The sequence below is a fragment of the Saccopteryx bilineata genome, chromosome 4 (genome assembly GCF_036850765.1).
Source record: "Saccopteryx bilineata isolate mSacBil1 chromosome 4, mSacBil1_pri_phased_curated, whole genome shotgun sequence".
NCBI lineage: Eukaryota > Metazoa > Chordata > Mammalia > Chiroptera > Emballonuridae > Saccopteryx > Saccopteryx bilineata.
In genome coordinates this window covers 232,534,630-232,606,718 of record NC_089493.1, presented here as the reverse complement: position 1 = coordinate 232,606,718, position 72,089 = coordinate 232,534,630, and the positions used below count along the sequence as shown (strand labels likewise).

The following is a 72,089-nucleotide window of genomic DNA, read 5'->3' as shown; positions in this document are numbered from 1 at the left end:
CTACTTACATGCATTTGACAGATTTTTCAGAAGGTTCATAAAAACATTCCAGTATTCCTCCATTAAAAAAATGTCCCCTTCCTTACATAGATATAGTCCTGTGTCTGTACCTGTCTGTGACATTTTAAGTTCGGGAGACTAGAAATTTCATAATGTGTAATACTCATGAATTGAATGACTTAAGTACACCAAATTCATAGTTTGTTTTAAAATCTGAAACTAGCTCCAGGAATGATAGTTCTAATATTCACGTAAAATTCCCCTTCCCTTAATCTGAGTTACACTTCATCAAGACTGCACAACAAACACCATTTGTAAATGGTGAGTTCACTAATTCCTTAAAATCTACTACTGATAAGCTAATGTTTACTCTTCTTCAATTTCTCTGCCCTGATGCATAATATAATTTAAGTATAAAAATCCATCTAAGTTATCATTATTCCTGTTTTACATGAGAGGAAAGTGTTTGGAAAAGGCTCTAAAATTTCACTAGCTATGCAGTGGATGGAGTTGGGAACAGCATCCTGGCCAATATTATAGCAACTAATAATATACAGATGAGCCAGTTAGACAATGTCCTACTATATAGAAAATGCTTGAGGCATCATGCTGAAATTTCTTAATTCCCATATGATTTTTTTTTGCTCAGAAATGTGATTTGAAAAATAAAAATGTATTTTTCCTTTAAAATAAGGCTTTCACTGTTTTAAATGAGAACACTTCTTTCCTCTACCTCCAATATTAATTAATATAATGTAACTTTTGGTATATTTGATAAAGCTTTTATCAGTCTTCTTTTATAATTATCTGCTAATTTAGAAATATATTAGATTTTTATATAAAACATAACAGATTATTCTGACATAAATTGTGTTATAAAGGGCTTTTTGCTCACAATGTACTTGAATAATTCTATTTTTAAACATTCTTTTTTCTCATACAGTATTCTGTTTTGTCATACATACTGAGAAAAATTATCAAAAGTAAAACAAGTCCTAAATAATGCATGCCTTTTAAAAACAATCTATTTGAAATTCACTTATTATACTTAACTAAAATAAGAAGTCAGATTTCCAAAACTGAAATTATATAATGGGTCATTTAATTCACAAATTATGAAAAATTATATTAATTTCTTTAAAAATTAAATTTTATTATTATTTTGGATATGTATATTATAGAAATAATTCTAGTGTACTATCAATAAATACGGTGAAACAATTTAAAAAACTTTCATTAATATGCCAGGGACAGTAACATATATCTTTGAAAGAGAATTTTGTTTCTAGAATTTTACTATTGGTTCAGACTAGAATGTAAATTTTTACGTCAAGAAATGAGAAAAACTTAAGTGGTAATTACTGAAGCAGTGATCCCATTAGGATCAAAAAGATATTGTTTAAAGGACTAAAGATAAAATATGTGTTTATTGTAGCTTTTAGCTTGCTTCAAGATCTATTGCCTTTAAGGTTGAAATAACACTCCAAAGGGGACAATAATGATTCCAGATACAGATATTATACTCTACTGATGATGTCCTTTCCTATCCTCCTGTAAGTGGTTTTCTATTACTGATATATACCAGACCAAATTGTGTACCTTTCTCTATGAATAATGAAAGCAGGCATAAGCAGAAGAAATATAAGAGGACTGCTGTAAACAGATACTTCTGTTTCATTACCACTGTTTTATTAACAAATTACTTCCATTAAAGAGATTATGAGGTTGCAGAAAGCAATCCAAAATGAAATACTCCAGGCCTAACTTTCATTTTGTAATGAATTGAAGTGATTTGCTGGCAGTCAGCTCAGTTTCTCATTGTTTCTGTGACTGCACAGTCTATTTTGTATCTTGAATTGTGAGTGTGCTCTTCCCAGAAGGCCTTTGTGAATCATCTTTTCCAGGGTGAAAAAGATGTTTCCAATTAAGTCAAGATATACACTTCTCACTTCCTAATGTGAAGAACCATGTATTATATATAATACACCTCAAGTTCGAGTAATATGCCAAGAGACCCATATTTCTTAATATAGTTATTTTATAATCCAATAGTTTATGACGAAACTATAAGCTTTTAAAGCAGTCATGACTCCAAAACTTGCTACTAGCATTATTCTAATCTTAAGCCACTTTTTCATGTTTCTTTCTTTTTTGAATATTGAAACATTAACCCTCTAAATTTTGGGGGAGATCCCCAAAGTGCCCTGTTTTGAGCTCTACCAAGTAAAAAAACCCATAAGTTGAAAATGGTTATTGTGTTTCAGAGCCTAAAGTTATTTAGAATTATTCAGCCATATACAATGTTTTCTTTAAGATAGTGAAAGACACGTTAGTCATATTTTTGTTTCATTTATGGAGCTTGAAAAAAAAACCAAAATAATGACAGTATTCTGCCAATTTCAAAATTGATTTTGAAATGGCTCTGTCTGTCCATGGAAACCAGAAATCTGATCATCACAGTTGCTAAAGAAACAGTGCTATGAGATAACGGCTCACACCGATCTCAAGTACAGAGGCTCAGGAAATAAGGGGAGTTAGATAGAATTGATTTCTATTATAAGTGCTAGACATATAACTAAATAAATTTTGATCTCATAAAATTCATTTGAGAATAAACCTTTTTTTGTCCCTCAGAATTTCCCGTATTTGCATACTATGGTGTTTAAATTTTCTTTATATTTTATATTTATAGACATCATAAAACATTTTATCAGTCAATATTTCACATGAGAATTGAAAAGTATAATTAAATCCTGAAAATGCAAATAATTATTTTTAAGTTTATTTTTTATATGATTGAGTATTTTTTGTATATTTCCAAAAATAATGTAGTTTCTTTTTCAACAATCAAAATAGCAAATATTCAGAAGAATAAATTTGAAAAACAGAGAAACTTATAAAAGCAAAGAATGAACTAACTATTGAAGCCCTAAGAAAAGAACTTACTCGTTATTTTACAACTCTTTTTCTAAGCATATATTTATTTTAGAAAATGGGGATTTTACTATTTATATTATTGTCTATATTTTTGTTCAAAAATGTATCATTTCAGAAGGAAAAGTCTAGGTAACAAATCAGGGATACAAAATCTAGATCCCTCAATATTAGGCAAAATGGAAACGAAGATTGAAATAACCAAATAGAAATTTCAACAGCTACCAGCAAACCAAGTTAGAAGTACATTTCTTGCCATAATCTTTGAAAAATCTTGACCAAGGAAAGAATTCTGTTATAACATCTGGAAGACATTTTCAGAAAGAATGTGAGTCAAGAAAATTTCCAAAATTCTCATTGATACCCACCAATTTGAAGAAAAAATGGATAAATATGGTGAATTGACCATCTGGGAAAAAGCAGAGGCTAAACCTTGCAGAATGGCCCCAAGCCATTTTCAAGTTGATAATGGAGAAAGTAAAATGGAATAAGCAATAAGCATTGTAAAGAGCGTAACTTAAACTAGAGTCAGGAGGCCACTGAGGAAGTGGGGCCTATGAACAACCTATGCCTGTCTCAGTTGTCAGACATGCTATGAAGTTGCTAACCTGGTTGCTGAACTCAGCTCAAGGCTGTCATGAACACTCTGAAACAACAGTGGCTGTGCGGACACATTTGGACTTGACCTCTCCTTGTAGTTTTAACCCCCATTTGCATATTGGAAGTAACCAATCCTATTTGCATGAAGGAGTTACACTTTGTGATTTTTGCCTTTTTTTGTTCTCTCCAGAGTCTCCCAAGTTGCAACTCTTTCGTTCAAATAAATGTGTTTGTTTGTTTGTTTTTTCAAGTAACCTGAACCTCTTATTTGGTTAACAAAGTGCTGCCTGATCAACTGGAAGGAATGATTTGAGGTCTCCAAAACTTCTGCTAAGGAGCATGGTATTCCCTCTAGCGAATTATAAGAAACCCTAGTTCAAAAAAAAAAAAAAAAGAAACCCTAGTTCATACCATTTCACATAAATTAAGAAGTGTGGCAAATGCCAGAATATCCAACAAAGGCTGCAAAGACGTGACTCTCAAGTCACAAAGCTGGATAGTGGGAAGAAGCTAGATTTCAGGTATAGTAAGCATGGGGTCAAGGAGACTTAATCCACACAATATAACAACAAAGGTTTTGGCAGAGCAAGATAAGAATAAAATACAGGGCAAGTAAGCTAGCATACCTAAGAAACTGACAGAAGAAATGTACATCACATTTTAAAGCCTGTTAAAGAGCCCCATCGGAAAGGAAATCCGATTCAAGAAAGAAAAAAAAAGCAACAGTTTTTTGAGAGTGCCTCACAATCAAGAAAAACTGGGAATATTACAGAAATCTTACAGACTACACTACAGAATCTTACAGAAATACACTAAATTAAAAACATTGTAGACCAGACTAGTTATGCCTAAAAATTAGTGTTGATAATAATGAAATTTATACTGAGAGAAAAGTAGATAATTCAACAAATGAAATAAACATTGTAATAAAAGTAGTATATATGAATAAAAAATGATACATTCCATTTTTAATAATGTGGTCTAGAATAAGAAACATTAAAACATACTGTGATTATACCATGAACCTGAAAAATAAAGAATTCTTCAGAATCCTTGCAGAAAATATTTCCAGTGGAATTTAGAGATGGACCTACTCATACTGGCCTGAGATTTTTCTATTAAAAAATTTAGACATCAGTGAATAAAGTAGCTATAGATCTGAGGAATATATTGTGATGAAAGAATATAATAGTTAGATATATATTTAGTTCACAAACAATGGCAATACAAAGTTTCCTGAAAATTAATGAACTTGTAGAATCTCTGTGTGTATAGTATGTACATATATAATATATAATAAATACTCATTTATATGTATATATAAAGGAAGGGAGGGTGGGAGGGTAAGAGAAAGAGAAAGAGAGAGAAGGAAACTAGGAATGATATTTTATTTTGCTTGATTCTTCTGCTTGCTTTTTAAGATAATGTTTAAGAATTATTTTGTATAAAATAATTAACTGATTATTATAGGATATTCAAAACACAAGTGTAATGTTTGCCTAATATCCATTTTATGTATATATAATAATTGATTTTATTATAATAATATGTATTTTATTTATTCCTAATATTTTAATACAGTGAATGACATTGTAATAAATATCTTTATATATACTTTTTTGTATCACTGATTATTTCCAAGAATTGATTTAAGAATTACTATTTCAAAGAATGACATTTTAAAGTTTGTTCAGATATTAATAATTGCTTTACAGGAAGAGTATCTTCATTTACTCTTCCATCAAAAGTGAAAACTATTTGAATATACCCTATGCTTGATTAAGCATTTAAATATTTTTCATTTTTATTTTTTAGTTGCATTTCTTATGTTAATTGTGTTTTCACATCCATTGTCTGTTATTAAAAAGCTCTTTTATATATTAAAGATATCAATTTTATGGCCTTTTTTGAACTTTATATAAAGGTTATCATACTGCATGTGGTCTTTCTATTCGATACTATCATAATAATATTGCCCATGGTATTTCACATAAATATATTTGTATTTTCTGATATATAGTATTCCATTGTGTGGTTGTAAAAAAAATATCTATTTATTTTGCTTATGGATTTATGATGTTTCAGGGTTTTTTCTAGGTCACAAAAAAGCTTTCTTGAACATGAATTGTATACGTTTCCTGGCACAGTCTTCAAGTATTTCCCTTGAAAAAATACTTAGGAGTTGAACTATTGAATAATAAGGGAAGCCAAACTCTCTTACGACAATGCAAACTGTTGTCTATAGTGATTATCCAGGTTATGCTCCTGTCAGTACAGTTGACCTCAGTGACCCACATTTATAACATTAAGTATAGTCAGACTTATCTTCCACTATTCAATGTGTCTAAAATAATACTCCATAGCTATCTTGATTTGTACTTTTGTGATTACTAATGAAATTCAACGTATTACATTTTTTTAGCCATTTGTATTGTTTTTCTTGCAAAATACCTATGTCTGAATATTTTTTTCAATTCTGTTTATTTGTTTACTGATTACTCTGTAAGAGTTGCATATATTTGGAAATTAAAAGTTTTTTTACATGTTTCAAATACCTTATGTCAGTTTCTGTTTTGTCTTTGCACTTTCTCTAAAATGCATTCCATAAACTAAAGTTCTTAATTTCTATATAGTCAAATTATTTAGTCTTTTAATTAGGATGATTGCCTTGTTTCTTGTTTAATAATCCTTAATTTCTAAGCCCACTTATGTAATAGTTACCCTTTTGTTCAATAATCTGCTATGACATGTATGTCATAAAGTAAAACTGCTTATAAATAGGGTCTTTTTCATAATCCTCTATTTTCTTTTATTGAAATTTGTCTATCTCAGACTCATCCACACACAGTTGTAATAATTTTGTTTTTAAAAACTTTGTTGTCCTACCTTTCTGCTTTATTTCTTTTTACTCAAGATGTCTGGATATTCTAGTCTTTTTGTACCTTTACATAAGTTTTTTAATTAGCTTACTAAGTTAAAATGAAGCTTATTGAACAACACTGAATCTAGATATGGGTATTAAGTGTTTCTGTGTATGAACATTAAATAACTTTTCAATTATTTCAAATTATGTCAATTATGTTAAAATAAAGACATAATACCTGAATTCTGGAATTCATTAATTTTTTTGCTAAGCATTTTTGATGACATGTAGATTTTTCCCTAAAATATATATCTACACAGATAAATGTAATATATAATTTATATTATATAAATATAATACAAAATACATTAAAATATATTAAGTTTTAGAAGAAGGCATATATCCACAGATAAATTATATATAAAATATTATAAAACATATTATAATTATAGTACATATATATATATGTATCTCAAGGCTATTTATAAGATTTTCTTGTATTACTCAAGTAGTCAATATACCTTTTTATTTTTAACTCATTTTATTTTTCAAACATTGGCATTGTTATTTCAAAGAATCTCTTTTTGCCTATATTTCATTGTGTTTAAAATATTGTTATATGTCACAAAGATATCTTGTTTAGAGAGAGAAAATTTATATATTTTAAGTTTTACCAAAGATTCTAGTCACTTTAATTGATATACAGTAAATTTATTTTGATTTAACACTTTCTGCTTTCAAATCCTTCAAGGATTTTATTGCCATTCATTGCCATTTATTACCACAAGTATTTATTGCTTGTGGTAACCCTATATATTTGACTAGCCCTTTATTTTAATTATTTCAGATGTATCTCTGCAAATAGCATGTAGTTAGATTATTATTAAAGATATATTTCTAAGTTTACATCTAGATTGTTATTTTCTTGAAGGGCGAAGAATTGTGCTTTACATGCAATTATATCTCTTGAGCAATCTTCACTGTTCTGGACATGAGACAAGCCCTGCAGGTATTTGATAAAGTAATTTGGAAATAACACTTCTTATGAGTTGTCAGTATGAACTATTATAGTTTAAAATCTGGGAACTCTTTGCCTTACATATTACTTTGTTATAAGATACCATTTAGCCTTTCTTAACTACCATTTCTCTAGCTGGAAAAAAAAAGGAGAATTATGTTTATTCACTGGGAAAACAGTCAGAAATGCCCAGAGTAAAAGGCATGAATATGAATCCTTGGTAATATTACTATGCCTTCCATAAAATTAGCACCAGTGCTACAGGTTTTTCACAGAATAAATTCCCAGAGCCTAGACACTACTTATACACCATAAAGGTCACAGTTTAAACTTGCACTGAGACGCTACAAAAAGCTTTCAATGAGTCAAGTCTAGCTAGGAACCAGAGAACTGAACTAATTGGTTAAGTCTGCTCAAGGTGACAAGCTACTGGCTGCTAGAGAAAACATTTCGAAACCAGGCTGAAAATGCTACATCTAATTTTACTGAGGATGTAAGAAGAGATCCAGAGGACTGGTCTGTTAACTGGCAATGAAACATGCCTTTCCACGCTATTCTCAGATCATCTGGCAGGAGGTGTGCTCTTGTAGAAAAGGGAGCTTGCCTCTGCCTTTTCTGCGAGTCTCTACCTAATTATTATAAAAACATGTTTGTGGAATAATACAAAGTTTGACACAAAGAATGTTCATAGTTTTGTCATTGTTGCAAACACTGTCATTTAAAATCTCTCTTTTCCCTCATATAAAAAAAAGAAAGCAAATATTGAGCACTCTAAATTATGATACATGACCCGTTTGTCTAAATTAATTTCCTAATAGATAATTCAGAAGGTTCAGAGGTATATTTTTTCTAGACTTCGTATGCCTCGTACACTTACATCCCTCATACAGTCTGCATATGAGGATATGTGTAAGGGGTGCGTAACACAGGACTATGTTGCAGACAGAGAAGGAAGCTAAAAGTGTACAATTGCTAATGGCTTCACAAGATTCATCGACATTTCCAAGGACAATCCTGGAATATAAAATCTGGCCATACAGACAGAGGTAATCATTGCACCTCACTTTCTACATTTTTTATGCTTTGATTAGTAACGATTCATTTATTTTTGGAGTTGTGTGGCCTCTACTGGTATATAGAAAAAACATACAATGAAAATATTTCAAGGCTTAACACACCTATCTTCCAAGATTATAAACTCTAAAAGATATTATTTTAACTTAAAACAATTATATAAACATTACTTTGACTTAATACAATCTCCTCATTTGACAATTTTAGAATTTTGGTTCACTTATTCCAAAGCTACTGCTATTTCTAGATGTATGTTTAAAGAAAACTTATATGGAAATAATTATAATTTTTTCTCATATTTTTTCTTATATTTTACTCAGAGGTCAATATAAATATTTAAACTTTATAAAATGATATTTTTTCCAATAGAATAACAATTACTTTTCAAGAGTATAGTCAAATGTTAAAAATTTGCTTAGGATTTTTTTTTTTTGTATTTTTCTGAAGTTGGAAACAGGGAGGCAGTCAGACAGACTCCCGCATGCGCCCAACCGGGATCCACCCGGCATGCCCACCAGAGGGTGATGCTCTGCCCATCTGGGGCATTGCTCTGTTGCAACCAGAGCCATTTTAGCGCCTGAGGCAGAGGCCACAGAGCCATCCTCAGAGCCTGGGCCAACTTTGCTCCAATGGAGCCTTGGCTGCGGGAGGGGAAGAGAGAGACAGAGAGGAAGAAGAGGGGGAGGGGTGGAGAAGCAGATGGGTGCTTCTTCTGTGTGCCCTGGCTGGGAATCAAACCCAGGACTCCTGCACACCAGGCCGATGCTCTATCACTGAGTCAACCAGCCAGGGCTATGCTTAGAAATTTTAAATGCATTTTACTTTTAACTAAAAATTAAACTTTACATTATTTAATTTAAAATAAATATTTTAAATTATATATTTCTACAAAAAGTTATACAACACAAACCATGACCTAGACCTGGCAGAACTAAGATGTTGGACAGATATCAAAATGAATGTCACTATATTTTGTTCAATATGAAAAGTTGCCATTAACATCTTGGTCAAGAGTCACTATATTAAAGAACCTTAAATGGCAGAGTAATTAACCTTGTTTGAACCGATATACTTATGTGTTCTTCAAGAAATATTGGACTAGATATTTAATATCTTCAAAAGCTAATACTATTTCAGCTTTATTTTATATGTTAAGCAATTGCTTCTCTTCCTTAGTCTGATTAAGAAAACAATAGCATTAATTCAAAAGAGGCACCAACAAATCAGAAAAATAAGAAATATGTTCAACTTGTCACAATTGGCATTTGGGCATTACTGTCTTTCAATCTGTGATAGTAGCTACAGAACAGAAATTAACTCTGACAAAATTTCTTCTGAGACATTCTTTCTCTCTCTTTTTTTTTTTCTATTTTAAAGGTGAAAGGATTGAGCAAAGAAAAAATTTATAGACACAGACAACAGTATGGGGTTTGTAGCAGAGAAAGGCTGTGGAGGAAGGTGAAAGAGGGTGGGGGGATAAATGGTAATAGAGATTTCACTTTGGGTGGTGAACACACAGTCAATTTACAAATGATATATTGTAGAATTGTGTACTTGACACCTGTATGATTTTATTAATCAATGTCACCCCAATAAATTTGATTAAAATTTTTTTAAAAAACTTACACATTGCAAGTCTAAAAACATACTGAAAGCAGACAGTAATATGCTCCACAGTTAAAGTAGTTTCAGATTTATTACAAAGTATTTACCTGCTGCTGGATTTATTCACTAGACACTAGACTACAGATTTTAAAGGCATTTCCCAATTCATCATGTTTGCTAGCACAATTCCCCTCAGATTATAATGAAGAAGTTTAGAGTTAGAAGATAAAGACAATGCAAAATAGTGAGTAACATAAAGGGATAAGAAAATACAAATGAGGTGTCTACTGATGTCCTTTACAAGAGAAGATTATTCTGCAGCTTTATCACACTTAGACCTCATAGGATAGCTGAATAACATAAAGCATAGGAATAAGTGAGCTATGCACTGGCAGTTATTGGAAATGGGTTTTTGATTTAGTTGCCAACTGAAAATTCAGAAACAAAATAAACTCTTTCATGGCCATCAGAAAATATGACTTTCTAAATAAGAATAATGAGTACTGTCTACATAAATGATCCCCATGTTAATTCATCCATCATCTTTCAGAGCCAGAATGGCACTATTTTAATAGAATTCTGATGGTGAATGTCTAGCATTCAAAAGTCACTGTATACACACATAAAATCACATTATATAAAACTCTGTGAGAAATATCATTCCCATGATGAAATCAACAAGGAAGAGTGAAACTCTTTGAAACAGCAAAATTCTTCAGAGTTGCCAACCTCCCTAAATGCTGATTACCAATATGTCTCGTGGTATGTTAAATTTGGTTCTGTTTGGTTGGAGTATGTTTCTGTGTCCAAAAGAATGGTAAGAATGGGATGTTTTGAGAAAATGTTTGTATTTCGGGTATATGTTTGGAGTATATTTTAAAGTCAATAGACTCAGATGTTGGGTTTGAGTTTCTATTTAATATTATTCTTCTGTCAGTCAATATTTATTCACCAAATTAATGTTTATTTTTTATAATGTTTTATTATGTATGTTTTCAAATGAAGGTAAAAAATAATTAATTAAGTTATTATATATAAGCAACATCCAGCTCTAACCATGTATAGAGACAATATGAGACCACCATCAGAAATTTTTAAACCATTTTTAGGCAAATGGCTATTGGTCACATTTGTCTTCCCCAGCCAAATAGAATTAGATAAAACATTCAAAGATCAGTCATCAGCTTTGCTTATTTAGGTGTGTTACAATGGAAAAGCAGGTTAGTTATCAATTTAATAAAAGTTAGATACTAGACATTTGGTCCTGTATCCTTTTCTGATTCTTCTTTATTCACATTTGAAAAATGTGTACACTATAAGAACTGCATATTACCTATATGTATATGCACACATACATGCTTTAATAATCTGATATTTATACATATTATATATAAATACCAATATATATGGTTATTTACATGAATACAATTATCAGTTTCCTATAGTATTTGGTGAAATTTGACAAAGGAGTCAAGAACATACAATAGGATCTAGATTGTCTATTGAATAAATGGTGTTGGGAAAATTGAATAGATACATGCAAAAAATAAATAAGTAAAGCTAGACCACCATTTTATACCATACAGAAGGATAAACTTAAAATGGATTAAGGTCTTAAATGTTAGACTAAAAATATAAAAAGCCAGGAAGAAAACACAGACAGTAAAATCTCAGATATTTCTGGTAGCAATATTTTTTTCAGATATATCTCCTTGGGCAAGGGAAAAAAAATAAAAAAATAAAAAAATTAGACTACATCAAACTAAAAAGTTTTGCACAGCTAAGGAAAACATCAACAAAATGAAAGGCCAATCCACTAAATAGAAGAATATATTCTTCAATAATACAACCTGATAAGGGGTTAATACACAAAGTAATACAAAACTTATAAAACTCACATCAAGAAAACAAAAATCCAACTATAAAATTGGCAAAGGAGCTGAATGGACACTTCTCCAAAGAGGAAATACAGATGGCCAATAGCACTAATCATTAGAAAAAATTTAATTAAAATTGCAGTAAGCTATCACCTCACACCTGCTAGAGTGGCTATCATCAATAAACCAAAAAACAAGTGTTGGCAAGAAAGTGAAAGGGAACCCTCATGAAATGTTTGTTGGTGGGAATGCAAATTAGTGCAGCCACTGTGGAAAACACTACAGAGTTACCTTAAAAAATTAAAATAAGGGATAGTAAAGGGTAAAGGGGGGCAAAAGTATGTTGATGGAAGATGACTTGACATTCGGTGGTGCACATACAATGCAATATGCAGATATGTATCATAGAAATGTACAATTGAACCCTATATATTAACCAATGTCACCACAATAAAAAAATTTTAATTTTTTTAATTTTTAAACACTAATTTGAAAGAATATCATTCACACTAATTTGAATGAATATATGTTCATTGTAGCATTATTTACAGTAGCCAAGATTTGGAAGCACCCCAAGTGTCCATCAGTAGATGAGTGGAAAAAAGTTGTGGTACATTTACACAATGGAATACCACTTAGCTGTAAAAAAGAAGAAAATCTTACCTTTTGCAACAGCATAAATGGACCTAGAGAGTAATATGTCAAGTGAAATAAGCAAGTCAGAGAAAGAGTAGTCCCATTAAATTTCACTTATACATGGAATCTAAGGAACAAAATAAGCTAACAAGCAAAATAGAAAAGGATTCATAGATACAGAGAACATACTTACAGCTGTCAGAGGGGAGGAGTGTTGGAGGACTGGGTACAAAAAGTCAAGGAATTAAGCAAAGGGAAAAAAACTCATAAACACATACAACAGTATGATGATCACTAGAGGAAAGGGGGTAGGGGAGATAGAAGAGAGTAAAGGGAGGATAAATGGTTATAGAAGGAAACTGAACTTGAGGTGATAAACACATGATATGATATACAGATGATGATTATATAATTGTACAACTGAATTTTGTATATTTTTATTAACCAATATCACCCCAATATATTCAATAAAAAATAAATAAATAAAGCTAATGTGCAAACTCGCTGAGATCAAATTGTATGCCCACACTGCAGTATGTATAAAAGGTGTTCAATAAATACATACAAGATGATGAAACAAATCCTGTCATCATTTTGGATGATGCACCTGTGGAGTATCCTAAATATTTGCTAAAGAAATGTAAAATAAAAAAAAATGTTTAAATCAATGAATCAAAAAATTTCTTATAGGTTTCAGCACCATAGCTCAGTTTTTTTTTATTTTTTATTTTTTATTAATTTTACTAGGGTAACATCAATAAATCAGAGTACATATGTTCACAGAAAACATGTCCAGGTTATCTTGTCGATCAATTATGTTGCATACCCATCACCCAAAGTCAGATTGTCCTCTATCACCTTCTATCTAGTTTTCTTTGTGCCCCTCCCCCTCCCACTTCTCCTCTCATCCTTCCCTCTCTCCACTCCCCACCCACAATAACCAACACACTCTTGTCCATGTCTTTTAGTCTCATTTTTATGTCCCACCTACATATGGAATACAGTTCTTGGTTTTTTCTGATTTACTTATTTCACTTCGTATAATGTTATCAAGATCCCACCATTTTGTTGTAAATGATCCCATGTCATCATTTCTTGTGGCTAAGTAGTATTCCATAGTGTATATGTGCCACACCGTCTTTATCCAGTCTTCTATTGAAGGGCTTTTTGGTTGTTTCCATGTCTTGGCCACTGTGAACAATGCTGTAATGAACATGGGGCTGCATGTGTCTTTACGTATCAAGGTTTCTGAGTTTTGGGGGTATATACCCAGTAGAAGGATTGCTGGGTCATAAGGTAGTTCTATTTTTAGTTTTTTGAGGAACCACTGTACTTTCTTCCATAATGGTTGTACTACTTTAAATATCCACCAACAGTGAATGAGGGTTCCATTTTCTCCACAGCCTATCCAACATTTGCTCTTACCTGTCTTGATGATAATAGCTAATCTAACAAGTGTGAGGTGGTATCTCATTGTAGTTTTGATTTGCATTTCTCTAATAACTAATGAAAATGAGCATCTTTTCATATATCTGTTGGCCATTTGTATTTCTTCCTGGGAGAAGTGTCTGTTCATGTCCTCTTCCCATTTTTTTATTGGATTGTTTGTTTGTTTGTTTGATGTTGAGTTTATGAGTTCTTTGTATATTTTGGATATTAGGCCCTTATCTGAGCTGTTGTTTGAAAATATCATTTCCCATTTAGTTGGCTGTCTGTTTATTTTGTTGTCAGTTTCTCTTGCTGAGCAAAAACTTGTTAGCCTGATGTAGTCCCATTCATTTATCTTTGCCTTCACTTCCCTTGCCTTTGGAGTCAAATTCATAAAATGCTCTTTAAAACCAAGTCCATGAGTTTAGAACCTATGTCTTCTTCTATGTACTTTATTGTTTCAGGTCTTATATTTAGGTCTTTGATCCATTTTGAATTAATTTTAGTACAAGGGGACAAACTGTAGTCAAGTTTCATTCTTTTACATGTAGCTTTCCAGTTTTCCCAGCACCATTTGTTGAACAGGCTTTCTTTTCTCCATTGTGTGTTGTTGGCCCCTTTATCAAAAATTATTTGACTATATATATGTGGTTTTATTTCTGGACTTTCTATTCTGTTCCATTGGTCTGAGTGTCTATTTTTCTGCCAATACCATGCTGTTTTGATTATCGTGGCCCTATAATATAGTTTGAAGTCAGGTATTGTAATGCCCCCAGCTTCATTCTTTTTCTTTAGGATTGCTTTGTCTATTCGGGGTTTTTTATAGTTCCATATAAATCTGATGATTTTTTGTTCCATTTCTTTAAAAAATGTCATAGGAATTTTTATGGGAATTGCATTAAATTTGTATATTGCTTTGGGTAATATGGCCATCTTGATATTTATTCTTCCTATCTAAGAACAAGGAATATTCTTCATCTCATTGTACCTTTTTTGATTTCCCTTAACAATGTTTTGTAGTTTTCATTATATAGGTCCTTTACATTCTTTGTAATGTTTATTCCTAGGTATTTTATTTTTATTTTTTGTTGCAATCCTGAAGGATATTATTTTTTTGAGTTCGTTCTCAAATGTTTCATTGTTGGCATTGTATGTTAATTTTGTATCCTACAACCTTACTGTATTGGCTTATTGTTTCTAGTAGTTTTTTTGTAGATTCTTTGGGGTTTTTGATGAATAGGATCATGTCATCTGCAAAAAGTGATACCTTTACTTCTTCTTTTCCGATAAGGATGCCTTTTATTTCTTTGTCTTGTCTGATTGCTCTGGCTAGAACCTCTAGCACCACATTACATAAGAGTGGAGAGAGTGGACAACTCTGTCTTATTCTTGATTTAAGGGGGAAAGCCTTCAGTTTTGTGCCATTTAATATGATGTTAGCTGATGTTTTATCATATATGGTCTTTATCATGTTGAGATATTTTCCTTCTATACGCATTTTGTTGCGAGTCTTAAACATAAAATTGTGTTGTATTTTATCAAATGCCTTTTCTGTATCTATTGATAAGATCATGTGGTTTTTGTTCTTTGCTTTGTTGATATGGTGTATTACGTTAAGCATTTTACGTTTGTTAAATCATCCTTGAGATACTGGGAAGAATGCCACTTGATCATGATGTATTATTTTTTTGATATGTTGTTGTATTCAATTTGCTAGTATTTTGTTTAGTATTTTAGCATCTGTATTTATTAGAGATATTGGTCTGTAGTTTTCATTTTGGGGGCTATCCTTGCCCAGTTTTGGTATGAGGGTTATGTTGGCCTCATAAAATGTGTTTGGAGATATTGCTTCTTCTCCAATTTTTTGGAAGACTTTGAGTAGAATAGGAACCAAGTCTTCTTTAAAATGTTTGATAGAATTCACTAGTATAATTGCCTGGGCCTGGATTTTTATTTGGGGGGAGGTTTTTAATAGTTTTTTCTATTTCTTCCCTACTAATTGGTCTGTCTAGGCTTTCTGCTTCTTCTTGACTCAGTCTAGGAAGGTTGTATTGTTCTAGGAATTTACCCATTTCTTCTAGATTGTTGAATTTAGTGGCATAAAGTTTTTCATAGTATTCTGCAATAATTCTTTGTATATCTACAGTGTCTGTGGTGATTTCTCCTCTTTCATTTTGAATTTTGTTTATATGAGTCCTTTCTATTTTTTCCTTTGTAAGTCTTGCCAACGGTTTGTCAATTTTGTTGATCTTTTCAAAGAACCAGCTCCTTGTTCTATTAATTTTTTCTATAGTTTTTCTGTTCTCTAATTCATTTATTTCTGCTCTGATTTTTCTTATCTCCTTTCTTCAGTTGGTTTTGGGTTGTCTTTGTTCTTCTTTTCCAGTTCCTTAAGGTGTGAAATTAAGTGGGCTCTCTTTTGTCTGTTCATAAAGGCATGAAGTGATATGAACTTTCCTCTTATCACTGCTTTTGCTGCTTCCCATAGATTCTGATATGTCATATTGTCATTTTCATTTGTCTGTATATATCTTTTGATCTCTGCACTTATTTCTTCTTTGACCCGTTCATTTTTTAAAATTATGTTGTTTAGTTTCCACCTTTTTGTAGGGTTTTGTTCCTTTTTTTTTTGCAGTTGAATTCTAATCTCAAGGCTTTATGATCACAAAATATGCTTGGTACAACTTTGATTTTTCTGAATTTGCTGATGTTATTTTTGTGGCCCAACAAATGGTCAATTCTTGAGAATGATCCATGCACACTGGAGAAAATTGTATACTCTGTCACTTTGGGATGAAATATCCTGTAGATGTCTATCATATCCAGGTGCTCTAGTGTTTTGTTTAAAGCCAATATAACTTTATTGATTCTCTGTTTGGATGACTGATCTAGAGCCATCAGTGGTTTATTGAGGTCTCCACGTATGATTGTATTTTTGTCAGTTTTTGTTTTAAGGTCAATAAGTAGCTGTCTTATATATTTTGGTGGTCCTTGGTTTGGTGCATATATATTAAGAATTATTAGGTCTTCTTGATTCAGCATCCCCTTAATCATTATGAAATGATCATTTTTGTCTCTGAGTACTTTTGCTGTCTTGTAGTCAGCATTATTAGATATGAATATTGCTATGCTTACTTTTTTTGGATGTTATTTGCTTGGAGTATTGTTTTTCAGCCTTTCACTTTGAATTTGTTTTTATCCTTGTTGCTTAGATGAGTTTCTTGTGGGCAGCATACAGTTGGATTTTCTTTTTTAATCCATTCTGCTACTCTGTGTCTTTTTATTGGTGAGTTTAGTCCATTTACATTTAGTGTAATTATTGACACTTGTGGGTTCCCTATTGCCATTTTATACATTGCTTTCTGTCAGTTTTGCGTCTTGTTTGATTATTCTCCTTTGTTTTTTTTTTATCCTTTGTTTTTGTTTGGTTGTATTTCACACTTCTTTCCTCTGTTGCTATCTTTTTTAAATCATGTGCTTCTGTGGTGGTTTTTTCACGGTGGTTACCATTAAGTAATGAAAAGGGTTCCTACCCTGTTCATTGTAATGCACTATCTTGTGAGTACTTCTGTACTCCATCGTCCTTTGCTACTATTAATTTCTGTCCTCTCCCCTTTTTTTTTTCTTTTTGTTGTCAAAGTTTAAATTTGGTTTTACGGTTTTCTTGGTCGAGCTTTTACTTGTGGTTTTGTTTTTTTTTTTTGTTCTTTGTATCTGGTTGGAAAACCTCCTTTAGTAATTCCTGGAGTGGGGGTTTTCTGATGATAAATTCCCTCATCTTTTCTGTATCTGTAAATGTTTTTATTTCTCCTTCATATTTGAAGGATAGCTTTGATGGGTATAGTATTCTTGGCTGAAAGTTCCACTCTTTCAGGACTTTAAATATTGGAGTCCACTCTCTTCTAGCTTGTAGAGTTTCTGTTGAGAAATCGAATGAGAATCTAATGTGCCTTCCTTTATATGTTGTATTCTTCTTTTCCCTGGCTGCCTTGAGAATTTTTTCTTTGTCGTTGGTTTGTGCCAATTTCATTATGATGTGCCTTGGAGTAGGTTTGTTGGGGTTAGGAAAACTCGGAGTTCTGTTTGCTTCTTGAACTTGAGGCTTTAGTTCTTTCCACAGGCTTGGGAAGTTCTCATCTATTATTTGTTTATGTTCTCCATTCCATTTTCTCTCTCTTCTCCCTCTGATATACCTATTATTCTTATGTTATTCTTTTTGATGGAGTCAGACAATTTCTGTAGGGCTTTCTCATTTTTTTTAATTTTTTAGTCTCTTTCTTCTTCTCTCTGTTGTGCCTCAAGTTGCTTGTCTTCTATTTCACTAATCCTACCTTCTATCTGGCCTGTTCTATTAGCTAAGCTTGTTACCTCATTTTTCAGCTTGTGAATTGAGCTTTTCATCTCTGTTTGATTTGTTTTTATAGTTTCAATTTCCTTGGTTATATATTCTTGGTGTTCATTGGGTTGTTTTCTGAGCTCCTTAAATTGCCTTTCTGTGTTTTCTTGTATATCTCTGAGTATTTTTAGGATTTGTATTTTAAATTCTCTGTCATTTAGCTCCAAGGTTTCCAATATATTAAATTTTTCTCCATAGATTTTTCCTCATCTATCTGTGCTACCTCTCTGTCCTTGGTATCCATGATATTCGATTTCCTTTTCCTTAATGGCATCTGAGGGTGGTTTTATTGATAGTACTTTGTGTTTAGTGTGGAACTGCTGGAGGCTCCAAGGATAGATTTTTCTGTCTCTGGTAGAAGATCTTGTTGAATTTTGGTGGAGATTAATTGGTATTGCTCCTTACGGCACCATTTCTCTGACATCACTCACTTCCATAGCTCAGTTTGCAACCAGCCACTCTATTTCTAAGAAGTCCTGAAACTCACAATCCCACTCACAGACTTTTAGAAAAGAAAAGAAATAAGTTCACTTTCTAGGTGGGATAAATGGTGGTTCAAATATTATAAATAGTCTAGGCCAATATCTTCTTAAAGTTATAACTGTGTTTAGTAAACACAGATAATTTCAATTAAAATTATGCCTGACTTGGAATGCTGACCAAGTTGGGGGTAATGTGTGTGAGAATTCAGAGATATTTTCTCTAAATTATCATTTTATATTCAACAGTTTTGTTATATCAACACAGGGCATCATAAATAGATCTGACTTTCCCATAAAGAGATCAGGTGTCATGTTTCTCCAAAGAATGTGGAATAATAGAAGGAAGAGCAAAGGACAAAGCTTTCATTACAAATGGTCAAATCTTCTGCCACTCCAATGGCAGAAATCCTGCAATAAAACTTAGTGTTTTCAATATTAAATATAGCCCTGAAGTACACTTCTTTTTCTTTTTTTTTTCTTAGACCTTTCTTCTTTGACAAAGTTCTGCTTGACTTTCTAAATAAGATTAATGCTTATGGTCGACACCGATTATTCTGATGCCAGTCAAGGCCCTGCTCCTTCTCGGTTCCTAAAACAATATTGGTACTGGCAGGTATGAAACGCTCTCTAACCCAGGTGGACAGTAAGTTCAGTTTGGAATCTGAATCCAAATTAGGTCCCATATTAATTGCAAATGGTAAAAACCTTTGCTTTCATTTTCTAATTAAGATTAATGATGCTGGTTTGAAGAGCTGATACCAAGACCCTGGCATTAACAGCAATCATTTTTCAATTGTGGCAAACATGCTTTCTTTTTGAAGTACTTTCTAGTACAAAATAAGTGTTGGCAAGAAGATGGTGTTGAGAGGGGCAGACGATTTGATAGCAGCCTTTCTTAAGCCTAAACCATAGATATATGGAACATACAAAAATCTCAAAGGAAACTTTTTTTTCTGAGAGCACACACCCGCCAAAACCTGCTATCCAGAAAAAAGCATTCAGCTGTAGGAGAAACAAGGGGCTCCATGTTCTTGAATGAGATGCTATTGAAAGTTATAAATAACAGGTAAAAATAAATGTTTCCAATTAAAGTGCTTCTGGATATCTGTTGATTGCGAGTGAGATGATTTACACCGAGTGCACAGCCGGAGCACAGACACGCCATCTGGAATTACTAACCGAGAAACCCATAAACTCATCGACATATTACATGACTTACTGTCAGGCCTCCACGGAGTAGGTATCATCAGATTCTAAAGCTCTGCATTTAAACCACTTTAGAATTCACTTAAGACAGAACATGTTTCATTCAAAAAAAAAAGTCTTCCCTTTTGGATTGTATTGTGTTTGCTCTGAAAACAAATTCCTCAGAGGGAGATGAAAGGAAATCTGGGGAAATAGCAACCAGTAAGATTTTTCTCCCAGCTGCTTTGTCAGTTCTGGACAAGCACAGAAATTATACAGTGGATTTGGTTCCACAATCAGTAATACACGTCATGTCTGAAAACATAGACTTCTTTGGAAGGATGACTGCTTGGTGCCCTTAGGATTTTGAGGTGGGTGTTTAAGATTTTTTACAATTATACGAACACAAGAGAGCTTTTGTGTGCCAAGACATACATGTTCTTTAAGCAAACAAAAGTGGAAAATTTTAGCACATTCTGTATTAATAGAAACAGAATTGAATTTGCCTGAGTTCTGTTATGAATGGCATTATTTATACAGCTGTGAATTGTACTGAAACATGACAATGTGGGGGGAAAATCTACATTCATTGAATTATCCAGCTGACTTATGTTTTTTAATGTATATTCATCATTAAATCTATAAAATATTGAATGCTTTTAGAAAGTTTGAAAGTTGTTTCTCTTCTGGTATCTGCTTTTGAATTGGACTTATTGAAATGAATTGCATATATGGATTCATTTTATTAACATATATTATCCTTTCCCTCCTTTAAGTATGAGTACCTTGTTCTCTAATGCTAATGAGGGAAGAATCTCATTCTCCAGTTTTACAGAAATTGATTGGTTGTAGAGAACCCATGGGTTTTCATCTGAAATGCATTTCCCATAGCATATCAAGATTCTTCTAGTCACTCTTCTTGAAAGGGGCAAAACAAGGTGTTAGAACGTTTTATTTCTTCTTTAAAGTAGAAGGCAGAGTGTACCTAATTCATGAAAAATTTTGAGAACTCAATATCAAAATAATACACTCAGAATTAATATTAAAATGGTCCAATTGAGCTCAGGCCAGTTGGCTTAGTGGTAGAGCATCGGCCTAGCATGTGGATATCCTGGATTCGATTCCCGGTCAAGGCACACAGAGAAGCGACCATCTGCTTCTCCAGACCTCCCCTTCTCCCTTCTCTCTCTCTTTTCAAGTTCATTCAAGTGAATCACTTCCGGCACTGAAATGTCTCTGTTTAGCCTCGGCCTCAGGTGCTAAAAATAGCTTGGTTGTGAGAATGGCCCCAGACAGGCAGAGCGTTAGCCCTAGACAGGGGTATCCAGGTGAATCCCTGTAGGGGCGTATGTGGGAGTCTGTCTCTCACTTGGAAAAGAAGGATAAAAGTAAAATGAAATAAGTAAAGATAAAATAAAATGGTTCAGTCGAAATAAAAATCTCCACAATCACTGCTATGCTGACCTCAGTTTAACTACTGGGAATGTTATACTAAATGGGATTGTTTACCCTGGCAATAGCAATGAAGACATGTAAACAGTATGCTGTGCAGCAGGAATGAGCACACAGAAATGAGCAAAGAAGGGGAGGTTTTCAGTAACTTCAGTTGCAGCAGTGAGCCTTGCTTAGTGTTGGGTAAACAAGTGGTTTTTATAGGTTGGCTCACCTGTATTGGACCAGCACCACAGTGTGTAGTCTATGGAATGCTGCAAGTGCTTGCTTTTAGGGAGGCAGATTGCAAATTGTGAATTGCCTACTGCTGTAGGGAGAAGCAATTGTTGCTATTGTTTTCTGAAGAAGGCCCCCCCCCAGCCTGTTTTGGAGGGAATACAGAGAGAGAGAGAGAGAGCTGAGGGACTTCTGAGCCCAGAGATTTCGGCCAGGCCTGTTTGGCTGAGCCCTGCTGAGACTGGTGGGGGCCTATGAACATGGAAGAGTCCGGAGAATGAGTTGGGACTTTGGGAGCCCGAATCCAATGACAACCTGCATGGCCACAGTGGCGGCTCCTGCCTTTACATCTGGTGTAGCCAGCAGGATTCAGATCAGAATGGAGCCACAGCCACACTTAAAGGGTGTGGTAAAGAATTGGTTGTTGCTCCCCCATGTATGGTTCCCCATGGCTGTTTTTTGGGGACCATGGGTTGGCTGTTTTATACAGCTTTGCAAGAGAAAACCAAAAGCCAAGGTTGAGAGCTCCAAAATAAACTGCAAACCATGTAGCAGCAAAGGCATGAGTTGGAATGATCACGAGAGAAAGAACTGCAGTCAAAGAACTACAGGTATGGTGCCTGGAACTGGAAAGGTCTCTGAAGAAGGAGGCCAGATGGGTTTGTGAGTTGCAGTTTGCCCTGGAACTTGAACGTTGGCAGCAGCAGTTGTTGGAAGAACAACTGTGGGTTCAACTTCAGGTCCAGAGCTAGTTGCTGCAGGAGCTGAAGATAGAGCTGTGCTGGTGGAGCGGCTCTGAGTCAGCAGGAGGAGGCATTCCCAGCTCCTCTTCTGATGATGAGGAGGCTCTGGCTGAAGCTGCCACCCGCACACTCAGAGCTTGGCCAGAAGTCATTCAGAAGGTAAAAATCCAGCAGCAAAGAGTACCTACTGAGCCCCTGGTAGGCTTGCTGTGATTGTGGGACATAGGGATGGATGGCATCATGCTCTCTGTTATAAAGTACTATAATCCGTGGGTTACATAGAGACACCAGTCAGGTTACAGAAGAAATTTGAGGAGTTTATTAATTACCTGGCTAGCTAGCTACATGGGGCACAGTCCCAAATCATGTAGGCTCTCTTTCTGTTCTGAATCTTCTTTTATACAAAATCAAGTACTGGTTGGGGCAGGTAAGGAGGAGCAGCGTGGTACAATAGTCAATTACTAACAAGCTTACAACATTTAGCTATAGGATCTATTAAATGGAAAAAGCATTCTTACACATCAAGACCACAAGATAACACAGTAATGGTAATTGTTTTACAAACCCGGCAAAGACATTCCTAAATCTTCTAGTGTCTACCACCCATCTCTGTCACCACAATGAAATGTTTAGCTTAGGATAAGGAGAGAAGCTAAATAAAATTACCTTTGCTAAAAGTATAAGGGCTAACTTATTAGGAAACCTAATAAGCTAGTCCCGGATTGTTTAGTTTACAAGTTTTATACATATAAAGAATTTCAAAAGGAATGATTATTAGAAAGCAAATAAAATGTTACAGAATGCCAGTTTTTCAAGCAAAGGGAGTGGGCTCATGATCCCTTTGTCTAGAGCAGGGGTAGTCAACCTTTTTATACCTACCGCCCACTTTTGTATCTCTGTTAGTGTTACATCCCAGGAGACAGACCACAGCAAACCCAAAGTGAATTTTATAAGTTTTATTGCAAACCTGTGCAGGGACTGCAGGCTACCCATGCAAGGGAACACTGCAGCCCCAAGCTTCTAAAATGGCTCTTTTTTATAGGGTGGCTATCTAGGCTGAGCAAGCAAGCAGCGTTTACAGGGCGGGAGAGGTGCGATTAGCTGACCTTGTTCTTAGCTAAGTCTCTAGGGTAGGGCTTCCTGGATGTTGGGTACACAGAGTTCTGTGGAAAATATTGCTACATTTCTAACAGTTGTTTATCTTTTTTCCTCCAGCCATGTACTGGATGTATTCAGTTTTCATGGCTGGTGGCCTGTACCGCTTGTCCTAAGATGTCACAGTTAGTAGTAAAATTTTCTAACTGCCCACCAGTTCCACAGTAATGGTGATTTATAAAGTAGGGAAGTAACTTTACTTTATAAAATTTATAAAGCAGAGTTACAGCAAGTTAAAGCATATAATAATAATTAATTACCAAGTACTTTATGTCGGATTTTCGCTAAGTTTGGCAGAATATATCTTTATAAAACAACTTACTATCTTACTAAACAACAATCTATCTTTTTATTTATACTTTGGTTGCTCTGCTACCACCTACCATGAAAGCTGAAATGCCCACTAGTGGGTGGTAGGAACCAGGTTGACTACCACTGCTCTAGAGGTATATATCACTCTCAGGACTCCAGGAGGGGAGGAAGAGTTAGAATCAGTGTAGGAATTTTTAATTAAGATATGTAAACATTGTCTCCTAAGGGCTTCTAAGGAAGGGGAATAGGAAGTTTTCCCTTCTTTGCTGTCTAGCAAGCGGCTTCAGTTCTTCCAGAGAACTATAGTTAAATTATGATTAGTTGCTAACTAACTTTGGCCCCTTTAATCTCTTTCTCTAGGGTTTTTTTCTCTTCAGAAAGGAGGGGTAAGGAGGCCTGACTCTTCCTTTTAAAATACTATTGTTAACAATTTTTGCAATTCCTTGGCACCTTATTACATCTGGAGCAAGGTGGAGAGGTTGGCCACTGTTGCCATGTGCTCCTCCTTGGGGCAGCATCTTCAGAGCCGCCATGATGGCAGGGATGAGGGGGGCTGAGGCCCCATGTGAACCTGGTTGCCTGTAATGGACCTTTCCCTTGGTGATTTGCACAGGCAGCTGGGCTGTCTATCATGGACTGACTCTCAGACTGCAACCAGAGAGGGGCACTGGCTCCCTTGTTGGATGGACATGCCACTTTTGGACAGTATGAGAGACCCTGATGGGGGGGGGGAATAGCTCCAGTGGAGGCCTGCATCAGGAAGCTGCTCTCATCCAGTTGGAGAGATGCACCAAGGGCATTTTAAGGTTTCCATGGACACAGCCCTGGTCTATACAGGCCCTCTCACCTACCGTTGAGTAGGGGGCTAGAAACGGGCCTCCAGTTTGCACCTTGGGCATAGTGCTTAGGGAGACATTGTGAAGGGCATCTTTGTAATTGTTGTAATTGTATAACTTGTACTGTTGCTGTTTCTGTTTATCTAATGTACCTCAATCCTTGCAAAGGGATACCTGTTGTGTAGATTGTGAAGCGAGCAAAGGGGTGAAATTTTGGGTAAACAAGTGTTTTTTTAGGTTTGCTGACTTGTATTGGGGCAGCGCCTTTTGTGTACAGTGCCCTCAGGGCAGCAGATTGCAAATTGTGGGCCGCCTGCTACCATGGAGATGGGCAATTGTTGCTATTGTTTGCTGGAGAAAGTCCCCCCCACCACCTGTTTTGGCTAAAGTACAAAGAGAGAGAGAGAGAGAGAGAGAGCTGAGAGCCCTTGGGGACCCGAGATTACAGCAGGGCCTGTTTGGCTAATGCTGGCAGCTGAGGCTGGTGGGCAGCCTGTGAGTCTGGGAGGGTTTAGAGAATGAGAGCCCTGAGTGAAAGGGAAGCAGCCTTCCCTGCTTGTTTGCTTGTCCGAGTTATGAGACTTTAATAAACGGAATGACCCACCATTTTCTGGCTCCACAGTTTCTTTACCATCTTGTCAAATCCAATGTGAACCTGCGTGACCATGGCCACAGCCACTGGCCTTACACTTAGCAATAGAACTGTAAGTTCTTTCTGGCCTCTCCCACCATTATTGTTATCTCCCACATATGCTTAAAAAATGTATATTCTTAAGTTTATGAATAATTTTATCCTTTGTGTGTACCTTTTATATACATATATTTGGTTAACTGGCAGAACTGACCATTAAATTTTTTACTTGTTTTTTTAAGTCAGCTTTTTATCATCAGTATACAACCTTCCTTGATAAGCACTTGCCCTTAACAACTTTGTTCTAAGACATCTGGGGCTTTCTGTTGTATTCTATTTTTTTATTCAAAATTCACAAGTTCCAACCTTCCTGTACTGCTGGTAGGAACGCAGACTGGTGCAGCCACTATGGAAAACAGTATGAAGATTCCTCAAAAAATTAAAAATGGAACTGCCCTTTGACCCAGCAATCCACTTTTAGAAATATATCCTATGATACCAAATCACTGATTCAAAAAAAGAAATGCACCCCCATGTTTATTGCAGCATTGTTTACAATAGCCAAGATCTGGAAACAGCCCAAGTATCTGTCAGTGGACAAGTGGATTAAAAAGCTGTGGTACATATACACAATGGAATATTACGCTGCCATGAGGAAGAAGGAAATCTTACCTTTCGTGACAACATGGATGGAACTGGAAACTATCACGCTAAGTGAAATAAGCCAGGTAAAGAAAGAAAAATACAGTGGTACCTTGAGATATGAATTTAATTCATTCTGTAACCAAGCTTGTAAGTCAGTCAACTCGTATATCAAACTACCAATACTGGACCCCGTGCGCCAACGCGCCAACTAGCAGCAGTTTCCCAAATCACAACACGTATCTCAGAATTTCGCTTGGATCTCGAACAAAAATACAGATCAAGTTGAAGCTCGTATCTTAAAAAAGAAATCATATGTTGGTCTGTTTGTATCTCAAGGTACCACTGTATCATATGACCTCACTCATTTGAAGAATCCAATGAACAATGTGAACTGAGTAACAGAACAAAGGCAGAAGCAGGATCAAAGGGACCAGAGGGAAAGTGGTCAGAGGGAAAGTGGAAGAGAAGATGGGATCAGAGAAGGGAAAGAGATTAATGAAATTATATATACATAGCACAGCATTATAGAGAGCAAGACAGCAAATCTTAGAGGGAAGGGAGGAAGGCATTGGGGGAGGTGGCACGGGGGGCTGAGGGAATAAGGGGGTGGAGGAGATATATTTGGTGGGATACTTGAATCTATGTAAACACAAATTAAAATCATAAATAATTTTTTTTTTAATTCCCAAGTTCCATACTCTATAAAGCTACCTTGGTATAAGTTTTCTATTGGTGATATTTAAAAATTCACACAAATTTATTTAGCTTAAAACAACACAAATTTATCCCCTATAATTCCAAAAGTTCAACACTGATCTTACCAGGCTAATTCAGGGATTCGGCAGGGCTGCACTGTGTTCTCATGGTCTTTTCCTGCTTCACGTTGCTGACAATCCTTGGCTGATGCCCTTCTTTCGCCATATTCAAAGCCAGAATGTCAGATCTCTCCAACTCACTATTCCTTTGTCTCATCCCTTTCTCTGACTATAGTCTGAAAAGGTTTTCTATTCTAAGAAATTCATATAATTAGATGGAGTCCACCAGGCAAGTCAGAATAATCGCTTAATCTCAGGGTCCTAAGATTTGTGAAGTACAAATTCACAGGTTCTAGGGATTATGATGTGGAATACTTTGGTACTTATCATTCTGCTTACCATACCACCTGAATAATCCTGAATCTCATTGGCTATGATTTAGCTATCATATCCATACAAAGAGTAAGGATTCAGATATGGTTGAACTGTAAGATACTTGAGGAAGATCTGCATAGATGCCTCTAAAACTCTTTATGTTTAAAGAATAAAGTCATTGATTTGATTTGCCAATAAAAGAAAATTATGGGTATATCTATCTTCAATGCCTTCAATATATTAGTTTTGTGTGTTAGGTTCTGGTCCAGGGCCACTTATCAAAACCTCAACTAGCCAAACTTCTAAGTGATTTGGCTCCTGGGCACTTCCTGTAGTTTTCCTTCTATCACTTACTAAACCCTGCTGCTTAGTACTCAACCATCACCCCAGCCCGGGGTTCCTCCCTCCTGGCTGCCTTGCACCATATAAAGGCTTGAATCCCCAGTCACTTAGGGCTGAAGCCCCTAGGGTCCCAGCCCACATGTTTGCAGATGCATAAATAAATTTCTTATAAAACTTATCAGGCCTTGTGCATCCCTCCTTTGGCGACCTAATAATGTGCTTCCAATGAGCAGTTCAACCAGTTATGAATTCACAAGCATTGTCCCTGCATCTGGATTTATTTAGATAAATGCGGTATAAAGTAATTTCCTTCAATAGAATGTTTTTTCTTTTAACTATTATATCTATTTTACTACATGTTTTGCTTTGATATTTTAATTTTTATTTCCGGATGGCTTCCCAGAATTTAAACTTGCCTCTTTTCCCTAATCATTAATTTCTGGTCTCCAAAGGATTGCTCCTCTCCCTAGCTGAGTGTTCTCAACTTTAATAACTGAATATTGCTCTCTAGGCAATATCTGGATGTACCCTCCACTTAATACTGCATATATTGTTACAAACTCCAGCTCTATTGTTCCCTGAATCAGAGTCCAGAGAGAAAACAGATGTCACTCTCATGTTAGCATAATTTGAAGAAATGTTAATAAAGAGATTATTTACAAAGTTTCAGAACACCACAAGAGACTGTGAGACAACCCAGGGCTATAAAAACAGAACTGTTACCATCCCTAGAAGGCCCAAAGAAGAGGAAACGGTAACCAGAATACAGGAGTTGAAAGTCAGTGGAGAAGGTTGTTGTTGAGGGATGTAGCCAATTCAAGATAACTCTACAAAGAGAAAGTCAGACTAAATAATTTCCCATTGGCTGCACTCAGATGGAAGTTAGAAACCTCTCTGCTATGGTCCACTTGAATGAATGAGACTTTTAGCTTAGAGAGAAGAAAGAGAAAAAGTAGAGAATAAACTGGGATGGAAAAATAAAAACTAAAAATCTCTCCCTCCCCACAAATTTAAATTATGACATGAGCTCTCTTTATCCCAATTTCTTGTTATGGATCAAATTTGAACTGTTTCTGGTACCAAAATAGATTATCCAGATATAATACAAATAAATTAATTAAAAATAATGTTAGAGCAAAAAAAATAACATGATATCTGTTCAATGTAGTGACTGACATGTTTTAATTTGGACTTCCCATTAATAATGTGGTAGGCTAAAGACTAAAGTTATTCCAGCCTATGATTCAGGGATAATATATTAATGAATTTTTCTTACATTTATTCATAAGGCTAAATGGTAATTGTTTATTTACCTACATATAATTTAAGTCTTATAACAACTCTTGCTATATAACTTTGGATGGAGTTGGTTTTCTTATGTAAAAATGAAAGAAGAGTAAAATAATAATGGAAACTAGCAAAAATTGAATATGATACAATATACTCTTACCTTGGCATCAACATAAAAACAGCTTAAAATAACATTTCCAGAAACATCAAAAGAAGATATTTATAGTGCATTGTCATTTACCACAGCAGAAACCTTGTTTTATTAATTTTTGTGCCCTTAATATCAAAGCTGAATTGTTCCTTGTATGCAGAAAATGTCCTATAAATGTGTTTGTTTAATTTTGTGACTTTTGTTTTGCTTATGTCACATGTATATATATATAGAAGTTATTTTCCTATTACCCACAGACATTGATTTCATACGTCTTCTAATGCAGATGTACTTCCACATCTGACCTAACTTGTTCTCCACATAGTTATCAGAATGTATGTGATATGACCCATGAATACCCTGTCTTCTTATATTAATGGTCTGTAACCGACCTCTCTAACTGGATTTACCATTCCCACCTCTTCTCATTCCGAGCTCCCTAAGGTCTGATTTACAGCTTCAAACATGGCCCTTCTCAGCTGAAAAATGCTCTTTAGTTAGTTGCTCTTGGCTTCCTGAATTAAGAACAGACTCCATCCAGAAATATTCAGGATCCTCTACTATGGGGCCTCACCATACCTTTCCAGATTAATTCCCCATTAGTTTAATACACAAAAGCCCTCGCCTACTGAAAAAGAACTGAAATTTCCCAAACCCTGCCTAAAGGCACCAAATTTAGGCTACAGTACATGATTAATTTTTTAGAAGAAACAGGCCCTTTTGTTTGGACGGACACATCCTCCACAGGAGAGCACGTGGCTAGTTCACAAAACCATGACAAGACATCAAAAAGTGCAGAACAATACACTCAGCATCCCTGTCCCCACAAACTGTATGTTCCTATGAAAATGGATCACCTGCTATTCTGCAGAGTGCCCCCATTATTCCCTACTTTGGAGCCTTGATTACGTTCTTTCTTCCCATTTCTGGAGTTAAACACTTCCTTAAATTTTTCTGAACTTTTAGCTCATTCAGTTAGGCACGCAACCTGTATTTTGTGTAAGCCAATGTGGCAGGTACCCTAACTGGTGTTGGTGATGCACAGAAAGTGCACATTTCTTATTCACGAGATCACTTTTCATCCCCACAACTCAATATATATTCCTTCCCCTACCACCTCAGTCTCCAATACACACAATATTTTATGTGTACTTCCCTTTGAGAATTTGTATTTGCTGCTGTCCCTAGGAATGTCTCTTTTAGTAAAAATATCTTGTCCTTACTATTAAGATGATGGCATAGACTTACAAACCTCAATATTTAAAAAGAGTGCCTGGTTTTGTAACTTGAAGGAAAAAATTAAACTTAATTGAGTTATTAATCACCTGCTCTGTAATTATAACTGCCACATTATGACTGTAACTTAGCACATATATAATAGGTCAGTTAAACTGACTGCATTTTCTTTTCTCTTGCACCTTGAGTTACTTGAAAATTATACCTTTTTACTAGAGTCCTCAACCAGCATTTAGTGGCATCTTTCAGACATGTGGTATTTCCACAACTGGAGAAAGGATGGTAGAATTAAAGAGCATGTTTTTTTCTTCCTTATTATTTTTGGAAGCTCTTCACCTAATGAGGAAGACTAGGTTTTTACACTCTAGCTTTCTTCTGCTGCTAAATTCCCCATCAACACATGACCCAGATAGATATAACTGTCAACATCTTCAATGTGCTCTTTCAATTTATCTTGACAGATCCCTTGGTACAGTATTAATTTTATCCACTTTACCACAGAGGTGATTATTTCAACTCATTTTTATGCTACTTCTCTATATAGATGTTTCATTCAATCCCAGATATGATTAATATATGAAAATGGAAGTTATACTTGTAATAAACATAAAATTGGCCTGTTTAGAGATATCTAAGTAATGGATTTTGAAACAAAGTATTTTTCATACTCAAAGAAAATATCTAGAAATTTCTGGAGAAAAGCATTACATTTTCCCAATACAGCTGTAAAATAGCTCTACTCTCCATAATTAGTGCAATAAGTAGAGGAATCAGCCTAAAATTGGTTAAAGAGAAAATATGAAATAAAGGTGACACTAAGACAATAATTTGATCAGTTCCTTTGATAAGTTTTTAGAAAAAATGAGTTAACAATAGAGGTGTGTGAGAGATCAATAAAAGGATTTAATGGGAGTCAATAGAGTATGTTTTATGCTGTCGGGGATCATTAATAAGAATATAGATAATGTAGAATTAATTCTGCATGTTCATAAATTGGGATAAAACTTAAAGAAAAATTTCTGCCCTTATCTGACCTATCAAGGGCATTCAATAAGCGAGACCACTCCTTTATGCCTAAAACATTTTCTCCTTTTGAACTGTTTGATACAATATATGTCTAGTTATTTTTTCTACATCAATGGTTATACCATTTTGGTCTTCTTGTTGATTATAATATAATACTGCATATTAGAACTTCTTGTAAACATTCAGATTATAAATAAGTAAATCTGGCAATTCTTCAATTCTAGTAAGAGTCCAGATGATGCTGAGCCCACAGAACCATGAAGCCTACTTGAAAAACAAGGACTTACTAAATATTTTTATGGGCCCTGGCTGGTTGGCTCAGTGGTAGAATGTTAGCTTGACATGAGGATGTCACAGGTTCGATTGCCAGTAAGGGCACACAGGAGAAGTGAAAGTCTGCTTCTCCACCCCTTCCCCTCCCACTTCTTTCTCTTTCTTTTCTTCTCCTGCAGCCATGGCTCAATTGGTTTGAGCGAGTTGGCCTCAGGCACTGAAGATGGCTCCATAGCCTCCACCTTAGGTTCTAAAAAATGGTTCTATTGCTGAGCAATGGGAGCAACAGCCCCAGAGGGCCAGAGCATTGCCCTGTAGTGGGCTTGCTGGATGATTCTCAGTCGGGGCACATGGAAGACTCTGTCTCTCTGCTTCCCGTCCTCTCACTAAAAAATTGGAAAAAAAAATAAGAAATATTTTTTGCTAGTGTATTTCAGGGACTTGGTCTGGCATATTTATCTCTTTTTACCTCTAAGTATTCTCACATAGTCAAGTGGCTTTACATAAGATATATCTTTGATAAAGTTATCTACTAGGAAATCCTGAATTAACAAAAGGTCAGTTTGACATTTTAGATGTCCAATTTCAAACTCTTGGTTTTAACCCTCAAATCTGTTCCTCTCCTGTTTTTTTCCCATCTACTTACTGCTTAAATCAAATATTTATGGAACATTTCTTCCTTTAAACATTTTTCTTGCACAATCAGTTCATCACAACTTCCCCAGTTTTACTAACAGTCACTTGCAGATATCTCTATCTCTAATGCCATCTTGCTACTTCTAGTCTCCACTATATCACCCAGATTTTTTCAAGAATTTTCTACTTCTCTCCCTCTATGATCTTTATATATTTTATTCTTCCCCAAAAAGCCAGAGCTATCTTTTATAAAAATCAATTAGACTATGTACACTCATTGTTTAACTGCCTTCCAATAAAAACATTTTGAGTAGCAAGATCTAAATAAAAGTTCTGCCTATGTTTCCAGCCTCTTTGTGTAATAGACCACTGTCATGAACAAGGGAGCATCCCTGAAAAAAGTCAGTCATGCATGTTTGTGTCTTTACAGATGACAGATTTGTTAGGAGAGACTTTCCCAATAAGCCAAGAGAGTCACATGCAGATTACATACAGAGAGGAGAAGTATATATGACAGAAGCATGCAGAGCAAGTGTCCAGCATAAAGACTCAGTCACTAGCCAGGTCTGCAGATAGAGAGGCAGGCATTGATCTCAGACTAGCTAGTTATTGTGGTGGCATTGTGTTTGGTGGAATGGAAGTCCAGCAGAGCTCTGACCTGTAGTACAGCCAAGCTTAAACCCTGAATGCTTGGGGCTGCATTCTTAGAAACCACAATGGGCGATGGTCCTACTCATATAGGTGTTCAGATGGAGTTTTTATCCAAGCATCCAGACTTGTATCTTTGGGCTTTCCATGGCCCCTCCCCAGGGTGTTCCTGTTATAACCCATTACCTCAGTCTTGACAAAGCACTTGGCATAACTGTCATGACTAACAATGACTCCATATTGAATTGTCAAAAGTGTTCAAAAAGTCTACTCTGCTCTCCTATACAACCACTGTCTATAGCTACACTAACAACGGCATTGACTCCCTTTCTCTTCCTCAAACTTACCATGGCAGCATCTTTCCCACCTCATGACTTTTTCATTTGAAGATTATAGCTACCACCCCACCATCCACTCCAGAATGTTCTTCCTCCAGCTATTAGCATGTCTAATTATTATTTTTTATTATTATATTTATAGATGCAAGACAAATGTCCTCGGAGAAACTCTCCTCAGGCACCTCTACTGAAAAAAGCTCTCCACCTCCATCTGTACCCTAGTGACTCCATAATATAACACTGTAATTTTTTTTGCACTACTTGCTACAATTTAAAATTATCATGTTTATAATATCTGTTTATGTGTGTGATGTCTGGTTCCATGTGGTTGAATGTAGCCTCTAGGAAGTCTGGCATCTTGACTGCTAGTGAATTCCCTCTGCTTAAAATAAAATTATCAAGAAATTTCCATGATATTTTAGAGTAATCAAGAAACTGTTTGTAACATTTTAATAGAACCAAATGTGGTCTTCGTAATTCACTGGATTTTTTATTGTTGTAAAATAACTATTTCTACTTAATCTTTTGTTTACTAAAAAAAAGAGGGTAACTGTAAATTCTCCCATTTAATTTTTTCTCAGGATGATGATAAACTTCATACTAATTTAATTTTACTGTTCTCTTTCAAATGGTTCCATCAAATTATTTATACTATTCACTTGAAACCTAGCTTTGCCACAGGTAAAAAAAATTTAAAGCCCTCTTATTTTCTTGTTTTAAAGTTATTTTTCATGAGTGTCTTGTATATTCCACTGGCATATTACTTTCTATACCTCTGAGAGACTTAGTAAACTTTGGAAATTGCAGGGGAACACAGTTTTCTCCCTGAAAGGGTCATTATGCCAATCTCTGGGGTTTTACTAAGCTCTGATCAAGATCCAATCAAAGGCTAGATTTAATTATTTCCTTCATCCATACATCCTATCACTCCCTCACAAAATTTTTATTGGGCACCTATTATATACCAGACCCTCTGCTATGTACCAGAGATAGAAGCAGAGGTGGAAACTTGACACATGGTTCCTGCTTTCATGGAGTCTATTGTGGGAAACATATATTAAGAATGTAGTCATCCAAATAATTATTTAATCATGTGGAATGAACCTTGATTTATTCTGACTTCTTAAGAAAATCAAAATATTAAAACAGAAATAATGGCTTATATAGACATATAATAAATATGAATTTTATATGTATTTTTTCTCTTTTTATGTTTGGTAGGAAGTAAAGAAGTGACCAGTTATGAGCAGATGTGGACAAAAGTTATGGGGAAAAGAAAAAGTGAGCAAGGATGAGTGTTCTAACGCTAAAAATATAATACATATGAATTTTCAACCAACTCTTTCTTTAGTCCATCTAAAAACTCATTACAGAGAGTATAATCAGACCAAGTAAACAATAATCCCTCTTTAAGAATCTATGCAATTTTCTTCACAGTATCTGTTCTCATTCCTTTTTCTTTCAGGAATACTTTAGAGGAGAAGAAATACCCTAATTCTTGAATTTCAGATCTTTTTGGAAGTCAATATAATAGAAGCTATAAATAAAATATAATGACTTAATCCCTCTTTTTTATTTCCCATCACTTTCTAGCTCAACTATTCCCACTGTGGCATTTCCATATTCAATTGGTTTAAGTGAGCCCCTCTGCCCTCCGCCCATCTCTATTCCCTATATACCAGTTTTGATCCATGATATTATTTATATGGCCTGTGGAAAAGTGCTACATAGTGACTTGTGATTGGAGAAAATTATTTAACATCTGTGCTTCATTTTCTACTTCCCCATCTGTAAAACTTGATGTCATAATATTTACCCAATACTGCACAGAAGTGATATAAGAATTTATTCATGTTGGTAAGGAACATTGAGACATAGGGCACAGCAGAAGTATAAAATGCTGTTATTATTCTCTGACAAGCTGGTCAAGCTCTATAAATAATATAGTCAGGACTTGAGAAACATATTATGGTCTGTAATGACTTGCAGGTGGGCCACAGTCAAGAAACTTGGAGCTCTCATTCTGAAGTGTTGTGTCACTGAGGCTGTGTAAATGTCATCATGCACATTTTGTGGCAATAGCCTTTCGACTCCACAACTCTGAATTAAGTGGCTTTAGAGGTTACAGTATAAATGATTTTCTTGTGTGCTATCATTAGAAAAGGAAGAGAGTATCCACATAGGAAGGTAACTTTGTAAAAGGGCAAAAAAGACCAGAACTAATAAAAATATTGTGCTTAAAATGTGCCGATCTAGAGAGAAAATGAAGATTCAAACTAATAGTCCTAAAATAGTTTTAATGTGAAAGAATAATATTCAATAAATGTGATGGTCACCAAGGAACACACTCTTGACCCTGTCTCTGCATTCCTCTTTATCCTTCTACACTCTTATGTGACCAAATATATTAAACTGCTTTTCCTAACCCCATATATACCCCAAACATCTGTCTAGTATTATCAAACTAAGAAGGGCTAAAGCTGATTGAAAAGTATAGCAATGCAAATGTTATGCAAACCCTGCACCTTTATAAACATTAGGAATGACTATGCAAATGTGTGGCTGGTATTAACTACTAAATCCTTAGATTTAATCAACTGTACTTGAGTTGAAGAATACCTAAGTCTTGAAATTTGCACAGTCTGGAGACTGTTAAACTGCACAATTTTCAGTGAATTGATGAATCTACCTACAAAAATGCTTCTGCCCTCATAAAATTAGACTTTGCAAAGAGAATATTGTTTGTGGGCAGTAGCAATAATTTTAAATTGAACCCAAAGTACATGGGAGACAATAGGTGAATTTGGAAGTCTAAGAAATAAAAATGGTAACAGCAGTCTTTCACCTTATTTTTGTATGATGTGTTGTCTTAGAATGTGTTAAGTTATTAACATTCATTTAAACAAAAGAAAAATAGAAAATCAAAGCAATACAATTATGACATGATATAAGGCAGGTGGTTGTGGCCATGCAGATTCGCATTGAATTCAGACAGAGAGTAAAGGAACTGTGGAGCCAGAAAATGAAGAGCCATGCCTATTTATTGGAGACTCACAAAGACAGGCAAGTCAAAAGAAGAAAAAAGATAAAAAAGGAAAACTTGCTAAGACAGGGGATGTTAAGGGATCAGGAAACAAGCCACACCTTGCCATGGCAGGAGAGCGATCTGCTCCAATCGCCCCTGAGGGGAAGCACCTCTATCCTTAAAATAGTGCGTCATGCGCTCATGCATTAATTGCACAGAGTGCTTACAGCAGGTAAACCAGAGAGCAAGCCTAATACAGTTATTTCCCTCACATTCCACCCCTGAAGGGTTGCTTGCCTCATACAAAATCTATGTGACAGGTATCTTCCATGATGGTCCCTGTGTGAAGTATCTTCCCATGATGGTACACTACATAAGCAGAAATAGTACAAACTACAGCAACAGAATTACCAAAGTACAAGCTATGGGCGAAACAAGAGTGTTGTCAGAAGCACCAAGAGAGGCAAATCTTTCCCTTCTGGCAGAATACAGGCCAGAGTTCTGTCTGCAGACAACATAGTAGCTGGTACCAGAGGCCGCCCCGGTGGACATACCAAACCTTATTGGCCTGTACACCAGGATCTGCTCGTTCTACATGTAATGAAATGGGAGAACTCATTATTGTCCATAAAGAAATTAAAAGAGGTGCTCTTTGTAATGCTATCTCCTTGAACACTCAAGGGGATAATACACTTTCTACCTTAGGTGGCCAGGTGCTGGTAGCCCAGGGAGTTGACTAGAGGTCCACATCTAGCTCCATGCCCCAGGTAGCAACAAGGGTGGCACCCTTATAGGTGGGGGGTCTATACAGTCCAGGGCCATGTCCATTGAAGTTATTGGCCTTTAAGGAGTGTTGTTGGGACAGGTTCATTATGGGAAACTAGCCATATGGCTCTTAATTCCATCCATTGGCTACTTTGGCCAGTACCTGTGTCCATCTGAATAGTCTCAGTGTCCAGATGGAAGGCTATGACCATCCACTTGTCAGACTGGCCCCTGCTGGAACCATCAGTATACCAGACATGCTCGGGGATGGGTGTCCGCCCCTCCTGGTAGGGACTGACTTCAGGTTCTGTCTCCCGAGCCCCAGCTGTATCTGACTCTAAGGTCGCATAGGTGACTAGACCCAAGACTTTCTGGAGTTCTGTCCTCAACTGGCACAGTGTTGTTGCAGGAATGCACTCCATTCAGCCCGAGTGGAGGTTTGGGCCATACTACTATGTAGTTTGGTTGCCCTACCTCTCACTCATCCTGCAAAAGAGTATGTTGTCTTGACCATAACTGGAGTTGTGATTGTAATAGTCACAGAGGCCAAGAGGGCAGCATACACAGCTGCCAGCTGCTTCTCCACTAATGAGTAATGGACTTCAATGCCTTTCCACAATTGGGACCAAAACCCAATAGGTTGCTGTAAGCATTCTGTTCATTGGCACAAGCCCCATCCAGACCCCTCAGGGGTTACATGGACATCCAGCTCACAGAGTATGGCAGGATCAAACACATTTAAGGCCTGTGCCACATTGCCAGCTCTCTTACTGCTGCAAATGCACCTTGTACCTCTTTAGTCCAACCCCAGTGAACCCCCTTATGAATAAGGTTATATAAGGGGCACAGTAATTGAGCCAAATGCAGTATGAATGCTCACCAATACCCCAACAGACCTAGGAATTCCTGTAACTATTTTAAGATAGTGGGCACAGGGAATGCTTGGATCTTATCTATAACTGCATCAGGGATAACTTTGGTCTTACCTGACCAGACAACTCCCAAGAATTTAACAGATAATCTAGGTCCTTATAATTTGCCCTCATTGACTGCCCGGCCACATGCTTTCATATGGAATAGCAGGGTAGGGACCGTTTGCCTCAATTCTGGAATAAAGTTACCAGTTAGCATAATATCATCTATATAAGGGTACATATGAACCACCTCTGGCTGTTTCCATTTAGCCAGGTCAGCAGCCACCAGCCCATGGCATAAGGTGGGGCTATGCAAACAGCCCTGGGGTAATACTGTAAAGGTCCATTGCCGTCCTTCCCAACTGAAGGCAAATTGGTCTTGACTCTTTGCAGCTATATCATTAGAGAAAAAGGCATTAGCCATATCTGCCAAAAAATGGTATGTCCCCAACTCATGGCTTAGCTGATCCATCATCTTAGCTATCAAGGGAACAGCAGCATGCAAAAGGGGAACAACTTTATTAAGTTCTCAATAATCTACTGTCATTCACCAGGTTCTGTCTGGTCTGCGCACAGGCCACACTAAGGAATTGTAAGGACTCTGTGCCAGCCTGGTGATCCCCACCTTTACTAGTTTGAGGACCAATCCTGTGATTTCTTCATAGCTGCCTGGTAGATGGTACTGCTTTGTGCTGGTAATTACAGGTAATTACCAGGGAACAGGTAATTACAAGGGGAAATATGCTGCGTGTCCTTGCAACACTGCCTTCATGACCCAGACTCGCAGGTGGAACTCCCGGCTCTAGTTTCCAACCATAGTCCTTCTAAGACATCTACCCCCCAAATATATTCAGGAATAAGGAGATACATACACTTTATATGGCTTAGAAAGCAGTCTTCCTATCCCTAATGGAATAATTATTGGCTTCGCTCAAACAGTTTGACCCCATAACCATCAATTGCCACTGGGATCACAGCATACCAATCTGTGTTTCCATAGGGGAGGGAACATTCTGCACCTGTATCCACCAAGGCCAACACCTGTTGTACATTAGAACAGGACCCATGGTTTGCCAGTTCCACGTGGGGCCTCTATTCCTCACCCATCCCTATTAGACAGGTCTCGGCCTTCCTCCTCTTTGAACTGGAACAATGGGTTTTGGGGATCCTCCGCTCCCTCAGCTGCCTCCAACATATAATCGTATAACTGTGCCATCTATGCACCAACCATTTTATTGGTAGCTGCTAGGGGCTTTCATCTAAGCAGCTGGAACCTCTGTCTTGGTTTAAGCTATAGCCAAAGCTCCAAAAGAACTTTATTAGACTTGCCATCTAATTTCTCCCTATCTGCCCCAGCCACATTCAAATTTGCCCACATCTGTGTTTAGGTAACCTTTACAGCCCATTTCACTTGTTAGTTGGGGTGGTGGGGCACCACAGGCAGCAGCTCTCACTGCTTTATGATCCTATGCTGCCTCCAGCTCTCCCAAATCTGCTACCATCTGCATAACTGTGTTGCTGGGTTTCCCCACATAGAGGCCCAACATAGCCACTAGTGACCCAAAAAGGACTGGTGGGGTCCTGCAGAGAATAAGTTCCCTCATCCCTGCCAAAAACACTTCTTCATCTGGCCCATGGGACCTCAGGTTGAAAGCAGCATTCTTCATACCTAGTTCCCAAAGGACCTTGGTAGCTCACTATAGCAATGCCACCTACTCACTGCTCCTGGCAAGTCTCTGGAATTCTTCCAGACTGTATAAATGGCAGCCATCACCCATTCTAACAAAGTATGGTTTCCTGGGTTATCATTGCAGTTCTGAAAATGCTGTCTTGAGGAGGAGTGCATGGTAATGGTGGCCAATTTCTCCATCTCTGTTCTGGAGAACATAATGCCATCCACCCCCTATGTCCTACAACCACAGCAACTGGGCTACCATGTGCTCAGTAAGTTTCTGCCTAAATTGGTCCCCCAACTCCATCAGCTCTGCCTGGGTATAAGGACAGACCACACAGGGGTCCCCAAACTTTTTACACAGAGGGTCAGTTCACTGTCCCTCAGACCGTTGGAGGGCCGCCACATACAGTGCTCCTCTCACTGACCACCAGTGAAAGAGGTGCCCCTTCCGGAAGTGCGTCGGAGGGCCAGATAAATGGCCTCAGGGGGCCGTATGTGGCCCGTGGGCCGTAGTTTGGGGATGCCTGGACCACAGAATACTTCATCACCTGTGGAGGAACTTGTGCCTGCCTCTTATGGACACTTCACTGCTGGGTTTTTACCTTCTGGGCAATCATTGGCCAGGCTCAGAGTCTGGGGACAGCAGCTTTAGCCCGAACCTCCTCCTCCTCCATAGAAGAGTCAGAAATGTCTGCTTCTGCTGTCTCAGAACCACTCTGCTGGCTCAGATGTGGCTCTATCTTCAGTGTCTGCTTTGGCTCCTGCAGTTGCCAGCTCTCAGCCTGAAGCTGAGATTCAAAATCTTGGACCTGCAGCTGTTTCTCCAACTATTGGTGCCAACCTTCTGCTTCCAGGGCAAACTGGAGCTCATGAACCTATAACCCTTTCTCCAGAGATTACTCCAATTCCAGGTGCTGTTGGTGTTCAGCCTGCATCTCACACTGCAGCTTTCAAGAGCAGCTGGCCTCCTCTCCGAGACTTGCTCCAGTTCAAGCTGTCTCTGGTTCTCAGCCTGTAGCCTGACCTGCATGCAATTCTCAGACCTGCAACTCTTTCTCAAGTAATCATTCCAGTTCTTGTCATTGTTGCCACTCAGTCTGCAGCTCATCCTGGAGCTTTCAACCTTGACAGCCTCTTGCAGAGAGCTCTTGGTTTCCTCTCACAGGGTTATAAAAAATACCCAGCCCATGGTCCCCAAAAGTAGAGCCATGGGGAACCATACTCTGGAGATCTATGACCACTGCTCTACCCCACCTTTCAAAGGTGTTGGCGGCTCCATACCAATCTGATCTGAATCCTGCTGGCTGCACCAGATATAAGGCTGGTGGTTGTGGCCATGCTGGTTCACATTGAATTCGAGTAGACAGTAAAGGAACTATGAGGCTAGAAAATAGTGTCATACCAATTTATTGGAGGTTTCCAAAGACAGGCAAGCCTAAAGAAAAAAAACAAAAAGGAAAACTTGCTTTTTGCAGGGAGGGCAAGGGATCAGGAAACAAACTGCATTTCACCATTGCAGGAGAGAGGTCTCAAATCGCCCTTAAGGGGAAGCACTTATGTCCTTACAAGAGTGCTGTCACTCACATGCAGCCCCATGTTTATTGCAGCATTGTTCACAGTGGCCAGGACATGGAAACAACCAAAAAGCCCATCAATAGATGACTGGATAAAGAAGATGTGGCACATATACACTATGGAATACTACTCAGCAATAAGAAATGATGACATCAGAACATTTACAGCAAAATGGTGGGATCTTGATAACATGATACGAAGCGAAATAAGTAAATCAGAAAAAACCAGGAACTGTATTATTCCATACATAGGTGGGACATAATAGTGAAACTAAGAGACATTGATAAGAGTGTGGTGTTATGGGGGGGGAGGGAGGAATGGGAGAGGGAAAGGGGGTGGGGAGGGGCACAAAGAAAACAAGATAGAAGGTGACAGAGGACAATCTGACTTTGGGTGGTGGGTATTCAACATAATTGAACGACAAGATAACCTGGACTTGTTATCTTTGAATATATGTATCCTGATTTAATGATGTCACCCCATTAAAAAAATAAAATTATAAAAAAATATATATATAAAATGACTAATGTAAAGAATAAATGAACATTTAATATGGCAAAAAAAAAAAAAGAGTGCTGTCACTTGCTCATACACTAAATTGCACAAAGTGCTTGCAGCCAGTAAACCAGTGAGCAAACCTAACACAGTTGTTTTCCACACACATATAAAAAAATTTTTTTTGCACTATGTTGAATAATGGTGAAAGTGGAGTGGTTAAGGTAGCTATGCTACATTATTATAAGTTGGTCAAGTCAACAGAGGAAGAAACAACCATCTTTATTCTCAATTAGCTCACAAGTTTTGATATGCGCAAATATCTTTTCTTCAGCATGTCAAGATAAAGTTTTATAAAGAGATAGTATCAAGAACCCTTTCAAGGCCCTGACCAGTTGGCTTAATTATAGAATGTTGGCCTGGCCTGTGGATGTCCCAGTTTTGATTTCTAGACAGGTCACACAGGAGAAGTGACCATCTGCTTCTCTACCCTTCCCTCTCTCCCTATCTCTCTCTTCCTCTCCTGCAGCCATGGCTCTCTTGGAGCAAGTTAGCCTCAGGCACTGAGGATGGTTCCATGGCCTCACCTCAAGTGCTAAAAACCTTGGTTGCCAAGCAATGGAGCAACAACCTCAGATGGGCAGAACATCACCTCATAGGGTACTTGCCAGGTGAATACCAGTTGGGGCACATGTAGGAGTCTGTCTCTCTACCTCCCCACTTCTCACTTAAGAATAAAAAGAGAAACCTTCAATAAAAAACTCAGGAAACTTCTAATATAAAATTGTGCAGCTTCTAGAATTTTAAAAAGAAAGGTTATTTTTAATAAGCACAAAATAATATAGACAGAGAAATACAACAATTTTCTGTAAAACTGATGACCATTATATATTTGGAGGGATCACATATAAGAAAAGAATAGGTAAAAAGTTACAAAATGTGGTCAAAAAATATATACACTTAAATGATAAATAAAAGTATTATAATATATTCAACTTTAAAGAGAAGTAAATAAGAAAGATGGTTTAAAGAATATTTCTCTTCCACATTGAGTAAAATACTCTAAAGAAATATGAGAGAGAAAAAATTAATACCTAGGTCTGTACATAATCACATGGGATCTTAACTAAGTAGGGAAGTTGTTTTCACAAACATGCATTTCTCATTTTCTTTTACTCTGGAAATAAATATAAATATAAGTGCGTGTTCTTCTTTTTCCCTTTCCTTCTTTCCTGTTAAAAAACTCCTCTACTGATCATTATCCTAGTGTTCATCCTTCCTTTCGCCTTTATTCTCATTACAGACAAACTCTGAAGAAACTGGCTAAAAATGCAGTGTGTGGTGTTTAGGTAAGCTTATAGAAATAATTTCTTTCTGAATAAATCTGTTACATATTGAACAAATCAGGTAGAAGCCTTGGAATTTCTTCGCTGGGCTTCTCTCTTTTTCAGAGATGATTAAATGTTGTCCTTACAACAGGAAGAACATCTTCTTGTTTATGTAACAAATGAAGCTCCTTTGTCCTCCAAAACTTTTTTCATTAACTAAAAAGTGAGCTTTGAGGGGAAGCTCTGTTTTGTACACTGCTATATCCTCACGATTTGAAACAATACATAAAGCAAACATTCAGTAAATATTTGTTGGATGAATTAATGAACTTTTAGGATGCTGCCGCTCCAGTAAGCCTATCCTGAATTTGTCAGACCCTCTGGTGTGCTCATCCTTCACACACATAAACATGCATATACACACCAGTGAAGAAAACATAACATTTATAAAATCTGAATTAAAATTTCAAGCCTATCAGGTGTTTGAGGTTTATGTGTACATTATTTTGTTTTATGCCTAGTTTTAATTTTATATATTATTTTGATAACTGTTTCTAAAACAAAAATATAAATGAAGGCAAAGTTTAACATTTTCAGTTAAATCACACAGTAAGTTAATAATGAATTTATGATCTGCATTAATTAAAGTAGATTTCCTTGACTAGTTTTCTAGAGATAAAGAAACAGTCATTGTTACTACATGTTCTATAGGGAGATTAGAGGGGTAAAAGTTTTCCCTCTCTATATGTGAGTACCAATGACTAAATTAACAATGCCGAGTTACAGAGGGATAATCAGCAAATGGAAAGTCATAGAAAATCATAAGGAAAAATAATTCTGGTGACTGATAAGAACAGCTTTTGTTATTTCTTTTTCATTTCTTATATAAAAAAGCTTAAGACTGTTAGTCATTGTCTTAATGATCACGTATTTGTCACTGGGAAGATTTTTACGAAGTGCTAAACAAAAACTACCATTAAGTTACAGAAAAGGCACAACACAAAACTGTATTTCAAATGTGTCTGGTACCTTTCAAGGGAATAAATTACACAGCACGCCTCAGGGCTAAATAAATTAAAAAGCAGAGACCTTCAATATATTCTCAGATGCTTTGACATGTGGTTATTACATCATCCGCCTTCAAGGTGGAAGCAGAGATGCTTAGGAGAAGCTTTGAATCATGTCATTATTGGAGTCGTGTGCCACTTTGTGGGTCAGCAAAGTAATGTGAAGTGTCTTGTGCTCTTTAATAGATCAGAGGTCATTTGGTGTTTTCATAATTTTAGCTAAAGAACAGTGTTTGCCAGTAGAATCAGAGTTTATACTTTTTGATCCACTGGCAAACAAGGAGCTAAAATATGTGAAAACATTCATCAAATTGAGCATGATCTTAGAGTGACCCATTTTAAGGAAGCTTTTTTCAAGGCATTTATAACAGAGGTCATCATCAGATTACCTGTGACTCAGGGTATTATATCAATATTGAACTTCTAGAAAATTCTGATGACTTGGAGGCAGAGGTCATGTCCTCCATGTGCTCATTAAACAAAACTACAGCAACGTCTCCAACTCCCCTGTCTACTTGGCACACAACTGTGCCATTTTCTCTCGATTCTCCTTCAGTGAGTTGCAGCAAATGCCACAGAGTTTGAAGGGCTAATGAGCCAAGAAGGCAACCTCTCACCATGGAAAAATACAAGAATAAAAAAGATCATTTCTTCTCTGTATCAAGATATTTTTCGCCTATGTTCAGACTGTAAAATTACGTGGGTGCCTGTGTCTCACTTGAGGTTTTACTTGTAGAACTGCAAGGCGGGAGCCAAACAGAGACAGATAATCTCCTTCCATCAGCTTCTTCCCACTCCCAACTCCACACACACACACACACACACACACACACACACACACACACACAGCACGTGGGCATGCTCACGTTTAACTCCTTCCACCCTCCTATTCTCCAGTCTCCTTTCCTTTGTCCCCATGCCAATTTCATCCCTATGGATCTTCCTATGGAAAATAAAAATTTTCTTATGAACTAACTCAGAAAAAAGAGATCTTAACATTGCTTAAAGCTCTTTATATTTGCATTTTAAAAGCGCCTCCAAAAATTGTGTTAAGCATTTTTTTTTCACAGAAGTTAGCAAAAAATATGAATTACTATCTTAGGCATCGAGAAATTATTTATCTCTTCAAAAAATGTATTGAATGCTAAACTGTCCAAATATTAGTGGAGGACACTAAGGATAGAACAGTGAGCTAAACGGACATACTTGCTGTTCCCGTGATGCTTTTAGCTTAAAATGGGATGTGGAAATTTATCATAAACCACCCACTACAAATGAGACCAAAAACTACAAAAAAAAAGTTCATGGTGCTGTGGGGTTGAATCAGGTAGAATATGGAAACATCCTAAAATGAGAAGACTGAGATAAAATCTTCAAAAATACTAAGAGGTAAGCATTTAAAATTATTTTAGCTCAAAAACTTCAAAAAAAAAAAAAGGTGTTTATGGTGAAGGTCAGCGGAAAGAGGAGCTTTGTACCGAAGGAGATCAGAGATCTGATCAGGCAGTCCCACCACAGCAGGGTGGCCCTGTGGACTAGTCACCCAAACCAAGGCACTTCTGAAAGTGAAAGAGGTTTCTACCACTAACAAACAACAGGCACAGTTGAGTTACCAGGTAACCACAGACCTAGGGTCATTCTTATAGAAGGCCCTCTTAAATAATGGGCTTTCTCTAAAGGGCAATAAAGAGTCCCTGAAATTTGCTTGCCAAAAGAAAACAGCCTTGAACCGGCTTGGTTCTCTGCCTGCACTGTGGAGAATGAGAAGGGAGGCTATTATAGCAGCCATATAATATACAGCGGCAGCTTAGTCTGGGATGAGGGTATTAAAGATGGTGAGTGGTGGCAAGGAAGAAAAAAATAAATTTTCTCCTCTCATAACATTCATTAAAATGGATTTAGAATAGGGTAATGAATAAGAAAATGAGGTCTAGCTCTACTTAGAGTTGAAAACGAGTTTGAGAGAAGAAATCGTGTAAAATGGGGTAAAAATAAAAGGGGTTTCACAGATGAGAATCATAGTGGGAGTTGGTTCACTTGCATATGAATGGCTATGGGAATAAGCACATGATGTTGCCTAGAGAGAGATTAAATTGAGGAAGATAGAGAGAAAGGATGAAACCTAAGGTGAGCCAGTTTTAGACTAGATGGCTACAGGAGAACGAGCCTGCCGAGGCAGCTGGAGAAGGCCGCCCGAGTGGTGCAGGTGGGAGAGGAGGCTGCAGGCGCAAAGGAAAGACGGCAGTGGGAGGAAACACAGAGGTGACAAATGACTGAAAAATGATATTTCATTAAAATGGAGGATGGAGGCATGGATTCGGGAGCCGATTACCCCAGTTAAAGACCCACCTCGCTCACTGACTACCTGGTCTTTTTTTTTTTTTTTTTTTAAAGATTTTTTTTTTAAATTATTTTTTTTTTAATAAATTTTTATTAATGGTAATGGGATGACATTAATAAATCAGGGTACATGTATTCAAAGAAAACATGTCTAGATTATTTTGTCATCAAATTATGTTGCAAACCCCTCGCCCAAAGTCAGATTGTCCTCCGTCACCCTCTATCTAGTTCTCTGTGCCCCTCCCCCTCCCCCTAACTCTCTCCCTCCCTCCCTCCCATATCCTCCCTCCCCCCCCCACCCTTGGTAACCACCACACTCTTGTCCATGTCTCTTAGTCTCATTTTTATGTTCCACCAATGTATGGAATCATGTAGTTCTTGTTTTTTTCTGATTTGCTTATTTCACTCCTTATAATGTTATCAAGATCCCACCATTTTGCTGTAAATGATCTGATGTCATCATTCCTTATGGCTGAGTAGTATTCCATAGTGTATATGTGCCACATCTTCTTTATCCAGTCTTCTATTGAAGGGCTTTTTGGTTGTTTCCATGTCTTGGCCACTGTGAACAGTGCTGCAATGAACATGGGGCTACATGTGTCTTCACGTATCAATGTTTCTGAGGTTTTGGGGTATATACCCAGTAGAGGGATTGCTGGGTCATAAGGTAGTTCTATTTGCAGTTTTTTGAGGAACCACCATACTTTCCTCCATAATGGTTGTACTACTTTACAGTCCCACCAACAGTGAATGAGGGTTCCTTTTTCTCCACAGCCTCTCCAACATTTGCTATTACCCGTCTTGTTGATAATAGCTAATCTAACAGGAGTGAGGTGGTATCTCATTGTAGTTTTGATTTGCATTTCTCTAATAACTAATGAAGCTGAGCATCTTTTCATATATCTGTTGGCCATTTGTATCTCTTCCTGGGAGAAGTGTCTGTTCATGTCCTCTTCCCACTTTTTTATTGGATTGTTTGTTTGTTTGTTGTTGAGTTTTATGAGTTCTTTGTAAATTTTGGATATTAGGCCCTTATCTGAGCTGTCGTTTGAAAATATCAGTTCCCATATAGTTGGCTGTCTGTTTATTTTGATATCAGTTTCTCTTGCTGAGCAAAAACTTTTAATTCTGATGTAGTCCCATTCATTTATCTTTGCCTTCACTTCTCTTGCCATTGGAGTCAAGTTCATAAAATGTTCTTTAAAACCCAGGTCCATGATTTTAGTACCTATGTCTTCTTCTATGTACTTTATTGTTTCAGGTCTTATATTTAGGTCTTTGATCCATTTTGAATTAATTTTAGTACACGGGGACAGGCTGTAGTCGAGTTTCATTCTTTTGCATGTGGCTTTCCAGTTTTCCCAACACCATTTGTTGAAGAGGCTTTCTTTTCTCCATTGTGTGTTGTTGGCCCCTTTATCAAAGATTATTTGACCATATATATGTGGTTTTATTTCTGGGCTTTCTATTCTGTTCCATTGGTCTGAGTGTCTATTTTTTTGCCAATACCATGCTGTTTTGATTATCGTGGCCCTATAATATAGTTTAAAGTCAGGTATTGTAATGCCCCCAGCTTCATTCTTTTTCCTTAGGATTGTTTTGGCTATTCGGGATTTTTTATAGTTCCATATAAATCTGATGATTTTTTGTTCCATTTCTTTAAAAAATCTCATAGGGATTTTGATGGGAATTGCATTAAATTTGTATTGCTTTGGGTAATATGGCCATTTTGATTATATTTATTCTTCCTATCCAAGAACAAGGAATATTTTTCCATCTCATTGTATCTTTTTCGATTTCCCTTAACAATGCTTTGTAATTTTCATTATATAGGTCCTTTACGTTCTTTGTTATGTTTATTCCTAGGTATTTTATTTTTTTTGTTGCAATCGTGAAGGGGATTATTTTTTTGAGTTCGTTTTCTAATATTTCATTGTTGGCATATAGAAAGGCTATGGACTTTTGTATGTTAATTTTTTATCCTGCGACCTTACTGTATTGGTTTATTGTTTCTAATAATCTTTTTGTGGAGTCCTTCGGGTTTTCGATGTATAGAATCATATCATCAGCAAAAAGTGATAGCTTTACTTCTTCTTTTCCGATATGGATGCCTTTTATTTCTTTGTCTTGTCTGATTGCTCTGGCCAGAACTTCTAGCACCACGTTGAATAAGAGTGGAGAGAGTGGACAACCCTGTCTTGTTCCTGATTTAAGATAGAAAGTCCTCAGTTTTATGCCATTTAATATGATGTTGGCTGATGGTTTATCATATATGGCCTTTATCATGTTGAGATATTTTCCTTCTATACCCATTTTGTTGAGAGTCTTAAACATAAAATTGTGTTGTATTTTATCAAAAGCCTTTTCTGCATCTATTGATAAGATCATGTGGTTTTTGTTCTTTGTTTTGTTGATATGGTGTATTACGTTAACCGTTTTGTGTATGTTGAACCATCCTTGAGATTCTGGGATGAATCCCACTTGATCATGATGTATTATTTTTTTAATATGTTGTTGTATTCGGTTTGCTAGTATTTTGTTTAGTATTTTAGCATCTGTATTCATTAGAGATATTGGTCTGTAGTTTTCTTTCTTTGTGCCATCCTTGCCTGGTTTTGGTATGAGGGTTATGTTGGCCTCATAAAATGTGTTTGGAAGTATTGCTTCTTCTTCAATTTTTTGGAAGACTTTGAGTAGAATAGGAACCAAGTCTTCTTTGAATGTTTGATAGAATTCACTAGTATAACCGTCTGGGCCTGGACTTTTATTTTTGGGGAGATTTTTAATAGTTTTTTCTCTTTCCTCCCTGCTGATTGGTCTGTTTAGGCTTTCTGCTTCTTCATGACTCAGTCTAGGAAGGTTGTATTGTTCTAGGAATTTATCCATTTCTTCTAGGTTGTTGTATTTGGTGGCATATAATTTTTCATAGTATTCTACAATAATTCTTTGTATTTCTATGATGTCTGTGGTGATCTCTCCCCTTTCATTTTGGATTTTATTTATTTGAGTCCTGTGTCTTTTTTCCTTGGTGAGTCTTGCCAAGGGTTTGTCAATTTTGTTGATCTTTTCAAAGAACCAGCTCCTTGTTTTATTGATTTTTTCTATAGTTTTTCTGTTCTCTATTTCATTTATTTCTGCTCTGATTTTTATTATCTCCTTTCTTCAGCTGGTTTTGGGTTGTCTTTGTTCTTCTTTTTCTAGTTCCTTAAGGTGTGAAGTTAAGTGGTTTACTTCGGCTCTCTCTTGTTTGTTCATATAGGCCTGAAGTGATATGAACTTTCCTCTTATTACTGCTTTTGCTGCATCCCAGAGATTCTGATATGTCGTATTTTCATTTTCATTTGTCTGTATATATCTTTTGATTTCTGCGCTTATTTCTTCTTTGACCCATTCATTTTTTAGAAGTATGTTGTTTAGTTTCCACATTTTTGTGGGTTTTTCCCCCTCTTTTTTGCAGTTGAATTCTAGTTTCAAGGCTTTATGATCAGAAAATATGCTTGGTACAATTTCAATTTTTCTAAATTTGCTGATATTGTCTTTGTGGCCCAACATATGGTCAATTCTTGAGAATGTTCCATGTACACTAGAGAAAAATGTATACTCTGTCGCTTTGGGATGAAGTGTCCTGTAGATGTCTATCATATCCAGGTGTTGTAGTATTTCGTTTAAGGCCACTATATCTTTATTGATTCTCTGTTTGGATGACCGATCTAGAGCCGTCAGCGGTGTATTGAGGTCTCCAAGTATGATTGTATTTTTGTTAGTTTTTGTTTTAAGGTCAATAAGTAGCTGTCTTATATATTTTGGTGCTCCTTGGTTTGGTGCATATATATTAAGGATTGTTATGTCTTCTTGATTCAACTTCCCCTTAATCATTATGAAATGACCATTTTTGTCTCTGAGTACTTTTTCTGTCTTGTAGTCAGCATTATTAGATATGAGTATTGCTACACCTGCTTTTTTTTGGGTGTTGTTTGCTTGGAGTATTGTTTTCCAGCCTTTCACTTTGAATTTGTTTTTATCCTTGTTGCTTAGATGTGTTTCTTGTAGGCAGCATATAGTTGGATTTTCTTTTTTAATCCATTCTGCTACTCTGTGTCTTTTTATTGGTAAGTTTAATCCATTTACATTTAGTGTAATTATTGACACTTGTGGGTTCCCTACTGCCATTTTATAAATTGCTTTCTGTTAGTTTTATATCTAGTTTGATTCTTGTCTTTTGTTTTTCTATCATTTGTTTTTGTTTGTTTGTGTTCCATACTTCTTTCCTCTGTTGCTACCTTTTTTAAGTCAAGTGTTTTTGTGGTGGTTTTTTTAAGGGTGGTTACCATTAAGTAATGAAAAGGGTACCTACCATATTCATTGTAGTACCCTATCTTATAAGTATTTCTGCACTTCATCATCCTTTGCTACTGTTAATCTCCATCCTCTCCCCCCTTTTTTTCCTTTGTTGTCACAGTTTAAGTTTGGTTTTATTGTGTTCTTGGTGGAGCTGTTACTTGTGGTGTTGTTTTCTTTTGTTCTTTGAATCTGGTTGGAAAACCCCCCTTAGTATTTCCTGGAGTGGGGGCTTTCTGTTGATAAATTCTCTCATCTTTTCTGTATTTGTGAATGTTTTTATATCTCCTTCATACTTGAAGGATAGCTTTGATGGGTATAGTATTCTTGGCTGAAAGTTCCTCTCTTTCAGGGCTTTAAATATTGGGGTCCACTCTCTTCTAGCTTGTAGAGTTTCTGCTGAGAAATCTGATGATAATCTAATAGGCCTTCCTTTATATGTTGTACTCTTCTTTTCCCTGGCTGCCTTGAGAATTTTTTCTTTGTCATTGGTTTGTGTCATCTTTATTATGATGTGCCTTGGAGTGGGTTTGTTGGGGTTAAGAAAACTTGGTGTTCTGTTTGCTTCTTGAATTTGAGGCTTTAGTTCCTTCCACAGGCTTGGGAAGTTCTCGTCTATTATTTGTTTGAGTATATTCTCCATTCCATTTTCTTTCTCTTCTCCCTCTGATATACCTATTATTCTTATGTTATTCTTTCTGATGGAGTCAGACAATTCCTGTAGGGCTTTCTCATTTTGTATTATTTTTGAGTCTCTTTCTTCTTCTCTCTGTTGTGCCTCAAGTTGTTTGTCTTCTATTTCATTAATCCTATCTTCAATCTGGGCTGTTCTGTTAGCTACGCTTGTTACCTCGTTTTTCAGCTCGTGAATTGAGTTTTTCATTTCTGTTTGATTTGTTTTTATAGTTTCAATTTCCTTGGTAATATATTCTTTGTGTTCATTGAGTTGTTTTCTGATCTCCCTATATTGCCTTTCTGTGTTTTCTTGTATATCTCTGAGTATTTTTAAGATTTCTATTTTAAATTCTCTGTCATTTAGCTCCAAGGCTTCCAATATGTTAAGTCTTTTCTCCATAGATTTTTCCACATCTATTTGTGTTACCTCTCTTTCTTTTGTATCCATAATATTCGATTTCCTCTTTCTTATCGGCATCTGAGGGTGGTCTTATTGATAGCACTAATTAGAATTAATAAAGAGTAAAAAGAAAAAAAAAAGGGTAAAACACCCCACAAAAAAAACAGTAATAATTTATTATTTCCCCCTTTTTTTCTCTCTTCTCTTTCCCTCCTCTCCCCTCCTCAGGGAAATATCGTGCCTATAATGGAGGGCCTGATTTGGGGTGAAGAGTTCATGGGGCAAAAAAAGGGAGTAGGGACCTACTAAATGCAAAAAAAAAAAAAAGAAGAAAATCTTAGACAAGCATAAGATGATTTGCTTGTAAGTGATGGTCAACTAAGAGATATAATGAGAGGGATAAGATGGAATCAGAAAAAAGGACCAAAAAAGAATAATAAAGAAGAAAAAATAAAAATAATAAGTAAAAATCTGTTGTATTAAGTGGAGCGAAGACTAAATACAATGGAGACCTTGGGTTGGGAGGACCCAAAATGCCACAAAAATAAACAAACAAGAGAAAAAAAATAAAAACAAAAGCAAAAAAGAGAAATAAAGCCAAAAAAAAGCCTTGAGTCCCAAATTAACTAATTTGTTCGTGATTGAGGATTATATGGGAGGAAAGTAAAATGAGAAAAGAAAAAACGAATAGAAAGGAAAAAATAAGAAAAAGAGAAAAACGAAGGAAGAAATAAAATAGGAGGAGAAAAAAACAAAATAAAGCAAGACAAAAAAAAAACAAAAGAGGAGAGAGTGAGAGTTAAGTGTTTTGGAGTATAACCTTAAAGGAGGGTGAGGATGAAGAAGAAAAATAAAATGCAACACTCATGGGTAGTGTAGTTCAAGAAAGGGGAAGCATAAGATGGGCAGAGAATAGAAGGACCGAGGTGGAGGAAATAAAGGCAAAAAGATAGAAGAAACAAACAACAACAAGAACAACAACAACAACAAAATTAGTGGATCAAGTTGTAAAGTCTGTGGGTTTTTCTTGATTTTGAGAGGTTAACTTCTTCCTTTTTCTTTTCTCTCCCTCTTCCTAGTCGGTGACTCTGTACCCCAGGCTCTGCCCCTGTGTCACTCTTAGGTAGGGATTTGCAGTTGATGGGATTCTATGGCAATGTCATATAATTGGCTTTAGTCTTGCTGGAAGTAAAGGCTTGTTAGCGTTTGCAGGGTCCAACGATGAGAGAGTTTGCTTTCCTGGATTCTCTCTCCTAGTCCCCCCTTTCTGAATTAGCAGCCTGGTGATCCAGCTATAAGGCTGCAACTGCTTCTGCCTGGGGAGTAAGAGGCTCAAAGAGCTGGGAAATCCCCACTCTATCCCCACTCAGTGCAAGGCTTTGGGAAAGGCTCTGAGAGTCAGGGCCTCCAGTGTAATCAGGCGGGGGTGGGAGTCAACTGTTGTCAAGGTGACTGTTCAGCGCCTATCATTTAGTTGGACCTCTCAACCCAGTCTTTCCACACTTTGTAGCCTGTTTTTGCAGGGAAGACGAGGCACTAGTCTCTGCTTACGACTAGTGTAGTATAGACCTTATTATCTGCCAAGTCCTTCTTGTTAGCATTTATCCCTGAATATGGAGGCTCTATCAATCAGAAGTTGCCCCCGCCCCTTTAGCGAGAGGCACTAAAAAATATCACGCCTCTTGTCTTGGATTGCTGAACTGAGAGAGATCTTATCAATTAGAACCGAGGGTGCGCAGATTTTATGGGTTAAGCTAATTTCAGTGATTGGGTCGCAGCTGTGCTTCTGAAGGTATTTTAGGCTGCCTGCGCGCGCCCCTCCCCCAAGGCTTGATTGTTAGCTTGAATGGCTGGGTGAGGTGCCCCGCCCACGGAGAGAATCTCCCAAGCCTCTCCCGCTCGCCCCGCCACTGGCGGCTGGACCGCACCAGGCGCAGGATAATGGAGCCCCCTGGGTGTGCGGGCCAGCAGGGTGCCCTGGGCACGTGGAATGTCCAAGGCATGCGTGCGAATGGGGCGCTCCGGGCACCGGTGGCCGGCGACCCCCACTCGCAGTGTGCGGGCCGCTGGGAACGTCAGCGGTGCTCAACCGGACCGGGCGCGCGACCGGCGGCTCGCGTCGGCCGCTCGCGGCGGCTCGCGGTTCCCAAGTATATGGGCTGACTCACCGCAGGCGCACTCCCTCGCGGCTTGAATGAGCGTTGCTGCTGCGGTAGCTTCCTCCACACCCTCGTCTCTCAGATTCAAGTGATAACAGTCCTTTTGCTTTCAGTTTGTGTGGAACTCTGGAATGCTCCGAGGATAAATTTTTCTGTTTCTAGTTGATAAATTTGTTGTGATTTAGGGGAGAGCTGTCGGACGCGCTTCTCACGGCGCCATTTCCGTGACGTCACCTTTTTTTAATTATTTTTATTTTTTTATTTATTCATTTTAGAGAGGTGAGGGAGAGAGAGAGAGAGACAGAGAGAGAGAGAGGAGAGACAGAGAGAGAGAAGGGGGGAGGAGCTGGAAGCATCAACTCCCATATGTGCCTTGACCAGGCAAGCCCAGGGTTTCGAACCGGCGACCTCAGCATTTCCAGGTCGATGCTTTATCCACTGTGCCACCACAGGTCAGGCACTACGTGGTCTTAAAGTAAGCCTACAAACTCTCTTTGCCTCTGTTTTCCCATTATAAAATCGGAGAAATGGTAATCTTACTCACAGGGCTGTTTTGAAAACTGCTTATCAGAGTGTGCTCTGTGGACAGGAGGGGACTCCAGAGACCCTTCTGAAGGTTTGTCAGATCAAAGCTACTTTCAGAATAAGGTTAAGACTTTTTTTTGTTGCCTTTTCACTACTGTATATTGATTTCTACAAATCAAAGTAGTAGCACTGAAAGAGATCTTTATTGTACTTTTGTCCACAATTCATGATCAGTTAAAAAACAAAAACAAACAAAAAAACACCAGTCCTGGCCAATGGCACAGTGGAGTAGATACTCGGAGCCCTGAGGTTGCTGCTTTGAGCCTGGGGTTACCAGCTTGATCCCAAAGGTGCCAGCTCAGCTGGGAGGTCGCCAGTTCTAGCCCTACTCAGGGTACATATGAGAAGCAATCAGTGACACAACTAAGTGGAACAATGAGCTGATTCTTTTCTCTCTCCTTTTCTCTCTTTCTCTTTCTCTCTCCTTCTTTCTCAGAAAAATAAAGCAAATTTCTTTTAAGAATGTTATTGATGAACGAGTAAAAATATTAATTTTATTACATTTTTATCTTTTATGTTATAAAATGAAATGTGAAGACACTGCCAAGACCTGCATATCTCAGTGAACCAAGTTCAAATACAAATTTTTACATAGTTGAAGTAGCCATTTGATGTGCAAAATACTGCAGAGGATTCAAATGTAACACACTAGGAAAAATTTGCTGGTATGATTTTAGTCTCAACATTGAAATAACCTTAAGGTTATTAAAATAATCTTCCATTTTCTTTTCTTTTCATTTTAAATATGGAATGCCTCATGAATTTGTGTGTTATCCATGTGTGGGGGCCATGCTAATCTTCTCTGTATTGTTTCAGTTTTAGCATATGTGCTGCCAAACTGAGCACCCATTTTTCCAATAGATATCTAAATGAGGCTAGAACTTTTTGTATGTTTTATGGAACACATCATTTCACAAAAAAACTGAATGCAAAAAATATATAGAGAGATTAGCTGTATTCTATTAAACCAAATGTTAATTTTTTTAAATATAAAGAAACGCTACTCTTTTCACTATATTGTGTGTGTTGAGAATAGTTTAATTTTCATAAAAAATATGTATTAGCTTGCAATAACTTTATTGTCGTTGTGGCTAAACTAATTAACAAATAAATATTACTGTTGTCTCAATTTCATTTTTAGATATGAAAAACACCAATAGATAAAAATTTCTAAAACAATAGCACTTTGAGATCTTTAATGGGAGTATAAATAGTATCTGACAAAAAAAAAAGCTTGAGAGTCATAGATTTTGAAGACAAAATATGATAACTCTTCTAAAGTCTGAGTTAATTTTTGTAAAGTGCTTGGAACACTGTCTCAAAATTTATATGTGTTTACAAATAGAGATAGACAAATGGATAGATAGAAAAGTAGATGACAGATGGAGAAAGAAAGCTAAGTAGACAGGAAGAAAATAGACGATTGGCAGATGGATAGATAGGTAGGTAGAGAAATAAATACACAACCATTGGTTAAACTGAAGTGTTTGGGGTTTATATCGAGAATGAAATCTGGTTTAAAATATATAGAAGAGAGAGATGGAGATTTTCTGGAAACATAAACATCACCTGTAGGCAAAGTAATTTTTTGCCTCCTTGAAAGTTTGATCCTGTATGATAATCCTGATGTATTACTCCCTTTACTATCATGGAGATATGACCTGATTGATGCCTTTCATAAGGAGAAACAGGAAGAAGGAACAAATCAATGAAAGGAAACCTAAAGGCTTGATAGAGCAGTGGGCTAGAGACAGAAACTTCAGTGAGAACTCTACATGACAAGTTAGTGCTTCAGAGAAGAAAAATACTGTGAGAAACAGAATATAGACATTTCGCTTTAAAATAAAAGTTCTTAATCTATTTTCTCTGTGAGAGAAACTTGCTGCTCCTCTTTATCTTAACTGAGACCTTGACTGTGCCTGCTGTTTATAGCTAAAGAGAAAGTCACATAGACAGAAAGCTTCTTTCTCATATCTTTGAATTAAAGGTTAATCTGAAAATCCACCAGTAGATCCTAAAGAAATGTGAAAACCTGTGATAAGAAGATGGCTCATAATACATGAGAAATGCATTAATGGGGCAGTAGGTTATATGTAAATTATATATTTGACAACCTGAAACTTAACACTCATCTCTTCAAGGGGTAGGGGTAAGAAAAACAGAAAGGACAGTGGTCCTTAATTTTTTTCCACAAAAGAAAGCTATTAGTCCTCTGGTAATCTGGTGAAAGGTATGAATACTCACCCCAGAAAAACATGCATAGATATAATTTTAAAAACACCTTTTCAAGGGACTATATATTCCCTGCCTAAAGATCATCCATGAACAGGGAAAATAATCAGGAAATAACAGGAGCAAAAGTAACACCTTTTAGAACCGTTCTTTAGAATAAATTGCTCTGGATTTTTAATACACCATAGACAATCACCTGACTGCCTGTCATATACACTGCTGACAAAAATTAGGGGGTTAGGGAACGTGCAGGTACTCCAGTACTTTCAGCCTTTCATATAGTGCATTTTCACCAATGAAATAAAAGTTGGTTTTACATCTCATTTGCATAATCAAACAACTTTCTTTGACTTGTCGTTTGCTTTTCTGATGTCCTTGTTTAATAAAAAATATCAAATGCTTTTTTTTATTGCTTCATATTCATTTTGAAATATCTGCTAATTTTTGTGAGCAGTATAGATGAGGCCTGATATAGGAATAAAATTGTAGTCATGGAAAGCATGATCTGTTTGGACCAGCTCCTTCACTTCACATAAGTGGAAATTAAAATCTAAAGATGCTAAAACTGGTGTTCAGTGCTACAAAAATCAATCAGAGAACTAACTGACCCTTCCAACACTGTACATTTTCTCCCAACTTTCTGAAAACCAAGAGTTGCATCTGCCAATTTCTATAGAATATTAGTGTCCTTACATTGTTGGTTTCGTAGCCTGGGTACATACATTACCAAAATTGGAAGATTACATAGTAAGTGAAGGGAGATGTTTTATCTCAGGAAACTAAGAACACAACTATAGAGTAAGAGTTAGTGAAATACAGTTAAACATCATTGATTGCATCCATAAGTTGTAGAAAACAACATCTTAGAAATGCATCACACAGTAGAGGTACATAACTGATCGGATCACTTATTCACAATTGTAATCATATTATTACAAAATGTCCTGTATCAGCCAAAGTCTCGGAAGGAAAGAAATACCATAAGGGATAATGGAGAGTTTACCTAAAGGACTATTTAGAAATGTGTGGTCAGTTTAAGGCAAACCACGAAAGAATGGTGCAAAATACCAGGGCTTGCCACAAGGAGAGCCATTCGCACCCTTTAGAACTGAAGGAGCAGCCATTGTACAGGAATGCAGTGGAATAAATGTCCTCACCTCACTAACCTCTCATCCTCCATCTCCTATCAGTGCTTTACGTGGCCAAACTAGAAGCCAGAGGACAAGTGTACCTATTGATTCAGTTCAAAATGATAACGCCACAGGCCACATAAGGTGGAAAATGTTGGATCTGAATGGATATCAGGTAAGGACCTGTAAAATCCTTGTAACATTTTGATGGCTCTTCACGCTGTAGGAAACCCAGAGCCATACCTTGAGGACTCACCAAGTTTTGTGTATAAAACCACATATTTCTGGATCTTATACCTCTAAAGGGAGGAGCAACTTACTCCCATATTCAACATACACTAATGCAGTGGTAGAAATTACCTTAAATTAGTGGGCTGTGGAAGGAATACAAGAATCTCAATCTACGTTTCAAAATCTAACATCACCAGGCAATGTTAGGAGGTCAAAATGTGCTTCCTAAGGAGCTGCTGCCAGAGGGTAATGCTCAGCAATATACTGTCGCAATATACTGGTAGAACTGATGAATAAAAGCAACTGATGGAGGAGAGAGGGGAAGAGTTTACCCCAAGACTTTTGCTCACTACCTCTCAGAAGGGACCACATGGTTATTGACCACTAGCCCCTTGGAATAGCTCTCAGCTAAGAATGCTAGAAGTTCAAAATTAACAAGGGAAAGCCTTTGGGGAGCAACGGACAGAACTGGAATACCCAGCTCTGACGCTGAGGAAAAGTTTGGCTAAAAGGTATTCAAAAGCCTAAGGTAGCCAGTAATACCTGAGAAAAAAAGGTGCATTGCAAGGAGCCATCTGCCTCTGTGCTGGGCTAAAACAGCCTTAGTCCCATAGGGCCTTGTGCAGCTCCTGATCCCTTCCACATCTCGCCCATTCTTGGAGAACACAGTCAGAATAGGAACGTAATCCTTACTGTTAGAAGATCTCTGGTAAGAGGACAAAAGCTGTCCAACAAAGAAGAAAAGTATTAGCCTGTTAGTGATTTGGAAACCCAGATGGATGCTGAAATCAACCTTCAGACTGCCAGCAGTAAGAGGTTCATGAGAGAGGTTTATATTTCCTTTCACTCTATAGTTCTGAGCTTAGCCAAAATAAATTGTGATATTCAACTGAAGCATAATCTCCTATTGCTATTCTTACTTTAAACTTGAATAACCTTAGTAAATTGTGCAGACAGGTGCTTAATGAAGCTTATATTAATACAACAATCTTTTTCTTCACATGACTATGGACTCTAATACATCTCTTCTAATTAGAATCAACTTTCTTGATCAGAGCTCCTCTGACCTTCTTTAAACCATATGTTCAGAGTACATGGAATCAATCCACTGTGCCAGCTGTGTTCTCATTACATAAAATGCACTATAGTTTGGACAGCATGGTTGACACAAACTATTCCAGTTTGGTAGAGGTATGTCAACAAATATGTATGTGTAAACATGCAAAGTGAAATTAAAGGAGGAACTGAGGGTGAGGCTATTCAAACACATACATTTTCAAAACAAAGGTTATTATTTCTCAATTTAAATAGAGTTACTTCTAAAAAAGTAGAGTAGGAAATGTTTTTTTACTTAATGTAACCACCAATAGAAAGCATCGATAATCTTCGAGTTATGTAATGTGTATATAGCATAACACAACCTGCCTATGTTTAAGATAAAGCAAAAAATCAAGGAAAAAAAAATCCTCACATTACTCTGAGATGATAATTTATTTTTAAAAACCCTGTGCATCAAATTTTAAAACAATTAAGTCAATTTGAAACTATTCTTTTCACCATCCTTCCAATTTATTCTGTACCCTTTTCCCATTGCCATCAGGTGTGGCATGTGCCTATGGCTCTTTCCTTGCCCTGTTGAGTTCAGGTATGGATATGTGGTTTGTTTACACCCATCAGATGTCACTTTTAATCAAAAGTTTTAAGAACTAGCATGTGAGTTGCCAAGTCTCTCCCCCCTCTCTGGAACAACCAGTGATAACGCTTTAGATAGAGGCTAAATCCTGAAGTGAATATAACAGGACAGAATAGGAGCTGACCTGTGATAGATGGAGATAAGTTTTATTGTAAACCACATCGATTTTCAGGTTGTTACCTCAGCATAATCTAACCTAGTCTGTCAGATATAATAATGCATCACAAAATTTATGGTAAAAAACCAATTTCTTCATCTTTTTCCCTCAGTGATGAGATTTTAAATAGCTGTGTTCTTTACTGTGTTTCCAAACTAGAGAATGAATCCAATTAAGAGTCTAAAAAAAGTTTTACCCTCACTCTAAAACATTTACAATAATTTAACCAGATAAAGATTATATTAAATTATCTATGGTTTTTGTTGTTTATGTTCCTTATACTTGCAAGGAATTTCTTAGGAAGCAGCTACATAATGTTTACAAATAGCTAAGTATAAGAATAAGATGTCAGTCATCCTTAGTGTCACTTAGCACCAGAAGTCTAAGAATTATATAAAGGTCAAAGTCAAATAAATTCTAAGGAGCCAACAGATTTAAATTTAGCTTTGAATTTTGGCCAGTAATTACACTCCATTTTTTAGAATAACTGATTTAGCCAAAGTTAGAGATTATTCCCTCTACTGTAGATGAATTGAAATATACAATGAAATATCCAAAGCAAATTCAGATGGAAAAAAGCAAGTTTCTAAGCAATATGAATTCATTTGGAACTCAAGATTTAACCACACTAATATGATTACATATATTATTCCAGGCCCTCTGTCAGACATATCAAAGAATAATAGTGTGGAAAGCATAAAGAATATATACACTAGAGTCAGATACATATGGGCCTAAATTTGACTTGACCTCATGTAAACCACATGATGTCAAACAAGTTATTTAATCTCTCTGTTTCCTCTTTAATAATATGGGAATAGCTGCTGATAGGTTTGGTATAAATATTAAATCATGTGTGAAATAGAGCTCTTAAAAGAAATGAATACAATATCACATGAGCTGACTTTATATTGATTGACATTTATGTATCTAAAACTACATTTTTATTAATAATATTTACTAAATACACTTACACAATATAACGTTTATTTGCACTCCCTCTGTACCCACCTCTGTTTAGGGATTTGGAATATTATAAGTGAACAAAACAGATAAAGTTTCCTGCTCATGCACAGCATGCAGTTGGGAGAGGAAAGACACAACCAATTAGAAAAGGCATATAGTGCCTGACCTGTGGTGGCACAGTGGATCAAGAGTCAACCTGAAACGCTGAGGTTGTCAGTTCAAAACCCTGGGCTTGCTCAGTCAAGGCACATATGGGAGTTGATGCTTCCTCCTCCTCTCTCTCTCTCTCTCTCAGATATATATAGAAATATAGATCTATCTATCTATATCTGTTTCTCTTCTCTAAAATGAATAAATAAAAATAATTTTTTTAAAAAAGGAAAGGCATATAGTGTGCTAGTTGTTAAGAAATGCCATGAGAAAAAAAAATAGAGCAATGCTGCAGAATAAAAAGTGAGGCATGATGTATGTTCAAATTTAAATAATGTGGTCATGTAAGCCTCATTGAGAAGATGACTTTTGAGCCAAAATGTGAAAAAGATAATAGATACATACAATAATAAAATACCTTGTGGAATATAGGCTCAATACAGTGCATTAGTTAGCATTTGTAGAAGACTAAATATTTATTCACAGCCAGAATAAAGGACATATACTCATCTGGCCTCAAAATTTTCTCTTACAAGAGTAAGCTTCAATTGGACTGAGCAGCAGTCTGTAGACTTAACTTCATGGCAGCCACGAGGGAAGTAATGGTAATCTCAATCTTTATTTATTTATTTTTTTTAGTGAAATGAGGGGACATAGAGAAACAGAATCCCACATGTGCCCAGACCAGGATCCCCCTGGCAATCCCAGTCTAGGGCTGATGCTCGAACCAATGGAGCCACTGGTGGGTCGGGAAGAGAGAAAGAAGGGGGAGAGGAGAAAGAGAGAAGCAGACGGCCTCTTCTCATATGTGCCCTGACTGGGAATCGATTCCAGGACTTCCACATGCCAATCCAATGCTCTATCCACTGGGCAAATTGGCCAAGACCATCAATTGGCCAAGACATCTTTAATATATCATTTTCTTACTGCAGGGAAAGAGCAGAATGCAGCAAACAGTACCAGAGAAGCATACTTTGGAGGAGAATGCTGTCAGAGGATACATGGTATCAGTTTATTTGAGGTAATATATAAAAAAGAAACAATTGTGCAACTGTGTAGGGTTCACTCCTACATTTCCAACATCCTGAGTCTAAAAGTAAAATAATACACACATGAAAGAAAAAGTAAAAGTAAACATGGGCTCTGAACTTCATGAGACAGCTCTCTTTCATACTTCAGTTGTCATGTTACACCACAGTGGGTCCCAGAGTGAATTTTAAACTTACTGTATTCCAGGAGCTGATCTAGACCCATGGGGTTAAAAAAACTCACTAAGTATATTCCAAAGCAGGCTCCCAAACCCTCTACAGCCCACCTGAAACCTCACACTTCTCTTAGTGCTGAAATAGCCAACACTTTGTTTTACCCCTTCCATCCCTCTCACCACTTGAAAAAATAGAATGGCTGAAGGATTTGGTGACCCCTGGGCGAGGGAGAAATTCACAGGCTGTATATTTGCATTCTTTCATCCTGAATATCTGGCTGAACATAACCACCAAGAAGTCAGTGAAGGTGGTACTTCAGAGGCTAACAGGAACAGGCAGTGTAACACTCAAAATTGATTTGCCCCCTGGGGATCTAACTCTTCTGCAATGCTCATTAAAACTTAACTTAAAATTTTAAAGGGTTTACAAAAACCCTTTAAAAACATTTTCCAGTGTGACCTCACTCCAACTGACTGTCCTGCTTGGTTAAACTTACTGCGGAGGGAATGGAATTTTTCTGCTGGGTTGCAAATGATTGTATAGACAAAGGGAATAGTTAAAATGCTTTTACTTGTGATAAAATTGATTGAACAAGCGTAGAGATTCCAGAACTCCCTAATTAAGCTCTAAAATGGCTTCTGCATTCTTTTTTGAGACCAAGGGGAATTCCCTTAAAATGAAAAAATAGTTCATATGGTTAAGTGTTCATTAAAATGAGCAATAGGGAATGAGCACCATATCCAATATGAAGAGGAACACTAAAAAAATAGAAAAGGATAAATAAATTAATATTCTAGGATTTTGGCAGACCAACAAATTGTCACCTGTTGTTCCTGTTTTTTTAATTATTCGTCCTGTAATTTACTCAGCGGTGCCGATAATTCTCCAGTATGGACCAAGTTAATACAGGAGTTAAAGTTGTTAAGGTCAGACTATTTATTTCACTTAAAACCATTTGAATAAACAATAATACATTTTTATTTTTTATAAAAAATTTCAAAGCACTAGAGCGTTAGCACTTTCTAAAAATAAAAAAGTAAATACCCATGCAACCAATTTGTACGTTATATAGATATAAGGTACCATTTAATGTTTGTTGTCTTTTCCTTCCAGGTCCAGTATTAATTCATAATTTTTAAAAAGGATGCTTAAAGCAAAGTAAAGCAAAGCCTTGTCTAAAAGAAAGGTGTTTTTTTTTTCTATTTTTAAATAATTTTTTAGTTACAGTTGACATATATTATTATGTTAGTTTCAGGTGTACACCACAGGGGTTAGTCAGTACATAATTTAACAAGTGATCATCCCAATAAATTTCACACCCATCTGACACCATACATAGTTATTAGAATATTACTGACTATATTCTCTATTCTGTACTTTTTACATCCCCGTGAGTATTCTGTAACAACCAGTCTGTACTTCTTAATCTCTTCATCTTTTTCACCCAGCCCTTCAACACCCTTCCCATATGGCAACCTGTCAAATGGTAAAAGAAAGTTTTTTAAATGATTTGCTCTACATGGAAATTTGCTTGTTATTCTTCACCTAATTTATATTCAAATATAAAAGTATTATATAATATAAAATTTAGATGTAAATAGCCATTAATTACTGAAAAAAATTATACACAAAGATATCCCCAACATCATATGAATTGAAGTCTCCTATAACAGCATTTTCTCATTAAACTTAACACACACACACACACACACACACACACACACAGACTTTGTATGGGTATAACATTTGAAACAATAAACCTGTAGCATTGTGGTATCACACAGGCAAAAAATCAATTTAAATTTAACTGCCTGCCAGAGAAAAAATATTTCAACCTGAACAGTATTTACTTTACCCAGATGTTTATACTTTATCTTAACTTTGAGAATGTACAATGTAAGAGGGAAAAAATGGTTTATTGTGATGTTCTTTTGATAAGATAACGCCTGGAAGGTTTTCTCATTCTTATCAGATGGCAAATTAATACTTCAATAAACTAAAACTTATGCTAAAATGGAAAGATGTATTAAATTTTGTTGTTTCTGATAAGGACGTTGAAGATACAAGTTTATACAAAGGAAAGATCGTGTTCAGTAAGCATTCTTCACTCTCAGTGAAAATAGGTGCATCCTCTTTATATCTGGTCATGTTTCTAGGACCCACATCATCTAAACTGTAAGCTAAAGCATTGGAATAAAAGTTTTTACTTGATATACACCACACTCCTAGCACTACCTTTATTTTGTTTTCATAATTTCTATTTCACCAACTTTGTTCCCAGTAGCCTTGGTAACGCCTGACAGAAGTCATTAACAAACACCAGTAATTTAAAAGTCAAGTTGCTAAAGGCAGGTTTACTTTTGAGGATACAATTTTTTAACAGGAAGTGCAGATAGAAAGACTGAAACAGATTTTGAAACCTGTGTCCCAGAAAAAACACATCAGTTTTGAAAAGTTGTGTCTTAACACCTACCTACTGGAAGCCAAACCACACCTCGTGCCAGTTCTCTCAGACACAGTGTACAGAAGACAGGGACCTTTGTCAAATAAAGGGGCTTGGCCAGCAGGAAGTGTCTGACCTGTGGCAAAACTACATTCTTAGTATTTTTCTCTTAGTTATATATTTTAAAGACATACAAAATATCCCATCTAGGAAGAAAAGACCATGTTTCAATTCTTTGTATAATTAGGCAAAAAGACCTGTATTAAACTAGCTTCAAAAGCATGATAACTCTTTCTCTAGCTTTTGTCTTGGTGTAGGTATACAGAGTAAGGAGCAAGTTAATTTCAATTATTTGAACTTCTTAATAAATATAGAAAATTTGAAAATGAGAAGTATTTGTTTAACTGTAATATATGATACTAAAATGTGCTAAATCAGAGAAAAGTAAAGCTGGAAAGCTGCAATAATCGGGCAGATTTGACCATTAGGCAGCCTTGTAACTATATAAATGTACTCTTAAGTGTCTCCTTTTGTCCCAGGAGCAAGGGCACTAATTTTATATGCAGGATATATGGCAGAAACTAAGGACTACCAATACTTGCTGGGTCAATGAGAGGAGTGTTAACAGCACAAGTACCACTTCCACAGCAATTAATGTATGGAAATTAGAGAAGCTGGTCTGAGTACAGGGTTAGAATGCCAATGAATGGGGAAAAGCATAACCTTCAAATACAGAAGGAGGTGGTTTTAAATAAGGAGACTACGGTAGTCGGAGCAGGGAAATAATGACTCACAATTATTTGCAATTCACAGAAAGGAAATACTGAAAAAAAATCTTTAGAACAAAATAGAAAGAAAACTTCTACATCTAATTTTAGCTTCCCATTTGTTTCAAGGAAAAATAAATATTTTGCTTTTATTATATATTTTGACAAAACTCAGAGTAAATTGTATCTAAAAAAGTATTACTAAAATAATATGAGACTCTATATTCTATTTGTATCATTATATATCATGGATAGGTTTTTAAACTTTTATTAAGATTAATGATACTCCATTAATCTTGTTTTTAGAATGATCCATAAGCAATTTGTAAATATAATTTAAAACAAAGAAATGTTAAAGACACAACATGATTATTGCCATACAGTTTATAGAGAAATGTAAATACCACACCAGTAATTAACTTACTGCTGTTTTGTATGGTATTCATCCAGAGTACAGAAAACATTTGCCCGCACGCGCATATAACAGGACATTTAAAACAACAATAACAAAAAAGTCCCTACATAACAGTTGAAGTGCATTATAGCAAGACGTTGGTTCAACATAAGACCATGTATAAATGAATGTTAACATGCATATTAACATCAATTGTGGTCCTAGCCAGTTGGCTTAGAAAGTCCCAGGTTCAATTCCCAGTCAGGGCACACAGGTACACAGGAGAAGCAACCATCTGCTTCTCCACACTTCTCCTTTCTCTCTACCTCTCTCTCTCTCTCTCTCTCTCTCTCTCTCTCTCTCTCTCTTCCCTTCCCACAGCCATCACTCAAAGGTCCCAGCAAGTTGGTCCCAGGTGCTGAGGATGGCTCCATGGCCTTGCCTCAGGTGCTAAAATAGCTTGGCAACAAAGCAGTGGCCACAGACGGGCAGAGTATTGATTACCCTATGGGGAACTTGCTGGGTGGATCTTGGTCGGGGTGCATGTGGAAGTTTCTCTGTCTGCCTCTCTGCCTCTCACTTAATTAAAAAAGAAAAATTAATTGTATGTATGGCATTTTCTCTCCAGTGTCCTAAGTCATCATAGCACTGATTGTTCTCCTCTTGAAGGAGAACTTGGCAGTGATAGAATGGCTGGCCTCATTCCACATTTCAAACGAAGTTACAGGTAATTACCAGAAAATAATGTTAACAAATTAAAATTTGCTACTGCTAGTGGTACTTTTATCTGTTACTTAAGAATGAAGGGACTGTGAGGAAAAGAATAAAGGGCTGGATAGTTTAAAATTAGACCTGAAAAAAAAAAAAAAGAAAGAAAGAAAACAAGGGCGCTTTAGGTTACCGTAGTACTCCTAATTCTCAGGCTTGATTTTCTTTATGCTAAGAAAATAGATGTCACATTATTAAATATATATCCCTCAGCAAACATTTGTAAGTGTTCTTTCCATCCAGTTCAAGACTGTCATTACCAGGTACCATCTCCTCTAGGTGCCAGGGCAGTCTGCTTACTTGCAATTCTTCTCTTAAGCATTTTAATTGGACCTACAAGGGCACTGGAATTTAGAAACCAAAAGCAAAGAGCCATATGAGAATAAAAAAATATCTCAAAATAACAATTTACCTAATTGTTATCCATATTTCAGGCTGAAAGTTACATTCAGGATACAATTGCGTCAATCTGCGCGTTTACTGAAACACACATTACAGGTGCCTAAAAGGTTCTTTATCCTTTAAAAAAGTGTCAGTTCAGGATTTTCCATTTCCCTGGAGACAATTGGTGCCAATCCAATGTCCTTTAAAAGTTGTACAGAAAACAATCCCTTCTTTGCATAAGGTCATGGGTGAACTTAAATGTCATAGGCTGATTTCCCCATTGATCAAACAAAGTGCTATTCTTGACCCATTTAAAAAATATATATTCATAATGTTAACTTTCCAATATAATTTACATAATAAATACATTGCAATACTTTCAATTCTATCTACTTTTAACATTTTGCATCAATGACATTGCTGAACAAATTGCTTCAGAACAAATATTTATTGAAATATTTGTCAGGTTAATGTATTTTGATTTTTGAGAAACTCCTGTCCATACACTCCTACCAAATATATTATAGCCTAAGTGTGTTTTTACAACTCATTCATGCTTCTTTTTCTCTATAATTAATAAAATGCAAATATTTGATGTAATAGTTTCTGATTCATATTATATTATCTGATAGAAAAACCATCATTTATTTAAAGTCCTGTGAATCTTCAACTTTTTTATTTTATTCTTGGCATTCATAGTAAAGGCACCACAAAGTCAGAGGAGTTTTCTTCAACCTCTTTGGAGCCACCGGCTGGGTCTGAAAATTAAACTGACAAGGACAGATTAACAGGAGAAAAGCATACAAATGTATGTGTTTTATGTGACATGGGAGACTTCGTAAGGAAATGAAGACCCCAAAAAACAGGGCTGAGTGGGTTTGTGCTAGGTTTGTGAAGGGTGAGCAGTTATGGAGAAATGTGTTAGATCAGGGACTATGCAGTAAATGTAGTGAACTGGGGTGACTTCACAAGGCCTTTATTAGGATTCTTCTCAGCATCCTTTTGTCTTCAGAGATAAGGATGCTCCAGTTCCCTGCCCTGCTCTCCCCCCAGGAATAGGAAGGAAGAGCACTTCTTATCTGAGGATTTTCTAACTTATTTCAAGGGAGATGGGAGGGGGAAAGGTCAAAGTGACCTTTCTGTTTCTGTTTTCTCAAACTCCTGCAGCATGTTTATCGCAGCATTATTAGTGGCCAAGACATAGAAACAATTAAAGTATCCCTCAATAGAGGATTGGATAAAGAAGGTGTGGTACATATATACAATGGAGTACTACTCAGCCATAAGAAATGACAACATGGTGTCACTTACGACAACATGGATGGACCTTGAGAACACTATACTGAGTGAAATAAGTAAATCAGAAAAGCTAAAAACTGTATGATTTCACACAGAGGTGGGATATAAAACTGAGACTCATGGACATAGATAAGAGTGCGGGGATTCCCAGGGGGGAGATGTGAGGGAAGGGGTTAGGGGAAGGGTGTAAAGAGGGACAGTATAAGCTGACAGAAAATGATCTGACTTTGGGTGATGAATGTACAACATAATTGACTATTCAAATGATGTGATGTTTACCTAAAATTTATGTGCAATTGTTGATCAATGTCACCCTGTTAAATTTAATTTTCTAAATAAATTTTTTTCCATAATCAATGCCTTAGCTACATTCCATATGTGTGTAATAATTTTCTTTAGAATAAATAGCTTCTATCTACTTTCAAAACAAAAAACAAAATCCCAAGGTGCTATATTTTGGGGAAGCATGTCTTGAACCCCATCACAAATAACTCAGATTGCAATTGCATAAGATCCATTTCATACAGGGCAGGATTCTAAGGCTAATTAGAATTTTTGAACTAGTTATGCACATAGGTGTGGACTAGATTGACCATACGATTTATTTCCTAACTGAGGCTGTTTTAGAGTGAAAATGTGTGCTTATAATAGTTATACAGCTAGCAAAGTGGTAAAGTGGGGAAAAAAATATGGTCACTCTGGGATAAACAAATGGTTGATTGTGAAGCAAAGTATTTTTTGGTATGTGCAGAAATATTTCAAGTGGAATCAGCTTTTCAAGGGAACTTATAAATTGAGAAAAACTATAAAGGGAAAAATCATTATGTGTTTCCAGCTTTGAAACTTTATGAAAAGAGACATAAAATCAGGACATAGTGTAAAAAGATATAGGCAATGACACCGTCTCTCATCACTCAATCAGTTCATAATATACTCTCATTTTAAAACTATAGTATAGAAGGAAAGAGAAAGGTAGTAAAGAATTCACCCAATTGTTTTATTTTTGCAACTTTACATTAGACATTGAGGAATAAATGAAACCATTATAAATATTTTCACTGCATAATGGAACTACTAACTGTGCATTCACAGATATTATATATATAATAAAATATGATTTTCTTTTAAATCATAATTATGATAATATATATCAATTAGTAACTATTTTTAAGTTTAAGCCATTCTTTCTTGAGGAAAATAAATCACAGTTAGTGGAAAAGCATCTTTGTGTCCAAAGCAAATAACAAAATCTTATAATAATTTACGTACCTTATTTCTTTAAAGCAAATAAACCACATAAGTCAGTACCACAGAATGCTGTAAATAAAATTGTTTGCTTCAAAAAGCATACTAAAATAAACAAACAAACAAAAACCTTCACATATGAAATACAATCAGCAGCAAGCACTGAATTCTTTAGAAATTTAGGTATCTTTTGATAAAAGACTTGTTTCTTCCTACTCATGAATAGCTGAAAAACAAGTGGAATCTTTAATTTTAAGTATTACAGACAATTAGAGGTCTTCAGAATTTTCCTGAAAGAAGGATTTCAATAAAATTTTGTTACTTATATAGAAAAAACCACAATAGCCTATCATGTGTTAATGCACAAACCTATTAAAATAACTGGCGTGAATTGATGTGGTGGAATAACCTTGTAATTTATCCCACCATTACTGGTGTCAGCAAGGCTATATTCCATACAATGTAACAGTCACTTTGTCAGGTCCCTGCTTTAGTCAGAATCTGAACCTCTCCCCTGAATGCTATTGAATTAAAATGCAAACTTTTCATTTCTATTACAGGTAACAGATCAACAGGGGGATCAGGTGCTGTGCCTCTGTTTCAGTGTCGATAACTCATGGTGAAGAAATGAAAATGATGTAAAATAAAGTTTTGAAGTACTCTGCTTAACTGTAATCAAATGTAGTAAATGTAACCTTAATCTCACCAGCATAGTGTACTGCAATACTCTGACTTCATAAATTCATAATGATTTCCTTCTAGGTATATAAAGGCCAAAATTTTACTTTTAGGAATTCTTACCTTAAACAGTTAAAATTTTAAGAGTAGTTACATATTCCATTTCTAAAGAAAAATATGATTAAGAACCACTAGGGCATGGTTCTCCCAAAGCATTTAGTATGCTTGCTTGAAGGAAGTCAGCCATGCATTACCAACAGAAGCTAGCTCTGCTGTTATGGCTGATTTTATTTCCCTTTGTGTTTATCTTCTAATATCTACAGAAAAAATTCACAGTACACATAGTACCTTTTCTTTAAGTTTGGTCAATTTTTCTTAAGGAAAACATGGTCATTCTTTGCGACAAGTTTCATGTTCTAAGCACCAATGGAAAATGCAATGACTACATCAGTAGTGTATTCCACTAGCATGAAAACATAAGAGCAGTCTGTAAAGGATAAAGCACAGAGGTAATGCAATGTTCTGTATTTCCTAAATATATTCTGGTCTGTCTACTAAAGTGGGTACTTCAGGGCACATTCCAACTATAACTTAATCACTTTTGGTAAATGAGTATCACTTACAGTAAGTCTGATCATATTCTGCTCTGAAGATTTTCTGCAATCTTTTTATTTTCTGTCAGCTTCTTTGGAAAATAAATTTCCCCACTATCATCTTATCCTTAGAGTCACAATGATGCTTTACGGAGTTCTTTGTAAAAGGAAACATAAGCTAATCTAAATATGAGAATTTGGCATCATAACATAAAACCATAAGCATTTGAAACCTTTTGGCTCACTTCTACCTAGTAACTAATTTCATACCTTGTTATAAATAAAAAATGTTTCATATGATTGAAGGATTGCCATTAATTATTCTTTTTCTATTACTTCTCCTTAAGTTTTAAAATCTTTAAATATACAAAATGATACTGAAAATAGAATAAGCCTTCATATTTTTATCACATAATGTCAATTGTTTTTCAATCATGACCCTCTCATTCCATTTAATATTACTTTAAAGGAAATTTTAAAAATCATTAAATATTTCACATATATACATATATATGAAATACTATACATATATATAATGAGGATTTCTTTTTAAAAACATAGCTACAACATTATAATGACTTAAAATTTTTTACAATGATTTGTTAATATCACATCTTCAGTATGAGACCAGATTTATTGTCTCATAAATGTTTTAATTTAAAATATTATTTTTCTCATATAAGGATTCAAATAAAATGTACACATTGTTATGGCTTAACATGTGTTAAAGTCTCTCTCTCTTTTTAAAGTATGTTAATGCTAATTGCTACTGACAGGTTAAATGTACTAAACTTTCTACTTTTTATTTAAAACATTTTATTGAGATATGATTTACACACAATAAGCTGTATATATTTAATGCATGCAATTTGAGGAGTTTGGAGGTAAGTATAGTCCTTACACTTACCAGCACCACAATTAATGTCATAAACATATCCGTCTTTGCCAAAACTGTTTTCTCCTGCACTATTTATTTGTTTTTAATTTTTAATAAGAACACAACATAAAATTTACTCTCTTAGCAGATTCTTAAGTATACAATACAATTCTGCTAACTATAGGCTCTATTCTATACAGTACATGTCTGGTATAACTGAAATGTTGTACCTTACACTCATACCTCCTTGTTTCCTTCTCCTCACCAGCCCTTAGCAACCTCCAATCTATTTTCTGCTTATACGAATTTTACTACTTCCAATTCTTCTCATAACTATTATTATGTAGCATTTGTCCTTTTGTGTCTGGTTTCTTTCAC

At 36.3% G+C, this 72,089-nt stretch overlaps 1 non-coding gene across 1 annotated transcript; it reads right to left on the bottom strand.

The window, feature by feature from the left end:
• Nucleotides 1-55,238: 55,238 nt before the first annotated feature.
• Nucleotides 55,239-55,345, bottom strand: LOC136336959 (U6 spliceosomal RNA). The gene has a single exon (XR_010731692.1). It is a non-coding gene; the product is annotated as a U6 spliceosomal RNA (small nuclear RNA).
• Nucleotides 55,346-72,089: the final 16,744 nt, after the last annotated feature.